The 72,089-nt window shown below is 42.6% G+C and overlaps 1 protein-coding gene across 6 annotated transcripts; it reads left to right on the top strand.

Annotated features, from left to right (window-relative positions):
- Positions 1-13,370: 13,370 nt before the first annotated feature.
- GPATCH2L (G-patch domain containing 2 like) lies at positions 13,371-44,734 on the top strand. Of its 6 annotated transcripts, XM_033142419.1 has the most exons (10): positions 13,371-13,517; positions 14,710-15,377; positions 20,100-20,164; positions 21,492-21,668; positions 22,180-22,259; positions 27,395-27,462; positions 28,175-28,214; positions 30,546-30,631; positions 36,137-36,234; positions 42,975-44,734. In XM_033142419.1, exons 2-10 carry the CDS (start codon positions 14,719-14,721, stop codon positions 43,046-43,048), a joined length of 1,347 nt encoding a protein of 448 aa, XP_032998310.1. In that variant the 5' UTR covers positions 13,371-13,517; positions 14,710-14,718; the 3' UTR covers positions 43,049-44,734. The 6 variants fall into 6 exon arrangements, 4 of the variants coding, with proteins under 4 accessions (XP_032998310.1, XP_032998295.1, XP_032998278.1 ...); XR_004426079.1 differs by lacking the exon at positions 28,175-28,214 and having other exon boundaries at positions 42,978-44,734; XR_004426075.1 differs by lacking the exon at positions 28,175-28,214.
- Positions 44,735-72,089: the final 27,355 nt, after the last annotated feature.

The following is a 72,089-nucleotide window of genomic DNA, read 5'->3' as shown; positions in this document are numbered from 1 at the left end:
AAAATTGCACACCCAAAAGTGTATATTGGGAGAAATTCATATGAAAATGCTGGTGAATTTTCATAAGGACTTCTTTTCGGATTTGGAAATGTCAAGACTGGAAAATGAGAAACAGAGAGAAACAAAAATTGACAGATTCACCCAACCCTGGTGTGTATGTGGGTTCCCAGTGACTGTGGACACTTCACTCTTCCCTGTTTGTTATGCTACACCCTCTCATTGAAGTAAGTCATAGCTCATGATTTAGCTGTGTTCAGATTTATCAGGAGCTGGATAGAAATAAACTGAACTAAACCAAAACTGGCCTGTTTGGCACCCCATGCTGAGCCAAACCATGGCAGTGTGAATGCACAGGCTTTTATACAAGACACTGTGACCACTCCCCCAGAATTTTTTTTTTTAAGAACAACAACAACAACCTGCCCTTTTCCCTGACAGGAATTCAAGGTGGCTTACAGATAAACTAAGAACAACTAAAAATATAGGGGGAATAAAAAAAAAATGAATAGAATTAAAACTCTCTACCATATTTACTTGAGCCTAATAGACTATCAAATCTAAATCACACTTCAAATTTCAGAAACTTGAAACCAAAAAAGTATCTGTTGGCGAATGTAAATGTGCCATCAAATCTAATGCACACAATAATTTTCGGTATGTAATTTGGCCAAAAAAGGTAAGCATTAGAATCGAGTAAATACAGTATCTATGATCTATTACAGAGAGAGACAACAGGACTGCTTGAGGTCCCCCGATTATATAATTGTAGAAAATGAGAGATATTTTGCGGCCCCGGCAGCATACCTCTATTTTCTTGCATCAAGAAACACAAGAAGGGCCTTTACTCTAGCCAGAAGCTCAGCCTTGCCATCACTGGTTTTGGAAGGAACATTTGGTAAACTCCCGTATGCTCAGAGATTTTGCGCCTGCCCAATAGGGGAAATAGCAAGCCCCAAGCATTTATTTTTTAGATGTCCCTTTTATGACAAGATGCACAGAGATACCATTGACCCTCAGCTGGAGAGGCTTGCTAACCTTTCGGATAAGTCTAAACTTAATTTTCTCCTCTTAGGTAAAGACCACAAGACGACCTGGATGGTCGCCAGATTCTGCGCGCAGATTTGCAGGCGCAGACCACCCCCTGAAACAAATTAGTTAACTAGGAAAACAGTCGAAGTCAGCCTCCATGGTGGCAGGGCCAATTTGTATGGTAGCCCAAATTTTAGGTCTTTATGTGTATATACGTTTATCACAGATTTTAATCTTTTAGCTGTTGTTGTACAATGTTTTAAATGCATATTTTCTTTTTGTGAAAGCTGTCCCAGTTGTGCTTTTTCAGGTGGTCTTTTACTGTGATAAAATTATGAATGAATGAATATGATCTATTAAAACCTAAAATAACAGCAAAATCAGTATGCTACCACCCATCTCATTACATGCAATCAGTTCCAAAAAACCTTCACCTACTGACAGAAGGACAAGGAGGGAGCCACTCTAACTTCTATAGGGAGGGAGTCCCAAAGTCTGGGAGCAGCCACCAAGAAGGCCCTCTCCCGCATCCCTTCCAAGCATACCTATGTGCCACAGACTGGCTGGGTGGAGAGGTGGGGAGCACCAACTGGGGATCCCCCAGGGGAAGAAGGCTCAGAGCCAGAGGACAACAATGAGTGGTCAGAGGGAGAAGAGAGAGCAGACTGGGAAGAGGAGGTGTCAGGAGCTGAAGAAGTAACAGGGTTTAGTGAGCAGGAAGAGGCTGTGACACAGAGGAGTCCAGGCTCAGTGGCAGATGCAAAGGGAGGGGGGTCCAAGAGGCAGAGATGAAGCAGGCTGCTGAAGAAGCCAAGGAGTCTTCCCCACTTGCTGTGACCAGCTCCCCTCCCCCCTAGTCTCCCATAACACAAGAGATGAATGAAGAGGATAGAGCAAATAGAGACAAGACAAAGGAGCCACAGATTGCTGGGAAAGGAACCCGGGGAGTAGCCTTAGAGAGCAGTAGGAAGATGGGGACCTTCAGTCCTCGCAACTGCCCCATTGAGGCAACACCTCCTGAGATCACTAGGCCTGTGCTGTTTTGGTTTCTTTGAATGAAGAGTTAACTGCACTGACACCGGGTGTTTTATTGCTGACCTACTCCTGACTCCAGCTCCTGACACTAAGAGGGTGGCAGGACCAAGAGAAGGGTCTCCCTTGAAGATCTCAGAACCCAGGCAGGGTTTGATATCCAGAGGGGTGGATGGGTGAGGGAAGCTGAATCTCCACATCCCACACACATACTTGTATTCCCATAGTCCTTTTCTCCATTAGCCTTGGTCAGTGAGCCAAGCTGGGGCGGGGGGAGTATAAGACAGAGGAGGGGAGAGTTGCTAGAGACCTAGGAAACAGTTTAGTTGGATAGGAAGGGTTGTTCTCCTATGGAGCAGAGCTAGGGTCAGGCTATCACATGAACCTTGGCAGCAAAAGCTGCTGTTTTTGCTGCTGCAGCTAATGTGAATTTCTAGGATTATATGTCCACTCTTAAAAACGATGCTTCTTCCCTTGCTTGGTTCTCCAGTGATGCTTCTTCATTCCTTTTTCTTATGAGCTGCTCTCTCAATTTCAGAGCAATTTTCTTTATGTATCTATATGTCGGGCTGGTTTTAAATCAGATCTGTCTTCCCCCTTCTTCTCCCTACTATTCTTCTTTTAATTAGGACATGATCCATCCCCTCCTACACCACCACCCCTTGACCGGGTTCATTTTGTGCTGAATACATTGTAACACTTCCAGTAATTACTGTGGATGTGAGGCCCCCCTCACACAACACACAGATATTCAGTGGCCTGCTTTTCTTTGAACCAGACTCAGCACACTCAGGCTAGTCTCATTAAAAACAAAAACAAACAAACAAACAAAAAAACCCTCCTCTTATAACTGGCACACCTCTTTCTCTTATTTTGTCTTTTTCCTATAACTTCTTCAGCCTCTTTCACAAGGCCACAGCAAAAAAGCTGGCACCCTCCTTGAGTTATTCCTTAGTGTTATTCTTTAACTTACTGTAAATGGCTTTATTCTTCCAGTTCATCAATATCAGTCTCTTGGCTATCATTAGATATATTCCCTTTTAATAAATGGATTGACAATATAACATATATAATTTATGAACGGACTGCTTACAGACGTAGGCTTCGTTTGGATAAATATGACAATATTTGGAATGAGTTTATACAAAATGCAAGGCTATTAATATTTATATATGTATTAGGAAAATAATATCAAATTTATATAAGAATGTATGGGTTAGGTTTTTTCGTATATTCTATTTGTATATTGTTTCTTTCTACACATTTTTGTCCCCCTTTTTTCTTTTACTTTCTTTTTCTTTGCATCACTTTCTTTCTTTATAACATAAACCTTTTCAATAAAATATTAATACCAAAAAACTTACTATAAATAAAAAATCATTAAAAAAAATAAGTAAAAAATAGCAATGTATTTTACTTACAAAAACATAAGGAAAACATGAAGCAATACTGTACTCATGTATTCAGTAAGAAGTAAATGTGATCCCACCTTTTAGACATCTGGTCAGTGAGTACTAAAACACAGATGACTGGCAAACTATTGTGTTATGTTAATATCTGATTTACTGTATTTAAGTATTTTAATATATATTAAATAATTATAATTTAACCAGGTTAGACTAGCTGTAGTTGGGTTTTGCCAACTATGAGCTGGGTCTGTTGTTGCACTGATATGCAGCCAAATTCACAACCCGGCATAGCTGAAGTACTAAGATACATAGGTACTTCAAGAAAGGTGCTTATTGCAGGACTGGTGCGGCTCATGAATGCAAGTATTTTTGCATTAAAATGCCAGTTTGTATTCTCCCTCAATCCATTCCCAGAAAAAAAATAAGTAAAAAAAAAACATTTAGGAAATGACCTGTTTGTGATGAGGAAACCCAGCCAGATGGGCGGGGTATAAATGATAATGATAATGATGATGATGATGATGATGATTATATCTCAGTGACTCTTTTGCAAATTAACAAACCTTCCTACCTGGACTTCAGTCACTTTCAAAACCTGACAGAGGTGTACTTAATGCATTTCTGTCTTTCACAGATGCACACCAACAATGAAAGAGAGTTTCACAAGTGCTTTAAGTATCATGAATCACAGATGGAGCCCAGGCAGATCTAACCATCTCAATGCGAAGGAACTGGATTCAGGCCCCACCTTCCTCTCCCTCTGATGACGTAACTGACCCTGCCAAAGCTGACTACTATAGCCACTAGCTGTGAGGCCAAAGGTAAAAATGTGCAGCCCTGGGAGCAGGGGGATGGAGACATGGTTTTTCATTCTTAGGAACCCCTAGAAGAGATTGGATCACAAGCAAATAAGTTTGTTGATACAAAAAACCAAGCCAAACCTAGCATTGAATTGTTGGGGTAAGTTGATTTTCTGAAATATGAGAAGCAAAGTCACACAAACTTGCTCTCTCTTCAGAACTATTTATATCCACTAGGGTTGCCATATGCCCTCTTTTTCCAGGACATGTCCTCTTTTTCATGGGTATGTAAAATGAGAGTCGCCATAGCGATCCATAGTAAAAAGTAGAAGTCAGCAAATGTGTCCTTTTTTTCTCTCTCTTCAAAATATGGCAACCCTATCAGTGCTGTCTTCAGCAATGACTGCACAGGCTTCACAAGCCAGAGATACATTCTTGTCATCTTCACTTTCACTGATTTCTGACCTGCATCTTCCACCACCTTTCCCAAGGGAAAGAGCCGTAGCTGAGTAGGTAAATTACAGGCTGGTTAATTTAATGTCTTTTCTGGGAAAGCTGGTGGAAAGCTTATATTCATGATATAATTGCCAAGCATATGGAAGAACAAGGCCAGAAAGAGCAGGGTTTCTGCAAAGATAAGTCCTTTCTCACTAACCTTTTAGAGTTCTTTGAAAACGTCAACAAGCATATAGATAAGGGTGACCCAGTAGACATTGTGTGCTTGGACTTTCAAAAAACTTTTGATAGGGTCCCTCATCAGTAACTGGTTAAAGAACAGGAAGCAAAGAATGGGAATAAATAGTACTCACAGTGGAGAGATGTAGAAAATGGAGTCCCCAAGGAGCGAAAAATGGACATGAGCTTTTAAACTTCTCCATAAATGATGGAGTGATCATTGGGATAGTAAAGTTTGCTGATGATCAAATTGTTCCAGGTGGTTAAAACAAAAAGGAATTGCAAGGGGCTCCAAAATATCTCTCTCTGTGCTGGGTGAATGGGCAGTAAAATGGCAGATGCAAATCAATGCAAGCAGGTGATACACATGGGGGTGGGGGAATTCCTAATTTCGTAAGTTAATGGGGTCTGAACTGGTGACTGACTAGGAACGAGTGGGTAGCTTAGTGAAGATGTTAATCCAGTGTATGGCAGCTGTGAAAAAGGTGAATTCAGTGCTGAGGGATATTACGAAAGAGATTGAAAGAGGTTCAGAAAGAGGGCAACAAACCGGAAGAGGTTCAGAAAAGGGCAACAAAAATAATCAATGAGTTGGCACAAATGCCCCATGAAGAAAGGTTACAATATTTGGAGCTTTTTAATTTGGAAAAAATGAGAGTAAGGGGGATAGACTAGAGCTCTATAAGATTATGTGTGGTTTGAAGAACGTGAATAGAGAGAAGCTTCTCTCTGTCATAACATTAGAACCTGAGACCATCCAATGGTGCTAAATGAAAGATTAAGGACAAAAGAAAGTACTTCTTCACACAGCTTATAAACTGTGGAATTTGCTCCCACAAGGCAATGTGGTGGCCACCAGCTTAGATGGCTTCAATGACTATGCTCTATCTCCTGGGCAGGGGCTGCTCTCACACTCATGTTCCATTTCTGAGCTTCCCCTAGAAAAGCTCATCACTATGTTCTTCACCACTATGAGAACAGGATGAAGGACTAGATGGAACTTTGGTCTGATCCACAAAAACTCTTCCAAAGTTCTCATGTAAAACTTATGCTTTGAATGCAGAAGCTCTCCGCTTCAATCCCAGGCATCTCCAGGCAGGGTTGCCTGAAACCCTGGAGAGCTTCTGCCAGTCTATGTAGACAATACTAAGCTAGATCGTCTGACTTATTATTAGGCAGCTTCCCATGTTCCGTTGCTGAATCCTCGGCCAGAAACTGCAAAGGGGTCACCTGGTACTAGGGGCAGAGGAAGACAGTATCTAGCATGAGATGGAATGGCTGTTGCTGGAAGCCTCTCCCAAATTCCTCACTCTTTTGCAGCTCAGCCTGCTAGCTCTTCCAAGTTCTCTAATCACCTTCCTGCTGTAATGAGTCTCTCATCTCGCTGATGGAAATCAGGGTATTTGGTTATGAAAGGGACACTGTTAATAACACGATCTCCCTCCCACTCCAGCCCCCTCCCAGCTTTCCACACAATTCTCTCAATTAACGATAGGCAGAAATTAATTTTTCCCCGGGACTGAAACAATTGCCTAGTGGAGGATTGTCAGCTCAGATCCAGATAGGAACCTTTCCCAGCAGAGCCCAGAGAAAAGAGGAGAGACCAAGGCGATAAGCAAGGCCCTATCAGCAACCACAGGACGCCGTAATACAAATGTTATCCTTAGAAATGTATTTAAAGAGGATATGTTTATAATTCGGAAGAGATTGTCAAACCGCTCTCTTTCCCCTCCCACGGCAGCTCCATCCTAACGCTTGCTCAGCTACTGCCTCCTCTTTGCCATCAAGCTCTCTGTTGCCTGCACGGGGCTTGGCAGTGATCGTGGCCAAGGAACATGCCCCTTTCCTTTTTGACTTACTGCCCACTGGATAGAGGAACATCACAGGGGCAGCACTTGAAATGGGCAATGATAAAACCTTACTGCCTCACTGCTTCCTGATCCTAAAAGGCAGGGGAAGGAGGTGGCAGGGTGTATTTGAGGAGAAGCTCAGAGTAGCTTCTACACAGGGCTTCCAATGGAAGCAGTGTCATAAATGACAAGAGAGGTTCCTCTAGTGAATGGTGGCGTAGCAAGCATATACATGGAAGAATGCAATCTGAAGCCATTTGACAAGAGCAGTCTTGGTTCTGCTCAAGTTTGGAACTATGACCAACTTGATCCCAAGAGCATTCGAAAATAAGATGCACTGTGCTTCAGGGAACAAGCAGCCCAGAAGAGAGTCCTGCATCATCTGTGGTTCTCTTAGAAGGCTTTTTAGAGTCTGAGGGATGAACTGTGAAGAACAACTACTTATCACTGTTTGTTCTGCAGGACTCCGTATCTATCAATCCTGGGAGTCACCAGAATTGCCAGCTGAACTGAGGTTCTCCATAAGTTTCTCCTTCTCTTCAAGTGTTGCTTTCTCCATTAGGTGAGAACCTGGCATGGGCCATCAAATCCATAACTTAGCTAGGCAGTTAGCTGAAGCGTTTCTGACAATCCCGTATTCAAAGACTTCGGAAACTTCTTCAAGGCGCCGAAGAAGAAGCCAGAGGTGCAATTGTTGCTTTGTCCAGTCTTCAGTCCTTCCTTCTCTCTCTCTTTCAGCTCTGTCCTTCTCAATACCCAGGAAAGATTAACTCCTCTCCATGCGCCAGAGAAAGTTATTATCATTAATGAAGAATTAAAAGGGAGCGATTAATAAAAGGGCCTTATCTGGTAACGAGGAGGAGTCTGGACAATGGGAGGAAGATGGAGAAAATGAAAAACAATAAATATGAAGTGTAAAAGGAGGCGAGTGCTGCTCCCGCTCGTTAGATCACAGCTGCATCTCCTGAGGGGGGAAAGCTCCAAATTGCTAATTACTGCCTCTGAAAAGACCTCTCTCTGATATGTTTGCCGCTGAAAGGCTCCCATTAATGAAGCAGCAATGATGCCGTTTCCCTTTGACTTGCCTTCAATTCCCTCTCTGAGCTTCCTCCCAAGCCGGGAACAATGAGGCCCTAGGAGCTGGCAGCTCCCACAGGCCTCGCAGAGACTAGGCCGGGGGCAGCGGAGTGAGGGGAGCTGAGCCGGCTGTGAAATATGGAGGGGGGAGATAAGGCAAAGACAGAGGAAAGAGGCTCACTCCCAGGAGCCCAGGGAAAATTTGCAGTTATTATGAAGGAGATGAGACAGATTAAAAGCCCTTGTGTTCTGCACTGCCCTTTTATTTAGTGGCTTCATCTCGGAGATGAAAGAAGTTGGAAATGACTTTCTCTGCATTTTGCTGCAAGAAGCTTCATGGCACATTTTTTTTTTTTTACTTTATTCCTTCCTTTGTCTCTTGTTCCTTCTATCTTTCTCTTTAACCCCTGAAAGGTTAGCTGAGAAGGACCAGGGGTTGCAGAACATTCACTTAGCCACAGCAAACCAGCTCATTTTCCCTACCCAAGCTGCTAATAAAAGGTTAGGCCTTCCTTCACAGGAAAGCTTAGCTGAGAGAAAGGCTAGCGATGGCCGACAAGGCCTGTCCCAATATACTCATGTCGCTCGGGAGGGCTGAATGGTAAGAAAGATGCAAGCAGATGGCGTCTGTCTTAAAATAAGTATATAAAACATAATGTATTTACTAGGGGAAAAACCCTATTGCAAATAGATACTGTTTTGTACATTTGTAATATAGTATTGGGGAATCATATGGATGCAAAGGACTGGGAATGTAGTGGAAGAATAAATGTAATAATTAGGTGTGCCATTTTCAAAATGGTTGGGTAAATGTATATGAAATACATCAGAAGCAGGAAATCAGTTAGGAAGGCAATAAGGCTAACTGACAAAAGTGTAGAAGTGTTATTAAGGGAACATAGGAAAATCAGAAGCTAAATGAAGCCTTTGTACTTCATTTAGGAGGAAGTGCAAAGGGATGACCACATTTGAGGTTCCTTCTTTTCTTTCTGGCAGTGTCTCTAAAGAACCTGAAGAACCTGAAGGTATCTGAAGAAGTGTGCATGCACACAAAAGCTCATACCAAGAACAAACTTAGTTGGTCTCTAAGGTGCTACTGGAAGGAATTTTTTATTTTTTATTTTGTTTTGACTATGGCAGACCAACACGGCTACCTACCTGTATCTAAAGAACCTAATACTGTAGTGATGATAAAGGATGCACTTCTGGAGTTAAAAAAAAAAGCCAATTCAAAAAGTGAGAAGTCGCCAGATGTCGACACATTTTCCGAAACAGTAATTATTATTCTCTGGGGAAGGGCATCCAAGTCAATATAACAGAATTTACCTGTCCTAAAGGTCAGTAGTCACTAAGGGAACCACAATAAATTCATCCAAGTCAAATTAAATGGCTAGCTTGCTTTACAGCCTGAAATACAAAATGTTTGCTTGAATACTTAATTCTAATAATGGGTTTGATTTGGTGGTACTGAAACCATTTTTAGAAGTGAAGAACTCTTAGCCTTTCTCACAACACAGTCCAGGACAGAGTCTTTACCTGTTTTAAAAGATGGTAGCCAGGAGAAGTATAAATTGGGAAATACTTCGGTATATCTTAATGTTGCTATCTGGGATAGCTTTCTGTGTCACCAAGCAAACCTGTGTAACCTATGTCTCATATGCATTATCTAGAATTAATTTTATCTGCATATGCAAGCAGGCTGGACAAGTGAAGCTCTGAACATGTTAGAGCAGGGGTTGTCATCCTGGTCCCTAGCGCCCACTAGTGGGCGTTTCAGGATTCTAGGTGGGCGGTAGGGGGTTCTACGGCATGAGCTGAATTCTCCTTCCATCGAGCACTGGTGGGCGGTAAGGAAATTTTTACCATCAAAAAAGATGCATTAGTGGGTGGTAGGTATAAAAAGGTTGACTACCACTGTGTTAAGAGTTTCTGTTCTTCAAAAATGAGTCCTCTCAGCCATATTTCCTCTCTTCCACACATTATCTGAATCTGTGGATATAACTTCTTCACTTACCCATGAGGTAAGCTGTGTAATCTTAATATGACACTGGGGGAGAGCATATGGGGCCACAATGACCATTGAAGTTATGATTTCTATGCACAGGTCAAGATAGGAAGGAAAAGAGAGTCCAAACAAAGGATCTGCCAAAGCACAAATCTTAAGTGAATCAATACAAGAATGTCAGAACTTCAATATGGAGAAATGTTACTTTCAGTTATATAAAGGCTAGAGGTCAGAGAACTACTCACTGGTATTTTCATAAATAAGAACTTCATAAACTGTGGCCAGACACTGTATACACTAGTAAATCAGGCAGGTGAACTGAAGGTTAGAGGCATAGATGTAAGTCACTTGACATGATTTCTACACACAATATGGTTCCCCAACGTGATGTTGCTAAATGGATCCATGTGGAAATATGCAGCATGGGGGGTGAAATTCAGTAGATTAGTTTTAGTTATAGCAACATAAGCAGTGGCCTGGAGCATTGCAGATATGCCCTGCAAATGAGAGCGGAACCACTAGCCACATAAGGGGTAGTTCCTATAGTCCAGAAGGGTCAATAAGGTATTGCATAAGTTAGAGGTGCCATAGCTGTGTTTGTGGTGGCAAGAACAGGTTACTGCCATTAGTACAAGAATGTTATTAGCTACCCTTGTGCAAATGCAAGGGTTCAGGTCCCAGAACTGCAGCTTTATATTCCTGGACCAAAGAGCAGGTAGGATTGGGGCACCGAGTAGTTAGTTTTTCCTCACAAACAAACAACAACAACAATAATAACAATACCCCACCACTCTGGGCGGCTTCCAACAGATTAAAAACAGAATAAAACATCAAACATTAAAAACTTCCCTAAAAAGGGCTGCCTTCAGGTGTCTTCTAAAAGTCAGATAGCTCCCTGGAATATAGCTCTCTGGAAAGTGTGCTGCCTTCACTGAATTGTCAGGAAGCAAATGCCATATTTAGCCATTCATATTACAATCTGGTCAGAGGATTTCTATGGAGGGATTGGGCATGAGATTAGTCACTTGTATGGAAACCACACCGTGAGAAACAGCTTTGAGATGAGGCCTGGATAATAGGTTCATTCTCACCTTCTAAGACAGGGGTCAGCAAACTTTTTCAGCAGGGGGCCGGTCCACTGTCCCTCAGACCTTATGGGGGGCCAGACTATATTTTGAAAGAAAATATGAACGAATTCCTATGCCCCACAAATAACCCAGAGATGCATCTAAATAAAAGCACACATTCTACTCATGTAAAAACACCAGGCAGGCCCCACAAATAACCCAGAGATGCATTTTAAATAAAAGGAAACATTCTACTCATGTAAAAACATGCTGATTCCCGGACCAGCCCCCGGGCCTTAGTTGGGGTCCCTGTTCTAAGCCAATTCCATAATAAAAAATCTATAGTTTTTATGAGGTCAATTTTTTTTTGTCTAATGTCGTTATCCATATCCATTTTGTATCCTAGATATTGGCAGATGTTCACAATTCATGAGAGCCAGTGTGGTATAGTGGTTAAGAGCGGTAGACTCATAATCTGGGGAACCGGGTTCACGTCTCCGCTCCTCCACATGCAGCTGCTGGGTGACCTTGGGCAGCCCCACTCACCTCACGGAGTGTTTGTTGTGGTGGAGGAAGGGAAAGGAGAATGTTAGCCACTTTGATAAAGTGGGATATCAAATCCAACTCTTCTACTCTTCCTCTTCTTATTTTAACATTATATTCCTGTAGTATGGGGATTAACAGCAGGACAACAAAAGAGGATTTTGTGAGCCCTTGTGGTCGCCACCACTGTATGGCTTGAGTACCTTATTGCCCTTGCTACATTTGAACATACTTTATATGAATTCCAGCTTTGCGTGGATACCTTTCTGGACATTTTGGAAGGCTTATATCATTTTATATAAATTAATTGTTAATGGTTACTGTATTGCTAATAGGAGCTGATTGTTTTCCCCCGTCACATTTTCTTTCTTTGTTAAATTTGTTACAAAAAATCATTAAAAATAAAAATGTATCCAGTTCACCAATTCCATGTGAATACCACCAAATAAAGTGATGAACTGCCTCACAACTCAGGGCATTCTAATGGACTACAACTCCAGTCCAAATGGGTAATGGTCAGGGGTGATGGGAGTTGCAGTCCAAAATCCTTGAGGAGCCTGTTGCATTTCCATGCAGGCCAATAAGGAATGTCTTTCCCTTCCTGTTTGGCAAGCGGGCTGTAGCCACCCCATGCTAGTGCACTCAATTGCCTGCATGGAATTCCTTATTGCCAATGGTTAGCAGGTGACTCATTGAACACAAGGCTGACTTCCCACTACCTTTTTATACAGTCATGCTGGCTAAGAGTGCAATTCTTCAGTGGGGTATCACCCACCTGTTCCAAGACATGATTGTTTTCACTGCCCCCATGTTATTACCGTATATCTTCTCACAATTGTGTAGACTAAACTTCCCATTCTAAATTTCAGGTTTGTGCTGAATGCGTAAAGTAACCTCTTTCTTAATGCATTTTCTCTACTGAACCCAAGGTGATGTACATCACACACACACACACACACACCATTATCCTCAAAACAGCTCTGTGGTGTATGCTAGTCAGTAACTTGCCCAATGTCACTCAAGGAGCTCCATAACTGAATGGGAATTCGTTAAATATATAAAGCCCCAAATAAAGAACAGTACCAACTTATTCTACATAGGTGGAAAAGACAAGAGCCTGACTGAATGCAATAGTCTGCACTGGACACAAAATCTAAAGTGAAAGAACCACAGTCCTGATGTTCTGACTTCTGGTAGAAGATGTATGGAACATTTTTAATTTTTTTTTGCAGTCAAACAGGTCTAGTCAGTGCCTGCTCTGTACCCAGATCTGAGTATTCAGGAGGAGGAAAAACACAATATAAATGGAACAAAGAAAAAAGGGACCACTTGGGCTGATGGTCACTTTGCATAGGACATCTAAGCACAAAATACACGCATACCTTCTGAACTGCTAAAGAAGCACGCGCGTAAAATGCGACGTTTGCCTCTTTCTCTTTACTAACGTAGTCTGAAGGAGCAAAAACGAGAACCTCGTGGCGTCTTAAAAGTTATTATGGCACAAGCTTTCGTGGACGATAGTCCATTTCACCAGACGGGAAAATAAAGCCTCGGGGACGACGCGGGTGGCGTGTTTTGTCCTAGGGACCCAACACGCAGTTGCTGGGCGTGGATAAGCCCTTCACGAGAAGGACAGAGCCCCACCTCCCTGACAGGGGGATGCTGCTGGGCTGGGATGCCGCCTTCCAGCTCCGCGCGGAAGCCACCCCAAGGATATCTGGACATGACGGGCAAGTGGGGAAGAGGAGGAAACCCGATCAGCTTCTGTCCCCTCCTGCTCACGCCTCAGTCGAGGCACTGCGGCGTCCGAGAGAGAGCGAGAGAGACGCAGCTGGTCAGGGGCGTGACGTCACAACTTCTGCAAGGGGAGGAAGTGACGTTCCGACCCCCACCCCGTTCGCCCGCAGGTCTCCGCTCCGAGAACCGGAAGTGGCGTGTGGAACGGACTCGGCGCCGAGTTGGAGAGGCCTACGGAAGAGGCGGCTGTGGTGAGGGGTGGATGAAGCCTGAGAGGCCGTCGCGGGAGCCGGGTAAGCCGTCGGAAAGGGCCGGGGGCGAAGTCTCCGGAAGGCGAGGTCGAGCTGCGGAAACGGGCAAGGGAGGGAGAGGGGTGGGAGGCCGGCCGGTCTGGTTAGAGCGAAGAGGCCCTTCGTGCTCCAGGGGAGGCAAGCCCGAGTAAGCGGGCGGGGTGCGGTGGTTGTTTACGGAGGCGGCCGCCGCGCAGGAAAGACTGTTGGACTCTCGTCGAGTCAGCCCATCTAGTCGTCCCGTCAACGCAGGCAGAGACACGAGGACAATAGGCCCCTTTCCTATTGTTGCTCGCCATTCGCTGGTATTCGGTGCCATCCTGCTGAAGGGGGAGGCAGTTTCTGAAGGAGAAGGTAAGCAGGGAAGTTGCTGGTGTTGCCTGCATTGGCTGTCAACAGCCATCCTCCTGGGTTTCAGGCAGGTGTCCTTGCTAGGGAGCGAACTTGGGGCTGCCGGACTGTTAGGGTTCAGGCAGCAGCTGGGATAAGAATGAGGGTTAGGAAAAAGGAATAGCTTCTCCTGTTTCCATTCTCTCACCAAACCCTAATGCAAAGTGGCAGGCTGGGTAAAATTGATGTAAGAGCAAGGAAGTGTCTGTTAGGCAAGTTAGAAACAGCGTTGCAAACCGAAAATTATTTCTTGACTTGTCCCTTGTAACAAGTTTGTTAGCCTACTCTTTTTTGATACTGTATGTGGTATGCTTTATGGATGGTCACATAGGTGTAGTGATAGAAACAGTTCTAAAGACTACAGGGTGCCAGATGGGATCACAATCCCACCACACACTTCCTCCAAGCAGCTTAGTGTGGTGAACATGGTTTCACTTCACTTATTCTTGCAGTGAACTCATAGGATATATTAGACTGATATGTGATAACTCTTGTTGTGTACAGTACTTCATCCAGGGGACTTGTACAGCTTATTCTTTCCTTTGAGTTGTTTTTGGGGTGAGTTTTCTTTCCGCATGTTTTCTTAAGTAGAAAGGAAGTCTTGATGTGTGTATGAGGCAAAGTACACTTTAGTACCTTTAGCTGGAAAGGTGAAGCATTTTTAAAAGGGCAAGCCACAATTGTGGTATACAGTCAAAAACAGTTTTTGGTAGATGTGCATTGGTTACTAGGCTGAAAGTACCTGATGTGAATTTTATGTTCTGACATGATGGGTAGTTCTAATTGTTTACTTTTATTTTGGCAGACATTGCCCATGGATGAATTGGTGCATGATTTGGCCTCAGCCCTTGAGCAGACTTCTGAACAGAACAAGCTGGATGAGCTGTGGGAAGAAATGACTCTTAGCCCAAGGCAGCAGCGACGGCAGCTTCGCAAGAGGCGAGGACGCAAACGGCGTTCAGACCTAACACACCAAGCAGAGCATGCTTGTTGCTACAGTGGAGCATCTGAATCCAGCCTGGATGAAGTTGTTGAGGACTGCCGGGAAGTGCTGACTGCTAACTTCAGTGACTCAGATGACATGGCAGTAGCCAAACGCCATCCAACGCTCAGTGCAACTCTGAGAAGTAAGCAGCACTCGTGGCATGAGTCAGACTCATTCACTGAGAATGCACCTTGCCGGCCGCTAAGGCGCCGTCGGAAAGTTAAGCGTGTGACTTCAGAGGTGGCTGCTAGCCTCCAGCAAAAACTCAGAGTATCTGAATGGAGTTATGAGAAAGGTTGCAGGTTCAAATCTGCTAAGAAGCAGCGCTTGTCACGTTGGAAGGAGAATGCACCTTGGACATCATCAAGCCGAGGACTTTGTGAATCGGCAGAGACCAGAGCCTTCCTCAACAAAGGGGGAAGAAATGAGAGGATGGAATGTGAAGCAGATGAACAGAAACAAGGCTCTGATGAAAACATGTCAGAATGGTGAGATGTCTAGGCCTTTCTTTTGTATCATTTAGCTGTGTAGTGCATATTGCTATAACATATTGTATTTCATTTGACAAGTTGTGAACTACCTGGAGCAAAATCCTCCAGAGAAAGGGCATACAAATTAATAGTACATGGTGATGATTGCAGTAGAGTTATGAATCATAGAAAGGGACTCCCAAGGGTCATCTAGTCCAGCCCCCTGCAGTGTAGGAATGTCAACTAAAGCAACCAAGACAAATAACCATCACACCTCTGCTTTAAAACCCGTCCACAACCTCACTGTAGAAATGGAACCTTTAATGTTTTGTTTTTTTTAGTAGCAATTGTGTTCTTTCCAGGCAGGACATTAGCTGAGTTTCTTGCATTAATTTATATCACAATCCTGTGCTTATATACTCAGAAGTAAGTTCCACTGTGTTCAATGGAACCTACTTTCTAGAAGGGTGTTTAGGATTGCAGTTCAAAGCTTTGTGCTGTCAAATGCTTTTGTTGTCATTTGTAAGGCTGACACGGGCATATTTTGGAGGGACAATAGTAAAATTGTAGCCAACCAATGTTCATAGGAACAGTAAACTTCTATTAGTAGGGCTAACAAAATTGATTCAGGTCTTTTAGACATGAGGAATATATCTTAACTTCCTTTTGGTAACACTAATTAGATTTTTCTTTGTAGTGCTTGATTCTAACTAAAATACCATGCCGAATCACCACCTTAGTTGATGCATTCCATGGCTTGTTAAATGCTAGACTTATCAGACCACCCACTTGTTTCCCTCTTTGTTGTTCACTTATTTTCTCCTTTGATTGGCAGTTTGTTTGGTGACAGCCTGAAGTAGCTCTTGAGAGCCGGGTTGAGCTAATGCATTAGAGGTTGCCTCGGGGGGGGGGGGGATACCTACTCCTAGAAGGCAAGTGACAGAGACAGAGTGTCAGCCTCCCCCACCTCCTTCAGCCCGGCCTGACCTTCTGCACCCCCTCTGTGCCTCTTGTTTTCTTATTTTTATAGAAAATCAATATCCTTCCTGACACAAACAATAGCTCAGGAGCAGAACTAAATGGGGGAGAGCTGAGATCTGTCCATCACCTCTCAATTTAACTCTTCCAGGCTATTTAATTATAGGCATGCTTTGCTCCAGGTGTTTGCAACAGTGCAATTGCTAAATGAGGGCCATTTTAACAAAAGATTGGATGATCAATAACACTCTATAGCAGTAGCTTGTCGGATCAATAGCATTCATTATTTTGTGGTTAAAGTAAGTAGCCTCCATTGTAACTGGAGGTCATTAATCAGTGCTTACTGGACTGCAAGGCCTATACTAAAGGATAGTGTGCTTTGCCATCTGTGTGCAGGGTGAAAAAACTCTGGTTTCCTTGCATGAACCTTTGGGCTGGAGCTACAGTAAGATGGCTGGCTATAATTCTGTAGACCTGTAACAACCATCTAGTGATTTATTAATTTAGTTTTGTTCCACCACCGTACCTTGGGAATTTGGAGTAGGTGATGGTGCTTCTAAAACGGAGTGTTATATATAAATTGTAAAAGAAATACAATGCGGACTCCTGACAACATGCTCAAACAAGAAGGCCTTGGTTGGAAGATTCCCCAACACTGTCAAGTGTTAGAAATCCAGATATACAGTGGTACCTGTATAAGCTAATTAACCAAATGGCACCTTCAACCTAGGTTGTGGTCACAGCCACAGAATGTCTAGGTGCCATTTTTTTGGTGGGGTTTATGTGTAATTTACTATTGTTATTCATTTCTATACCGCTTTATATTTGAAAGAAAAAAAATCTCAGAGCGCTTTACAACATATTAAAACATCGAATAAAACAATGCAGAATAAAACAAATCCATGCTTCAAGGTACAGTGGTACCTTGGTTTAAGAACAGCTTAGTTTATGAACAACTTGGATTAAGAACGCTGCAAACCCAAAAGTAGATGTTTTGGTTTGTGAACTTTGCCTTGGAAGCAGAACATGCTTTGCTTCCTGTTGAGTGGGTTCCATTTGTAATTTGAGTCCCCCGCTGCCATGGGAAAGCACGCCTTGGCTTAAGAACGCTTTGGTTTAAGAACAGACTTCTGGAATGGATTAAGTTCTTAAACTAAGGTACCACTGTAAATGTTACTTGTTACTTTTCTTTTAAGCCAGTTTTCGCATATGTTAGTACTTTGTAGCATGGCTGACTTGCCAGACTGCTCTGTCTGGAGGCTGATTTTAATTTACTGCAGATGACCAGGTGAATGACTAGAAGTTTGTGAGCAGGAATTCTTCTACCCTGGGTTCATTAGTTATCTGTTTGTTAAATTTATATCCCATCTGTCCTCCCAAAGGTGCTCACACTTCACTTAGCCTACTGTATTATCTCGAGTTGTTTACAAGAAACTGAGTTGTATTCAACAAAGTTGTCCTGCTTGTGCAAAACCTCTTCTGTAACTGCTCTTTTCCTCCCCCACCATGTTCCCCCCAAATCTGTTCTGGGAATTTCTCCCAACTCTCTGAAGCAGATTAGGGGTTGGATGGGGAGAGGAAGATGTAGGGGAAATTCTGTTGCACAAATGGGACTACTTCATTGGATAAAATCCTGAGAGGCTCCTGATTATATTTTTATTCATTTTGTAAAACAATACTTTATGAAAGTGAAAGAAAGCAGAATAGTTGACAGGGTATTGTCTAAGTGTCTGTTTGGTACTGGGAATTGTTTACTTGACATACAATGAATAGCTATGAAGCTTCAGAAATAATCAAATTATTTTGCATTTTAATGAAATCAGTAGAAAGTTAACCACTGTACATACACTGCTATCCTGTAAGGAATGTAAGTGCCTTTTCCAACTGCATCTTCTTATCCATCAGATTTTGTCAATGGTGTCCCTTTGTTCTAGTTAACTAATCTAATACTCATCTGCTGGTTAAAATTCAAGTTTCATCAGTTAGAGTGACAAAATGACTGTAAGGCTGAGAAATTCTGTAATGTTGCCACTGCTCATAAAACATGTCTCATATCATCATTCACTTTGCCTTGCAAACACCCAATCAGTTGTTCTCATTTTCTTTGTACTCTTAATTATTCTGTAACAGATTGCTGGCATGTCTGAAGGAGAATATAATTTCATTCCCTACAATTATTTTTCTTCGAATACGTCATCTTATTTGCTCATTATGTCATGATTGAACAGTGCCAAATAACTGCAGAACCAACATTCTTCATTCCATGACTATTGAAGGAAGTATGTAGAAGTGCCTTTGAAAGCTAGTAACTGAGAGCAGCAAACTAAATGGAGTGTATTTCAGGCTATTATTTTTATTGGATGTCATCCTCAGAGTCTTTCCTCACAACATTCATGCATACTTTGAAGCTAGATGAGCAGCAGCCAGAGAAAGGGCTTTCCTAGTGTTAAGTGTCAAGTCTGACATCTTTTCTGGCACCATTTGAAGACCCTTTTTTATTTGCCCAGGCCTACAGTAACTGGTTTTATTGCAGGGATAGCCAACATGATGTTTTGAACTACAAGTCCCATGAAACCTAACAATTGACCGTGTTGGCTGGGGGCCTGGCACTGTAGTCCAAACCATCTGAAGGGCACCATGTTTAATACCCATATTTTCTTGATTCTTCTGGTTTTTATTTGCTGTTATGCTCTGCTGTTTCATGTAGTTTAAATCATGAAATGTAATGCGTTCCAAGTGAATTTTGTGATTGTCTTTTCCAATGCACCACAATAATTGAATTGTTCTAATCCCAGTATTAAACCCCCACATACAAATTTAGTGTTCTTGGAAACCAGTCATTTTACAGATATCTATATATTACTTATTTTCAAGTTGAACTTTTGTGTTCAGGAGAGCACCATCTCTTAATAGAATTGCAGTGTCAAAATTGAAAGCCCTATGTAATTGGCAGCTGCTTATGTGCTTCATATAATTCTTTATTATAAGACATGATGCCATTTGAAAGAGAGGCTAAAATATTGTATGTTATGTCACTGGAGCAGGCCAATAGTCCAGCATCCTGTTCCAGTGGCCAAACAGATGCCTGTGGGAAGCACACAAGCAGTACCTGAATGCAGCAGCACCCTGCCTACCTTTGATTCCCAGAAAACTGGTATTGAGAAACATACTACTTATGACAGTGGAGGTGTTAATACACAATATTACCATTGTGTTTGCACTATATTCTTCATTATGACTGTAGGAGAAATAGAGTATAAAGTAGCTAGATATCATTGGCACACATTAACAATTTTTATCTTGTATTTTTGTATTGTGAACCGCCCTTCCTGTACAGATGAAGAGCAGGATACAAATTTAATTTATAACAATAACAACACTTACTCTCCCATAATTGGGTGACTGAAACACCTGTTTGCCTACCCTCTCCTGGTTTCTTTCTTAGTAAAATAGCATCTGCAGGAATATTAATCAATGTCTCTAAACTACGGTAATTTGCTTTTTAGGATTACTATATATCAAAACCTTTTATAAGATTCATATGTGATACTCATCTAAATTGATAGGCCACCACTGTGCTGCTCATTTAAGTGTCTCCTGACATCCCATGTGTGGGTCAACCAGACTGTAAAGATGAATAAAGCAATACCATTATTGTGTGCTGTCTAGAAAGTGCTTTGAGACCCTCCTGCAGTGAAGAGTTTTTGCAAAGTGGATTATATCAATTGCATTTGTGCTTAATTTTCTCTGTTCTCTTTTCAGTGAAACCAGTAGTGTGTGCAGCAGTAGTGACACTGGCCTTTTTACGAACGATGAAGGTCGCCAAGGTAACTATATTCTTACGTTTCTATTCTTTAATTTTATGCTTAAAGTATTTATACATTTATTTATTTATTAAATTTGCATACTGCCCTTCATCTGAAGATAACAGGGCTATTGACAACTTAAAAATACAAAATGAGAACACAAAGTGCATAATAAAACAAAAACAAACCAATAACACCCCCCCAATACATTTCAAGGGCCATAGAATGTTAATCAGCCAAAGGCCTGGTTATAGAAAAATGTTTTTGTCTGGTGCCTAAAGATGTGTAATGAAGGCACCCATCTGAGCCTCCCCGGGGAGAGCAGTCTACAAATGAAGAACCACCACCAAAAAGGCCTGTTCTCATGGAGGAGGCACTTGAAGAAGGTCCTTGGATGACAATCGCAGACTAAAGCTTATTTCTTAATAAATATGTTAGTCTTTAAGCTGTCACAAGGCTTTCTGTTAATTTAGATCATAACACTTGTTCAGTATCAAGACAGTCCTCTTTTGTTTCTCCCTGTAAACTTTCCAAATCATAATAAAACTGGAGAGCTAGCAATCTGTCAGAGAATATTTAGCAGTATCCTTGTTGAGAAATATAGAATATTAGAAAAAAATGGCCAACTGCTCAGCACTGTTTTTTTGATGTGTAAAGTAGAAAAGACCACTACTCAGAGTTAATGTCCTAATTAGATAAGTGTTAGACAATAGGAGTACCAGAGAATATTGGGTTTCATGTATTCTTAATTGGTCTTGTAGAGAGAAAATGGTATGCCTTTTCTAAATGCTTATGTTTTGTGTTTCAGTTTTGTTCAGTAAACTTGTAATTGTTCTTCTGTTGCAACAAATCTAAATATGCCTTCCTTCAAAGCAGTGGTTTTCTCATGGGGCAGTTGCATTGTCTCAGCATTGAAATATTGTGTCCTGTTTGCATTCCCCACCCCACCCCCCACAATTTTTTGAAGGCTGAGGGGTCTTCCTCTAGCTTTCAAATGTAGGTTGATTTTTTTTCTATGTATATATAGGTGTATCATAAAGCTGTGCAGTTGCTAACAAAATATTTCTAATTATAGATAATGAGTTAACAATTAAACGTGTTCTTGTGCTCAAACATAAAGGACAAATTCACCTTGGAACACAAACAATAATGTTCAGACATTTTGTAATACATGTAGTATAAAGTTACTTCTGCGTTCTAAGTACATGAGCAAACATGATAGTTCTAGCGAGGAATATTCATACAAGTGAATGCTGCTTATTTCATTGTTATAGCTTGGAGAGAACCAACAGTATTCAAATGATGTTGCTTTTTGGAGTGTTGAATCAGCTTTTTCCTTCTCTTTTAGGTGATGATGAACAGAGCGATTGGTTCCATGAGGGAGAATGTGTCTCAGGATTCACGGTCCCCAACCTCCTGCCCAAGTGGGGAACTGACTGCCAGTCTGACATGGAACGAATGGATTCCAGCCTTGAAAAAATTTCAGATCCAACATTCCTTCTGCCCTCTCGGCCTGCTACGAGAGGTGAGATCCTTCAGTAAATGTTGTGGAGATAGTTGACATGGTTGAAATGCTTGCAGGTAACATCTGGTTTTGTGTGAGCTGACTCCTTCCTCTTCCTGCTTCTAAAAGCTGCTGGGGATAAATGCAGGCTGACTTACAGAAAGGTGTTCTGACTATGTATGATGATGCCTCTTATCCTAAGTAGCTTGGTCAATACCTTCATCTTTCAGTGCTCTCAGTGCGAGAATACTACTCACCCAGCATGCATTACAACAGTGTCAGAAGAGGGTGCTTTAACCCATGCTGCCTTCTTGCCATATGGCTATGGTCACTCTTCATATATGTTATGTAAATAGAGAGAAATTCAGAGAGCATAACAGCATGCCCAAGCTCCAGAAAATATTGTAGGTAGATTTGGAAATTGGAATGCAGTCTAGTTTCTTGTTTCTGTATTACAGCTAACTGTTTATTGTGGTCTTTGTTTTGATAGTGTTCTGTCTTCAGCGTTCTCTTCTTTCCTTTCCCCACCCAGGGTTTCATGCCCGCTTGAACCGTCTTCCCAGTGTTCCTACCCGCTGCCTCAGGAAGGGCCGCAGGAGGCTGGTGAGCAAGGTATTGCTTTTTTGAGAATAGTAATTTGTTTGTAACTGCTGCATCACTTGCAGGATATCTACCTGCAGCTGAAAGTGGACCATGCAACAATTTGCCCAGCCACATTCTCCTTCCTTGACCTGTTTTCAATTCAGTTTGGGGTTGTATGTTCCTGCTTGTGATTTTTTTGCCCCAGGTTTTACTTGGGGAAAGACCTCAGAAACCCTGTGCTTTCCTGTTCATTCTTGCTATAGTCAATATTCCACTTTTTGTGTTGGACTGGATGGCCCTTGTGGTCTCTTCCAATTCTATGATTCTATGATTCAACTCTGCCCACCTGTAGTAGAGAGTCACAGAATCAGAAAACTGGGGAATCAGAAAACCAGATATTAAAATAATCATTAGGAGCTGGAATAACAGACACAGGTATAGCAAAAGAAGATCAGAAAATATTCCTTTATGCCACAGGCATGGTGAGGACATTAATTGCCAGAAATTGGAAAAAAGATTTTGTGCCAACAAAAAGGGAATGGCAGGATAAATTATTAGATTATACTGAACTGGCCAGATTAACAGAGACAATTAGGGGACAACCCAGACAAGAATTTCAAAAAGAATGGGGAAAATGCAGAGAATGCTTTACCAAACAGTGCCCCAAAATATATACCTGGACTTGTTTTGATTAATTTCTACAGGAGACTTTGCGGTTTTTAAAGTCATAATTAGGAAAAATTGTAATAATCATATATAAAAGAAACAGTATACAAGAAGTAAATAAGGCCATTTACAGGATAAAGGAAGTCTTTTATTTTTATGTTATGTTTTCTTTATGTAAGGGGATAGGAGTTTAATTTTGATAATTAAATTGTCAGTTGTGGTGGGTTTGTTTGTATGTATGAGTTGTTGTGGACTATGTTGTAAAAATTGGGATGCGGGTGGTGCTGTGGGTTAAACCACAGAGCCTACAGTTTGCTGGTCAGAAGGTTGGTGGTTCGAATGTCTGCGATGGGGTGAGCTCACGTTGCTCGGTCCCAGCTCCTGCCAACCTAGCAGTTCGAAAGCACGTCAAAGTGCAAGTAGATAAATAGGTACCGCTCCAGTGTGAAGGTAAACGGTGTTTCCGTGCGCTGTTCTGGTTCGCCAGAAGCAGCTTAGTCATGGCTGGCCACATGACCCGGAAGCTGTATGCTGGCTCACTTGGTCAGTAATGCGATATGAGCGCTGCAACCCCAGAGTCGGACACGACTGGACCTAATGGTCAGGGGTCCCTTTACCTTTACCTATGTTGTAAATAAAAATAAATAAATAGGAGCTGGGACCCTTCCAATACATATTATTTAGTACTTATTATTAAAGACAGAAAATAAAGCTTTGATTGGTTATGATGGTTCCAACCAAAGCAGGAACATGTATATAATTTGCAATTTTTATATGATTGCTCAGCTGGAGAAAGTAGAATAAATAAAAAATGCAAGCACTCTGAGAAAACCAGAAGTGCACTGCTTGAAGCTGGAGAGACAAGTTGAAACATGATCCTACAGGGGTAGGCAGGGAAAGAAGGAAAGGAGGTAAGAGCAGACCACTCCCAACACCTCTCCCAGGAAGGAGCATGAAATCCTGTTCAGGAGCTATTTTACAACTGGTTCAGAAGAGGAACAAATTTATCTTTGGGTTTTTCTTGGATTGACATTTGGTCCGATTCAGCAGTAAACAGCGGGTTTTCCTGGGGAAAGTGGTGGGACAAAATACCTTCTCGGACCCTTGATGATAGATCAACACAAAATACTTGACCAAATCATAGGACAAACTAAAGTTTCAATGGGCCTTAAATTTGCTTCATGTGTTGGTGTATGTCAAAACTTCTTAGCTACTGTACTTGCAAATAGTCACAGTAAAGCTAATTTTAAGAAGTTGATAAGCTTCAGGAAACTAGACAATAGGACAGTGCTGAGGAAAGGAGGGTGGCTGACTATAAAGTGCAGTATGGAAGAGCCAGTTGTAAGGTGCCAGGAAGGAATCCCTGAAATGAGGAAAACAGTATTATTAGATGGGGTGGAAGATTTTGTAATACTTTGTAATACATAGTCACTGGTATATGGTGTAGAACGTGTGTTGTGTTTAAATGCTGAAAGGTAATGCTGTTGACTGCAGGGCTTCTGGTTTTGAGTTATGCATCCTAAGCACTTCTTGTCATACTTGGCATTTGTTTGTATGGTAAAGCTGGAGTTCTGCAACCTCTGCTTTCTAAGCTTTAAGGGGCTGTTTGAATATAGTTTGCAGAGTTTGTTGTGGACCCTTTACATAGTTTACTCACCTGGAGCTCTCACTAAAGCAAAAATAATCCTTGTCTGAGTGGAAGTTATAAGCTCTGTGGGTTGGATCCAGGCATCTCCCTCTGTGTTTGTGGACAGGACTCTGATGTAGACGCTTCTGGAGACAGAATGAGGCAGGGTGTGTCAATTTTAGCCAATTTCCTCTTGCACCGCTTCCAGCACTGGAGTGTAGGGTCTCCCAAACCTGCATAGCACATATTTGGAGAGATGCACAAAGGAAAGGGAGAATGGGCAAAAGTTGCTTCCCGCCTCTTGTCTTCTGCCTCCCGCCCTGTGGAATTTGTGAAATTCCACTCAATGTAACTCCAGATCTAGTCCTGTGAATTGGGGGTTTGTGTTCATAAAGCCTATATGTTAACTGGTTCATCTGTATAGGAGAGTGGTGTCCCTTCCTTTTTTGTTCACTGTCTTTGACAGATTTTTCAAACCCCAGCTCTATTAATCTTGCTAAGTTAAATACTGTTGAATTGCGGATTTAGTTATGGTGAATACAGTGCCTTTGACTAGGCCACTGGTAAGAGCCTAGGGCCCTAAGCTTTTAGGAGGCACTTCTAATGAACCAAAATAAGAATAATATTTACTTGTTTAATTTATCTTCATCACCTTAAAGGGATCTATGTCATTTGCAGTGGAGGTCACTGCTCTCCCTCCCCCATTCTCTTCTAAATTGTAATAATAAATAATGAGTTTCATTCAAAGCTCCCCGCCAGCGAGCTGCTAATTACCCAAAGTACGGCTTGTAATTTACACAGTAATAAACCGTAAATTTAAACATTACGGCACTTTAAGTTAATAATTTCTCTACTGTAACAAATAGCCTATCTTTCACCCCTGCTGCTGCTTCCCCACAAACCTTGCATGTGATAGTGTTCAGGGTTCCTGGCCATAAGCTACCCATTTATGATTAGATCCTGATCCCAATCTTCTGGCAATTTGTTCTGTGTGGCAAGCAACCTCATGCACAGAACTATGAGTATATACAACTACAGGACACTGAGCTGAGTTTCTGAAAGCTATTTTATCTACTAAGAACATACCATTACCCTCTCTGTCTTGGGTACCTTTGCTTTTATTCATGTGAAATAATAAGTCTGGGGGTACCAGAAATGACTGCAAACTGCCTCTTGTGATTAATCACTTTTGAGGGATGGATAACGTTTCAGATCGGAGGGCTGATCTTGGATGAGTGACTACATTTCTTATATTCTAATCCAGTCCTAGGTTTTTGTTGTTTTACATGCACAAACAAGAGTAGACTAATTAGTTTTTATATGGGGCTTGCTCATTTACTCAAGATTGTTAAATAGTTCTGGTTAATACAGGTAGAACATGATGTGACATATATACACTTAAAAAAAAAAAACCCCACACACAGCACCACTGAAGCACTTCAGCATCTGTTGACCCCAATGAACTGGAGCAGAAAATAAGTGAATTAAGACTCTTGTGGCTTTAGGTCAGAGCTTTTAAATAACCAAGAGCAAAGCGGGTGGTCTTAAACGTTCCTTTCCTACTTCCCTAAACAGAGCAGAAAAATGCAAGCCAATTAAAGAAACACAGAAGGAACTTGAAGCAAGAGGAAATAAAATCCTCACTTTCTGCATGATCCCTGACTGTTAAGTCCAGTTGCGGACAACTCTGGGGTTGCTGCGCTCATCTCGCTTTACTGGCTGAGGGAGCTGGTGTTTGTCATGTGGCCAGCATGACTAAGCCGCTTCTGGCGAAACCAGAGCAGCCCAAGGAAATGCTGTTTACCTTCCCGCCAGAGCGGTACCTATTTATCTACTTGCACTTTGACGTGCTTTTGAATTGCTAGGTTGGCAGGAGCACTTTCTGCATAATAACTTTAATAGGGATAGTGAATGTATCAAACTTTTAACTTGTTCATGTGAATGTTTGAGATTTTATCTCGGAGTAAAATTTTCTGTTCTTAAATCACTCCTAGCAATTTTCAGACTGAATCCACCTTGTGCTTGAGACATTGACCATACTGGGACTTCTATCTATAAGCTTATTGGACAGTTAGTAGGCTAATATTTTGGCCCTTCTGGATAACTATGTCATAGGAAACACACAGAGAGTGTTAGTTCTATGCAGTGTAGGAAACATGAATTTCCATTACATTTTTCTCTTATCAGCATGAAGGTTAATAATAATCACAATAATCACAATTTATTATTTATATACCACCCATCTAGCTGCGTATCCCCACTGGACGGCTTCCAACAAAATATTAAAAATACATTAAAACATCAGTCATTTGAAACTTCCCTAAACAGGGCTGCCTTCAGATGTTAACTTCTTGATTGTTCAGAGGGTAATGCATTTATTCTCACCCCATGTGAACAAGAATGCACTGTCTTATGAGTGTGTCATGTGTGTCTGTGCTGCCTGATTTTTGGAGGGGGAGTGCCTGAGGCTCATATTCAATGTGATAGCAGCAGACCTGTTTGTTTAAGCCTGAGTCTGCCCCAATCACACATAGAAATGGAGATAGGAGACCTAGTTTTAAGAGCAAATGGGGAACATCAGTGAGAGGAGCCGAGCCTGCCTTTCTGCTGCAGCTTACCTTCCTAAAGTCCCTTTCAGCCAGGTTCTCTTCAGTATCCAGCCCTGACAGTCCAGGTAACATACTATAGGGGATTAGCTGGGGGGGGGGGGTTCAGCTCCCAATACCTGTGTGCCCCTCTTCTCTTAAAATCTGCCTTTCACTGCATCCTTTTAAAAACCCAATTGAGGCAGGGCCAGATTTAAATAAATAGGCCGTCCATTGTCATCTGCCATTGTAGCCTCAGCCCTCCCCCCTGTCACTTTGTGTTTCAGGAGACCATCATGAGTGCTATGGGCACTGAGAGGATGAGCCACATCATTGGTGATTCCTGCCAAAAAGAGTAAGCACCTGAATGCTGCTGACAGGTCTAGAAGTCTGGGGAGGGGAGGGGGAGGCTCATAATACAGAATTTGTCCCTTTTCAACTTGCAGAGAGGATCCTCCCATTTTATTAAAGAAGGGATGATGTGCTTGCCTTTCTGTATCCCTGTTGCATTTCCTACCCTCTTTCCACTGTCCTAAAAAAAGAAAAGGAAAAAAAGGCCAGTGCAATGCTCCTGTCAATGTAATCATCTTCCTCATTCTTGCACTATGTGAATTGGCAAAATGCACAAGAACCCAGCATAGACTAATAAAAGAAACTTCAGTATTAGAAGTACCTGAGCTGCTGGGCTATGATAGCGAGGTTACCCAAGGTAGTCACCAGCTTCTGTTACTAATGAATTCTCTACATTTCTGAATTAGTATATCCTCTTGGACATCACAGATGTGGGTGGGTGGATGAGCATGCCTGAAATTTCCCTTTTATTTATGGAGGTGGTGGTTTCCTTACTCTTGTTAGCTGTTAATTTAAGTCTGGCATCCACTGGATTGAGTTTCTCTCATCCATTGATACCTAGATTAATTCCCCTTGTCTTAAACCTGTCTTTAATGCACCTGTCTTACATGGATGTTTAATCCTCTTCTTTTCTTCTGTGTGCATCTATTTCCCTCCCTTTTTCCAATTCTTTTCTCATGCTTCCTCCAATTTCATCTCTTCTACCACCTCTCTAGTTTCTGGTTGCCGTCAATGGGAATGAGAGATTGCAACCAGGTAAGATAGCTGTACTTTGCTTTTCTTGTATATTCTCACTTGATTTCTCTCTCTAGAAAGAATGAAGTCGTGGCTTCAAATTTCTTCCACGTTTACAGCCTGCGTGCAAGAAGTAAGGCCGAAAGACCTTCCTTTGCTCATACACTGTATGCTGGAAGACCTTACTTCACAATGACTCCTTGTATCAAACAGTGCCCTAGGGCCTAAAAATTTGGCCTTCTCCTACAATTTCCCTCTTTCTAGCTGCCTTTCCCTCTAGCTTTCTGATTGATTATTTAAAGCATTTTTGGGGTGCATTTTTCTATCAGTTCATCTTGAATGACCGATAAAGTGTGGTGGTTAGAGCATCAGACCTGAGAATCCATGGTTCAAATCCTCTCTTGGCCATGAAGCTCAGTTGGTGATTTTTAGACTGAGAAATAGTGACTGACCCAACCTATTTCACAGTGTTATTGTGAGGATGAAATGAGGAGAGGGAGAAACTTGTGCCACCTTGAGCTCATTGAAGGAAAGGTGGGATGTAAATGTAAGAATAAATAAATTATAAATTTTAATGTGATTTTCCAGAACATAGTGTTTTCTCCCTCTGCCCCTTTTAATTGTTCATGATCAATGACAACATTCTCTCCCTGTCTTAAAAAGAAGTCTTACTGCATTTTATAGTTGCTTTAACTTGGTTATTTAGCCATGCTGGTACTTTCTTAGCTGTGCTGGTAAGACAGAGAGAAAGCTCATAATTCCAAGTATATTTAGAAATGGGTTTTCCATGTTCTGATTCCCACTGCTAATAGGGAGAGCCACTGAATATTTACTCTTCAGTTCTCCCAATTGAATTTGCAGCCTCAACTAACTTACACCAGTGTAAAAGGTTAATGGACTAACTCCTGAACTATACAGAGTGGTTGTTAGTTCAGTTACAATTTAATCAATTAGATGAGGTCTTTGCTCCTCTTTTGACAGCAAAAACAAAACAAAACAAAACACCTCTTATAAGCTCAGTGACATACTTCATTATGAACTCATAATCCATCTGAAAGTGAATCTGATTACAGTATGCCCGAAATTTTTCCAACCAGCTTTTCACATTATTTTGAAGTTCCTTGGGTTTTATAGTGAGCATACAGTAACTGGGTAACTTATCTGTTTATATTGTTCAAAATTAAAGTAAGAGGGCATCTGTTTTTAAAGGAAATAGTGCTAAATGGTTTTTTTTGCAGTACACAGTCAATCTAGCAATTTGAATTTCTTTGAGGTTTGGTTGGGAGCAAGTGATTTGAGGCAGTACAGCTGTTTAGAAGGTTGGAATTTGCAGGCTTCCATGGAGATAGTTGATAGGGTAAAAACTGACATCTTGTATTGCTGGCGTGCCTGGCGTGCTCTGGTCCATGGGGTCATGAAGAGTCGGACACGACTCAACGACTGAACAACAACATTGCTGTAGTTTATTGGTGCTTTTCCTTACTATTTATTTAAATTCTCTGTGATTGAAGATTGAACTAATCCAGCTGTTTAGCAGGGCCTTCCTGAGATTACGCTACAACAGATAGGTTGATGTGGAGTTGCATGTTAAAATCTTCTAATGCACACGGGAGGAAGCCATTGAGGTCAGCTGTATCATTGATGTGTTAGTTTTGCACATTCAGGAAGAATGTGTGTTAGCATCCAACTGTTTAATTCACTCCATGTATTCCAGAAGGACTGTATCATATGTTCAGTTAATGTTTGAATGGTGTTTAGTTTTTTTTTAAGAACCTCAAGTGCTGCACCCTTGCCTTTTAGAAGAAAATATTTCTCGTTGTGGTAAATTTTTTGTTGTTCTTTTTCTGAAGAAATAAATGCAATATGCTGTGATCATTGGTACTGGTGAAGCTCACATCAATTGCTCACATCTCTGTAAAGAACAATTTGATTCTGCAGTTGAGTTTTGCAAATGATTTTCTTATGATGCTAAAGTGGCATCTATGCTGGTGGTTCTCAAGTTGACTATGATCAAAGAAACATCTTGCAATGAAGGTGGATGTCTATCTCCTTTGTACGCTGCTCTATACAAATGAAAACAAACTTAATTTTCCTACTTACTTGGGGGTGGAGAAAGGTGTTGCCTTCTCAACGGGCTGGCACTGCATGAGTAGATAGGTGTGTTCGAAGTGCAGTTGGTTTTCTTCTTCAGATGAGTGAGTAGTGTAGCCTGGGGTAAGAAATTGGCCTGCTGCTACATATGGAATGTAAGACTCCAGATAATGTGAGAGACTGGGTAAGGGTAGTTCAGCTGTCTGTATTCAGTTAACGTTACTTCACATGTTGTTAACCAATTCTCTCTTGTCTTTCCAGTTCAATCCACTATCTCCTCTCTATTCTTTGGATGTTCTTGCTGATGCTTCCCACCGAAGATGCTCACCAGCACACTGCACAGCCAGGTAACCATCACCTTCTGCTTTCCTTGTGAGCAATGGTATGGTATCTGTTGGTTTGTGGAGTATGCATGTCAGAAACAAATTGCATAGATGACTTCCTTTTCTACTTCTTTGGGTTAAAACATTTTTATCCTGCTTTTCCTCAAGAGTCCAAGGCAGCAAACTAAATGAGAGATTTACAACAACTACAGAACTGCGCTGCAGCATAAAGCAAATACCATTAAAAATACCCATTAAAATGATAATACTCTGCTGGTTTCTGTATTGAATTTGAATTGATTTTATGTATATGTTGTTAGTGTTACATGTGAACTGGGCCAATGAATTTGGATGACTGATACCTGAAAAAGGAGCAGACTTTGTGTTGTGCATTCGAAAGCTCACTATAATAGCGAGGGAATAATTGAATAGGGAGGTTAAAGAAATTTTAAATGTGAGGAATGGCTCTATCCATTATTCAATTTAGCCTGGGAGTCTGAAGAAAATGCTAACTAAAAGCAGAAAATGTAAAAATCCAAAATAGCCACTTCAAATTATTGTCATGGGAGCAGACAACATATATTATATGAAGGATGTTTTATTATTTAATCTGGTGCCTCAGTGAGGGATATGTGAGATTAGGAAGAAATTTTCATTTGAGATCTTTGAAGTTTTCACTCTTGTTCTATAGTTCTGGCAGAATGCCATGACTGGTGATGAAATGTTAAGTGGAGTGGACTTGTGCTAGAGGGTCAAAAAGGTTTCATTTGTATTGCTAAAATGGAAAGATTCAGTATTATTTAACAACCCAGACTTGGGTTGGCAAATTCTACTGTAATATGTAGCTTGTCTTGTCCTTTTTGAGCCATTTGTAATGTTTATTAAACCTATTGCTTCAGTACCTTGTTCACTTTTTTGTCATTTGGCACACATACTCTGTAGAGGTATGTGGTTGGAAGTACCTTACATTATGGCAGGAACTTGCTTAGGTAACCTTAATGTTCTCTGCAGCTCTTATTCTGTTATGATGATGAAAGCCAGTAGCTTAAACTTGGATGAGCCTTGAGCTCGGCTTGTAAATAGCTACTTGTCAGGTTTCTGGTAGTGAATTTAATTTGATTCCAAGTGATGTTTTTAAGCTTTAGGTCAGGCATAGGCAAATGTGGCCCTCCAGATGTTTTGGGACTACAGCTCCTATCATCCCTGACCACTGGTCCTGTTAGCTAGGGGTGATGGGATTTGTAGTCCCAAAATATCTGGAGGGCCGAGTTTGCCTATGCCTGCTTTAGGTCTTACTTTGTATATCTGTTAATGGACATCTATGTATATATGCAGTTAGGTGAGCAAGTAAACATGTTTTGGGGCTTGTAACTTATGAGTGGGCCCTGCTAATGGGTGGGAATCAATTAATTAGTCCCATCAGTGGAGGACCTCCATAAGGAACTCCACTTTCCAAAATTGGCTTGTGATGGGCAGTCATTCTGGAGAACTCCTGGAATAGCATTCAGGGGAAGGAGTGGGGGAATTGTTCCATCAGGCAAGCTGAAGTGACAGCTGATTAGCTTAGCGCAAGGTGAATTCCTCCCATAATTTCCAAGCTTATTGAGGCTGTATTACTTAAGAGATATAATATTCTGGCATGTAGCAGAAAGAAAAGCATCCTTCAAAAAGTGCAGCACCTTGGGCCATAGTTGCCCATACTAGCTTTATGCCATGTAAATTATTTCCCTACTGCTCAAACTGCCAGTTCTTATAAGCACTGTCTGCCTCCGGAAAGCCTTTCACAAATGTATTATGCAATTGGAAGCACTGTTATCAGGCAAATTCTGTTTTTTTCACCTGTCTGCCTTAACCTATGTTTTCTTTACCTCCCTAGTGGTTTCTGGTGAAATTCATCTAGGGAGCATAGTCACTGTCTTGTACCATTGCTTCATTTAAACAGAGCCGCCAGCCAGATTGCTGAGTGTAGAGCCATGGGTGTGCAAGGAGCGGCTTTTTGGTGTCAAGGAGAAGGCTCTGCATGGAGGGTTCCTTGGAAGATGCAGTTAAAAGGCTGTATAAATTGTAGTATACCAAGACTTTCTTTTTAGCTGTCTGTCTGTGATGTGGTGAGACTTCTCTCAAAGTGTCAGAAGCAGCACTGGGAATTCCACACCCATCATTAGAAGTGGTGTGGGAGGGGGGCGGGTTTGGTGACTCTGTTATCATTAGTAGTATAATTTTATTTTGCAAAGCGACGAGAGCCCCCCCCCCCCACCTGCTTTCCCTCCTTTTTTGCCATCCTCCTTGGGGATAGTGGTGTATTAATTTGCTGTATTGCCTCCTGGCTGTTCCCAGGCTGTTTTGATTCTTCATCATGGAATTTTAATGGCCTGCCGCTTCTTGGGAGGCATGTGAGAGAGTGCATCTCAGGGACCACTTTCCTTCTTATCACATGCCTGTAATTGCAGCTCTTTAAGAGCACAAAGAATTTACTAACCACGCGATGTCTGTTGTAGCTTCTGTTTGAGAATGCACTTTTTAAAAGTGGAAAGCATGAAGAAGTTGGTATTGAGAATATGCTCCTCAGTGCCTATGTGAACTGCATTGAGGTAGCAGGTTGAACTTACTGCTTTCCATGTATCTAGGTGGCGGAATAAAGGTTCCCTGTCTTCACTTTCCTTGGAAATGCTTAGAGCAGGAAGCTTTTTAAGGGAAGTTTCTGGGGGCCACATTCCAGTGGTACATGGGGCAGAAGCAGAAGTGCACATTAGCTATATATTGCCCATGCAAAAGTTGGAAGTTACAATTCTCCATCCAGGCAAGCAGAAGGCATTGCCAGAGGTCAAAGACATCTCAGCCAGGCAAAAGCACAGAGCATGGCCAGTGATGTCAGGAGAGTCCCAAGGGTCAGTTAGATGACTGGAGAGGCGTCACATTGGGCACCTGGGCTTGAGCTTCTTCATTCCTGGCTTAGGGCATTCATTGGCTTAGTGGTTGGCTTGTTGGCCATTTGGTATGGTATGGTATGGTATTTCTCAGTATAGCTCAAGATTTCCTAAGCAGAGCCAAGCCTCCTGTCCCAATTCTTTCCACTGGTTAAGACCAGGTCTTATTAAGAGTCTGGTTTCAGTATGAGGTCTGCCAAGTCCAAGTTAAGACTGGATTAATATGTGGCCCACGTCACCAGAGGAAATATAACCCATGAAGCAGAGCTCATAGTTGTGGTGGCCACAGATGAAAATCTCACTGCAGCATGATATACCATCAACCTACATTATGAAACCCACATTCAGAGTTGCATACAGTGGTAATGCATTAGGTGCCTTTCTGAACCCTTGGAAAACATTTTTCTCATCCTGGGTCACCATCTTTCTGGTTGTCGTTCAGTCGTGTCCGACTCTTCGTGACCCCATGAACCAGAGCATGCCAGGCACACCCATCTTTCACTGCCTCCCGTAGTTTGGCCAAACTCATGCTAGTCGCTTGGAGAACACTGTCCAACCATCTCATCCTCTGTTGTCCCCTTCTTCTTGTGCCCTCCATCTTTCCCAACATCAGGGTCTTTTCTAGGGAGTCTTCTTTTCTCATGAGGTGGCCAAAGTACTGGAACCTCAACTTCAGGACCTGTCCTTCCAGTGAGCACTCAGGGCTGATTTCTTTAAGGATGGATAAGTTTGATCTTTTTGCAGTCCATGGGACTCTCAAGAGTCTCCTCCAGCACCATAATTCAAAAGCATCAATTCTTTGGCGATCAGTCTTCTTTATGGTCCAGCTCTCACTTCCATACATTACTACTGGGAAAACCATAGCTTTAACTATACGGACCTTTGTTGGCAAGGTGATTCTCTGCTTTTTAAGATGCTGTCTAGGTTTCTGGTATGTGATTGTAAATGTAGTTTAAGGAGGGACACCAACTGGACAACCAAACCATCTCTTTATCTGTGTCTGCTGTGCTGTCAAATGCAGGTGCTGCATCATCATAGGTAGCTCCATATTGGGAGTGTGTGTGTGTGTGTGCGTGTGTATTAATCACTGACTTTGGTGCTAGTGGCCAGCATAATGTAAAAGAAATACAGAGACCTCTGTTAAAAGTTGCCCATGAATAATGTGAACACGTGTGGCAATGGTTCCATGTTGTTGTTTTGTTAAAAGCACATTTGATGCTGACTGTTGGAGAAGAGGGTGGAGATAATCTCCCTAGGGCTACATTTTGGATAGGCCAGTCTGGTTGCCAGTCTCGCTAGTACATGTGTAGGGAATTTTTTGAATGAATTGCTTATCATTTGTTACCAGGACACTTTTCTGTGCTGTGCAATGGGTTAATCCTTGCATGCAAAGATGTTGTGTTCACTGGATGGGATGAGCAACTTGTAGTGATTTCTACCTATGATGTGCAGATCAGAATTGGGTGCCCAGCTGGCTGGTGGTGTTTCAAAGAGGAGAAGGACCTCTGTTCTCACTATTAATTTTGACCTTTGAAGGCATCAGAAATAGCCCCAGGTGGTACCTCAAGGCTTAGAAAAAGCACCTTTTATGCATCTGGTATTTGCAGTGGAAACTGTAAGTACAACTGCAAAAGCTGAGCTGAATACTGTCACAGTAGCAATACCCTTGATAGGAAGTGTGTTCTACTGAATGTTTCCTTCTGCATGAGGATAGCTGAACTAATTTTCAAGGCGAACAGTTAATAAGCACATTTCCTTCCTTGCATTGGTACAATCCATATATTTTGCTTTCTAAAATGGGGAAATTGAAGAGTCTTCAACTGTATTATCAGTTTGAGGGTCTACAGAGAAGGCCTGAAAATTGAGATTCTTAGAAAACTATTAGATATTATAATCGATAATCGATATTATATGTATAATTTAGATATTATAATAAAGGACTATATTATTCAAATGAAACTCTTTTCTGTTCTAAAGGGAATGCTTTGTATGGCTGTCTCTCAGAAGGTCAATTGCAATTAAACATAAATTTCAAGAAAGTTGCTTGTTTAATGTACAGTAATACCTCTGCAAACATCCACCCCATCGACGGGTTACTTCTGGGTTTGCCACTCGCGCGTGTGCAGCACTAAATTGCGCTTTGCGCATGCGCAGAGTGGCACTTTGTCAAGTGTTCCTTTCGTGGAACGAATCCTGGACTCAAAACAAGGTACCACTGTAGAGGGTTCCTTGAGATGCCTAGTTCCATTATGCATAGGGGAAAACAAGGCTCACTTTTCTCAGGGAGTGGAGGAAGCTCTATTGCCAGCCTAAATATGATGATTCTAGTGTTCTAACCTAATGCTTATTAGACAAGAGAGTAAAACTTGACCTGCAGTTGGAAGTTTCCACCTCTGCAGATCAACCTTAAGATCTGCGTATGGTGTCCTGCTTTATGTGCCTTCTAGTGAAATCAGTTAGGTTGGTGAGTGCATGAAACAAGGCCTTCTTGGTGGTGGCCCTGCAATTGGTACTTAAAAATAAATAATAAATAAAGGGACAGTCAAGATGGTGTCTGTTGCCTTAATTTTTTAATCATTATACTTTATTTCTTCCTTTTTAGGCAGACTAACATACATCTCGGACCCCCATGTTCAAGGGACATAAAGAGGAAGAGGAAACCTGTATTGGCAACAGCCTCCCTTTCCAGCCCAACTTCAGGTAAATTGGCTAAACCTCAGTATAAATGGTTAATGATTTAGGGGGCTACTGTTTTGAAGGAGCAGGAAAACATCTGAATTTTAAGAAAGATGTGCCCCTTCAGCTGTTCCCTTGTGAGATACGGAGGCTTCCTACGGCAGGGTTGTATCACTTGCATTGCACAAATGCCACATTTAGTATTGGATGCAGAAAGTTCATTTTCTACTCCTTGTGACTGTGGCAGTCAGTTGGGAAATGCCTGGATAATGCCTGGTGAATAATCAAAAGGCAGCTTTTTTGCAGTTTGCTTGCTGTTAAAAAGTTCAGTAAAAAATATTTAGAAAATAATAAGCAAAAGGCAGTGAGGGCACTCAGCTCCTGATGGCCAGGAATAAGGCTTAATAATATTTCCTTGCTTTTCTGCCTTCTGTCACTAGCAGGGGCAGAATTGGTCATGCAACCAAGTATGTGCACATTAATTTAGCTCATGTAATTTAGTTTGCAGAACTTGGCCTTCCTTTGCACAGTATTTGGTTTACATTAACATCACTTAAAAAAAAAAGCACAGAGTTTACCCCAGCCTTTTCCAACCTAGTGACCTGCGGTTGTGCTGCCTAAAGTTGATGGGAATTGTAGTCCAAACTATCTGGAGGCCAGCAGTCTGGTTGACACAGTCCAACTACTAGTAGTGAAGTGTTTGGAAAGCTTAAAGGAAATAGGACATGGATGTTGGCTTCTCCCTTGTGCCAGTCTCTTGGCACTTTGCCTAAAGAGCATCTTACTCATTGAGAGAAACTTGTTTTGTGCTTTGAGAGCTTGCCAGGTCACTTAGACTGGAGTATTTTCTTAAAGCAGAAGAAACAACATTGCTGGATGAGAGAGGAGTATGCTGGTATCCCAAGAAAATGTAGGTTATTGGATTGAAGGTCACCCATATATCATCATCATCATCAGTATACCACCCTTCATCCAAAGATCACAGGGCTGTTCACAACTTAAAAATACAAAATGAGAACACAAAATACATAATAAAACAAAATGCAGGTGCAATAAAACAAACCAATAACTCCCCTATCCCTAAACACATAGAATATTCCATAGAATATACATCAGCTAAAGGCCTGGAAATATTTTCGCCTGGTCCCTAAAGAAAAAGCATTAATTTTAACAAAAAAAAGAAAAAGAAAAAGTGAACTCCCATTGAGTAGCAAATGCTTGGACAGAGTGAGGTAGCAATTAATCCACTAATAAGGAAGACGGCATAAAAGGTTCCATAGAACCATTTCCTTGGTTTGCCAGCACTGGTGCCTTCTTCATTGCCAATCTTAAATGTTTTGTTTCCCTATCTCTTGCCCCTTTATGTTTCCAGTCTCTACATAGCTTTGTGTGTGTTCTGTTCAGGCATGCTTCCTCCACTCTAAATGCATATGCAGGCAGATCTACAACCCTTGTACTACTCCTACAGGCTCTATTAACAAAATAAAATGTTGGTGTGGGTGGTAGTAGTAATCTTGCAATGCGTATCTACCATAGGGCTGGCCCTACAATTAACTACAATGAGGTGACTGCCTCAGGCAGCAGATAATGCAGGTGTGTATGTAGAGAGGCAATGAACTGTTGAAACACAGAGCTGCATGTGCACCTTGTGGCCTGATAAGCAGAATGTCTGCTCATGGATCTCTGCATAGGTGGATGTGCACACAGTTCTTAAAGAATAGCAAAGAGGAGGAGCAGTCAGTGAGGCGGTCAGTGGAATGAGAAGAGTATTGATAAACATTTGTCCATAGCAGTTGTCTCAGGAAGGTTTTATGGATCCTGTCTTGCACTAAGAAACACAAAGTGCAGTGATAGTTGGAATAAATGCAGGATTAGATAGCGACTACTCAGTTACTATCTGCTGTATTTCTCGGAACAAATTATGTACAAATTATCTGGAGCAGACAACTATTACAATATTAAATATTCCTTCTGTGTTATGGTTCCTTTTTGTGAAAATTCATTCTCTCTGAGAAGGCAAAAAAGGCAGCCCCTGGTGTGCTCTAATGCTATCTGTCTCAATTTCTCTAGCAACTTTTTTACTTTCCCAGGTTTCTTTTAATATAGGGATCCTTAAATTTTATATGGAATTACTAGCCAGCCATATATTGTGAAGTTCACTGTGTGTGCTAGAGAACTCTGAATTTGTGTTGCGTGTTGTGCTGAGCTTTGTAGCAGGCAGAAGCACTGCAAACTGATTTTGTCTGTTCCAAAGCTCAGCACAGCCAAACCCCTGTGCGCCAGCATCAGGGTAGGTAGTGATAAGAAGGGACCACACTGAGGGCCGAAGACAGGCACGGGCAAACTCGGCCCTCCAGATGTTTTGGGACTACAGCTCTCATCACCCCTAGCTAACAGGACCAGTGGTCAGGGATTATGGGAATTGTAGTCCCAAAACATCTGGAGGGCTGAGTTTGCCTGTGCCTGACCAAAGACATGGCCTCAGGGAAGCTGGCAAGTGGCTTGAATTTTTTTCAGTCCCAAGGACGTACAAAGTATGAACAATACACTGTTATCATAAGACAAAACAATTTGAAACCAGGTTTGTGCACTGGATGCAACTGGATCCTGAACTGAATTAGATCGATTTGGGGCTAGATTGGGATTTAGCTAGATTGGGTTGAGGCATCGCTGGATCACCCCAGGTCAGCTCAGATCCACCCAGAGCAATCCAGGGCTTTCAGAAGGAGGACATTGTCGCAGTGTATGGTAGAGAGAAAGATATGTAGGCTGCCTGTGTTTATCTCTTCCCCCCAGCCAGCATGGTTAATGGTCGCATACGATGGGAGTCTGAGCCCAAGAGTGTGTGGAGGATCACAGATTGGCCACCTCTATTTACAGTCAGCTGAGCTAGAAATGGCCCTCTCCTTTATTAGAAAAGAATGTGAGGGGAGAGAAGAGAGCCAGTATTCCAAGGAAGCAAGATAGTTTTCTGTGTTTTTTTGTATGATACATGGGGTATGCACATCTCTGGCCAAAGGATTCTTCTCCCCCTGGCATGCTTTCAATCAGCACCAACTTGGACATTTCCTCTCTGACTAGCTTGTTGGACTCAATTTTCTTTCACTGTAGATCTAGCTTCACGTGCCGACTTTTTGTGTTGGCAGTGAAAGATTGGTGTGAGTCACCATTCAGGCACAGGCCTGAGAACGAGGGGGGTTGTACAAACAAGGACGCCCCATTTGGACTAGACAGTGCCTCCAAAACAGATCTCTGGCTGAGCCCAACAGCTCTCATCTCACTTGTTGACCAGGTCCTGCTTCAGTGAACTCCCTTTATGCAACCCGTGTGCCCCAGAGAGGTGAAGGACACAGCCTGAGCTGGCTCCATCAGTCAGCAGAACAAATGGGCTTGCTCTGCCTAACATCGGGCCATCTCGGATTCCACCTCTTTTATAGAGATGAGTGATGAAGAGAGGCTCGTTCCGCTTTGCCGCTGTATTAATACACATCAGGGGCCAGCTCCCGGCACTAAATCACGCTACTGCATACATCTGTTATCGGACTCCTCACCACCGTGATGAACAAGACTGCAGATAGAGGCTTCCTCATGTCATTCTTTATAGGATTTTCCTAAAAGAATAAATAGCTCAAATCTCTGCCAACACTCTCCCCTGTCATTGTGATGAATTTAGCTTCTTTCTTAAACATGCAGCAACAAATCTTCCTTTGTCGTAGACCCCTCCCCCTCCCCACCTACAGAAAGTTTTGTTGAATTTGACTGAATTTAGATGATGATAGTCAGGCCACTTAAGATGCATCCAGTGGTGGCAATGGAAGCTGCAATCTGGAGGGTTGTTTTTTCTTTTAACCTAATATATATTTAATGATACCCGTACAAGGTCATGCCCTTGTAAGTACTCTGGGTGAATCTGGAACTACAATTCCTTGGCAGTCCCTAAGAAACGGTTCACACATGAGAACCCTATGTGACCACCTCACGCTTCTAGAGCAGCTGCCATCCCTAAAAATGGGGTTATTATATATACCACTGTTGCCACTCTACCATGGAGACCCTAAGTCACACTTGCACAAGGGCTTTTGCAGTTCCACATGAACCTGGGGCAGTTGTGTGTATGGGTCAGACGCCACAAATAGTCCTCAACTGAAAGTATGGTAACTTCTCCCTACTCTATTGCTGGGCAGTGGCTGAGGCCTAGGATATTATGCAGGCTTAATAGAATTTGATTCTTAACTAGACTTGGAGACCACACCGCCCCCTCAAAATACCTCCCAAATCTACCTGAGAAACAGTTTTATGTTCCCTTGTTTTAGGCATGACTCATAGCCTCACAGTTCCCCTTACCTTTTAAGAATGTGAGCAGCATTTCGGCCCTCTTACAGATGGGCTTGCATTTGCTCATGGTCCAGCTGTCTTCAAGGAGGAGGTGGTTTCATTAGTGGCCTTTTAGGCAACATATTCTTGCTCAATTTATTTCAGTCACTTCAGTGGGACGAATAATAATAATAATAATAATAATATTTATTATTTGTACCCCGCCCATCTGGCTGGATTTCCCCAGCCACTCTGGGCGGCTTCCAACAGAAACCAAATACAACAATATCAAACATTAAAAACTTCCCTAAAAAGGGCTGCCTTCAGGTTTTTTCTGAATGTCAGGTAGTTGTTTATTTCCCTGACCTGTGATGGGAGGGCGTTCCACAGGGCGGGCGCCACTACCGAGAAGGCCCTCTGCCTGGTTCCCTGTAGTTTTGCTTCTCGCAGTGAGGGAACAGACAGAAGGCCCTCGGCGCTGGATCTCAGTGTCCGGGCTGAATGATGGGGGTGGAGACGCTCCTTCAGGTATACAGGACCGAGGCCGTTTAGGGCTTTAAAGGTCAGCACCAACACTTTGAATTGTGCTCGGAAACGTACTGGGAGCCAATGCAGATCTCTCAGGACCGGTGTTATGTGGTCTCGGCGGCCACTCCCAGTCACCAGTCTAGCTGCCGCATTTTGGATTAATTGCAGTTTCCGGGTCACCTTCAAAGGCAGCCCCACATAGAGCGCATTGCAGTAGTCCAAGCGGGAGATAACCAGAGCATGCACCACTTTGGTGAGACAGTCCGCGGGCAGGTAGGGTCTCAGCCTGCGTACCAGGTGGAGCTGGTAGACAGCTGCCCTGGATACAGAATTAACCTGCGCTTCCATGGACAGCTGTGAGTCCAAAATGACTCCCAGGCTGCGCACCTGGTCCTTCAGGGGCACAGTTACCCCATTCAGGACCAGGGAATCCTCCACACCTGCCCTCCTCCTGTCCCCCAAGAACAGTACTTCTGTCTTGTCAGGATTCAACCTCAATCTGTTAGCCGCCATCCATCCTCCAACCGCCTCCAGGCACTCACACAGGACCTTCACGGCCTTCACTGGTTCTGATTTGAAAGAGAGGTAGAGCTGGGTATCATCCGCATACTGATGAACACCCAGCCCAAACCCCCTGATGATCTCTCCCAGCGGCTTCATATAGATATTAAAAAGCATGGGGGAGAGGACAGAACCCTGAGGCACCCCACAAGTGAGAGCCCAGGGGTCTGAACACTCATCCCCCACCACCACTTTCTGAACACGGCCCAGGAGGAAGGAGCGGAACCGCTGTATAACAGTGCCTCCAGCTCCCAATAAAAGCATTGCTAGTTTTCTTTCCACTTGCAGCATGGGTAGACACTGCAAGGTGTGCTCAAGCTGCTTCAGTGACAATTGAGTGAACTTCTTCAGTTCTCTTTTGTGCAAGGCTGATTTCTCTTTTAGCAGGAGAGTTTGGCTGCATTTCTCACAAGTTTAAAATGGTGCTTAGACAGGTCCCCACCTTTATCCCTAAAGTTGTTGCTTCACTTTTTCCACAAGGAAAATGCGTTATTTCTTTCTGCCGACTGCATATTTGTGGCAGATCATGTATTCTTTGAAACATGGGCCTTTAGAAGCAGAATAAAGAATCGAAAGCAAGCAGGCAGGTGCAAATTTGTCCAAGCCTGATCACAGAATTTTGGCTGTTTGGGCAGAGAATTCAAATTTCCATTTGATGCAGAATAAACACAACCTTGGGTATATTAAACACAGAACAGGGACTATTTATTTGGTCAGGTCACTTCCACAGCTAAGAGCAGAGGTGAGTATCTGGATGTTGCTGGACTACAATTCCCATCATCCCCAACCAATGGCTATGCTGACCGGGACTCATGTGAGCTGTAGTCCAACAACATCAGGAGAGCCATGGGTTCTCCATTCCTGGGTTAGAGCAAAAGAAAGCCTTAACTGCTGGGAGCTCTCTGGTGCTGAAACCAGGAATGGTTTTCAGAATCTCTGGAGTTATCCATATCATGCTTTAAATTGGCACTGTTCTCCCTTTCTGCTCACCCCTATGGCACCCTGCAGTCTGCATAAAGAGGAGGGTGCATTGATGATGTTTTTGTGTTTTTATTGTGCCTGACTGCCCCTTCCCTCCTCAGCAACACACTGGCTATGAGCAGGGCATTTATTGGCAGAGGGTGTGGCTTTCTACATAGCATTTTGAAACCCAAATAATGAACAATGCTTGGAATCTACGTAGTATTCTAGTTTTTTTAGAGCCCTATAAACCTGGCTGAAAGTAAACGAATAGGATAGGCAATCATGGCAGTGGAAGCATGCGGTGGGGCTTGGTACCTAACATTTGATGTGCAAATTGTACCTTGCTTTGATGTTACTGTTCATTGTATTTCTCTTTCTTTTTTATTATGATGTTCCGGCAGCTTTATCCATCCACATAGATACTTCAGACCCAGGCCCGCCTGTGCCACACTCCCAGAGGCACCAGAACTGACTGAACAGGCAGAAGCCATTCATCAGAGACAAGCTACATCGCTACTACCCCAGGCAGCTTTTTAAGAAAATGCCACAGGAGATGGTCCTTGACTGCACTAGATGGAGGCAGCTCTTCCTTTGTCAACTAGTTGGGCTTTTTAATATGTTGGACTTTGGAGTACGTCAGAATTTTCCTTCTGGCAATAGCTATCTCTTCAGTGTTAGCATGTGACACACAACTCTGTCAGCATGATATGTTTACCCCACTCATCCTGCAAATCATGTTTGTAAATCTATATAAAAATGCATAATCATTGTTGGGGGTTTCCATATTTCCAGTGTTCCTGCTATTGCTATGCAAGTATTTGTCGCACACTCTCATTTCTAGCCCTAGAAGCTGCTTGGTGGCATATGCAAAATTGTATTTGGTTATTGCAGGTGCCTGTCTTTGTTGCAAAGCTCTTCATTTCTCAGACACATCTCAGTTGTTAGCAGAGTCCTGTGTTTAATAGAAGAAATTCTATTTGCAGTTCTTTGGGGAAACTGAGCCTGTGTATTTTGTAAGCATAAGACCTGAAGAGAAGCCAGCAGTGATCCCTGAGCTAGAGTGGACGTTAACAGAGGATAAACAGTTTTATCTGAACTGGGTGACTTGAATTTTATATTGGGAACATTTCCAAAAGGTTCGTGTTGGTCAGTATTTTGAGGTTTGCCCCCGCCCCTTTAATATAGCATTATTGTTTCAGTTTTTCCTCCTGTATCACTGGGGTATCCTAGTATTGCTTTTAAACTATGGTTCCTTCCTTGCGATCCTCTTTCCTGTGTATCCTACTGCATGAGCCAGTGGAACCATAAATGCAAAAATGGGACTGTCATGTCAGGAAGCTTTCCAATATATAACCTTAAAGCGAATGACAATGAAATGGACTCTACCAACAGTAGCTTTTTCTGTTTTGGAAACTATTATAAGAATCATTTGAGACAGTAACTTGAACTCCATAAGTTGCTATGAGAATAGCCTTTTAGATGTGTGGTTTCAAAATAGCCTTTGTGGATGACAACCACTTGCTCTGTTGTCTTCAAGCTGGGATGTTTCCTGCAGTATAAAAAAGGAATCTCCCTTTTTGGCAGTATGTCCTCAGAAGCGCATACTGTGTTTTATTCTACATTTCCTGATTACAGTGTACTCACTATGGTGTAGGTGTGTTATATAGTAGAGAGTGGTGCCTTCTCCCAACAACTCCCTCATTGCTATCCTTTACCCAATATATGTGAACGAGGCTGCAAAATAGTCCCAATTCCTAGGTGCCAGCATCAAAATGAGAAGTCCGGATAACCATGTTATTTTTCTAGCACTATTTACATTAGAGCACATCATCATCCTTCTTCGATTATTGTCTGGATCCTCCCTTGTGGGGTTGTTTTCTCAAGATGTGCCTCGGTGTGTGTGCGCAGAGTCAACTATTATATTTTTGATTGGATCCTGTTGGCTTGAACGTATAAGGAGAGGGTGATTTATGCTTGCAGACTTTCTGTAGGCATTAGGTTGGCCTCTGGAAATGCTGGTCTAGATAGGCCTTTGGTCTGATCCAGCTGGAATCGGGCTTGCTTCTGTGTGTACAGAACCTCTCATGAGAAGCAAATCAGTGTTGTTTCGATGTAGATGAAGGGTTAGCATGTTTCACTTATTTTTGCCTTACAACTCGTAAAACAGAAAGTGTGATACAGGCACCAAAAAATGTTCTTGCTGTACAAAAATGATAGCCCAGGAGAGCATTTCTGGTTGTGTTAATGAATTTGGTATGGGTTTATCAAATAATTCAGAGCAGCTCACGCATGCCTTACTAGAAGAGTCACGTTAGTGATGCCTTGCCTGTGTCTGAGGCATTTGCACCAACCATGTATCCCATACACAAGCTCTGATCTTCAAATGCTCGGAGTCCTAAATGTTCCAAATACTCTGAAATTGACTGAGCAAAGGATCCTTTTAATCCTGTGTGAAGAATACACAAGACAAGGATTTATTTGAATGGATCGGTGAAGTCTTGAGAGACCTTGGAGAGCACCACCATTATCAGTACATTGCATCTGCGTTACTCATGTTACTGTCTCCTGTGCAAACTCCCATGTAAATGAATGGGAGCTACCACCTTGTTTTTTGTAGCATATCAGACACACCTATGTTGCACAATAGGCATGATTAGCCTGTGTCCCAAATATCTTGTAAAGCTTTTTCTGTGTCTAGAGTACGGAATCAGTAGTTGTTGGAGCACAGGTTAAGGTGGGGTTCAGATGAAAATATTCAGTAACTGAGTTGCATTAAGTGATGATGAGTTGCACCCTCACCAATTCCTTATTTTGTTTGCACTTAAAACTAGCTTTCCCCATATAACACTTGTAAAATATAACAAAAACCTGTACCTGGTTGCTTCAAGATGTCTCAAAAGTAGCCAAAACTTGCTAATGTGTGGCTTTGTTACTGAGCTTCTCTGAGATTTTTATTTCCCTTAAATAATTTGTAAGAATGTAAAATGCTTATATTGATGTGTACAGTCACTGCTATACTTAATGGGCCACATACTCAAAATAGGGTGATTGTTTAGCATGTGAACCATGTAAGCCGGGCCTTATGAATTCCACACAATAATTTCCACAGAATAAAGGGCAAATTCTTCTTTAAAGGAATGCATATTCTTTTAAAGAGAAGAAGCTCAATTCTGTGACTAATACATTTATGCAAGTAATGCATATTGTGCCAAGTTCTGACTGCAATGTGGGCTATGGATTTCTTTTTAAAACTAATGTTTTACCAGGTGGAGGAGGTGGCAAGCAGCAAAGTAGAAGCAATGAGAGGCAGTAAAAGTGTGAACAAAATCCAGAGCTGCCAAATTATTATTATTATTATTATTATTATTATTATTATTAATAATAATATGATCACACAATTGTGGAACCCACAGGACCCTGCATATAAGTGTTTGAAAAATAACAACCTTGTAACAAGTTAAAGATTTTAGATTGGTAGTTTATTTCCTGGGATAAAATCCCCCAAAAACGTCAACAGCAAAAAAAGATCAACAACTTCAATGCTAAAAAAAGGCCCTCTACTTCATCAAATCTGGCCCTCTTTGAAAAAAGTTTGGACGCCCCTGCGAGTCCTTCAAATCACAGTTTGGAGGATTGATGTGTACTTCAGTATTTCTTTTTTATTTTAAGCTGTATACCAAGCTTGTGCCATGTCCTCCTCCCAAAAAATAATGTAATCAGCTGAACATAGTTGCTCACATTGTGACAATTCATTTGGGATATACAAGTTACTTTTAACTTACAAGACAAGATCTAATAATCATAGGCTACTAATTGCCTACAACAACAGCCACATCAAAGATGAACTAGCCAATTAATTGGGGCTGGATAAATATTGTGAATGGGGATACACATCCAGATGAGCATCACCATGAGCAATGTATGGGATAGGCTGATACTGTGTGCATATCTCTCTTGCTAGATCAGGTGCCATTTTTGTTCTTATCTAATGAAGTTTATTTCATGCACAAGCCTTCTAAACTGATGCATGTGTGGAGAACCTGGATAAAGAAGTGTTTCTCCTTCATGACACCAGAATTTGGAGGCATTCCATGAAACTTTTAGCAGATTCAGGACTACCCCCCTTCCCCCCAAAAGTCTTTGTACTGTGCAGAATTTATGGAATTTGCTGCCAAGAGTTGTGATGGCTAGTAGCTTATACAGCTTTAAATGGGATTAGACAAATTCATGGAGTAAAAGTCTGTCAATGGCTACCAGGCATGATGGTTATATGCAATTTCTGGGATCAGATGCAGTGTGCCGGGGAATATCTGTGGCTCATAAGAGTGGCTTTTCAACAGCTTCCACGTGCATGGTGCTCTTAAACGTGCTGCATGTATCCATGTGAGCAGTCCTATATGCTCTGACTTCTGAATTGGGCTCCAGCATGGTTTGGTTTTGCTACCACAAGCAGCGTGGATAAACCCACATGGAGAAGCAGTATCTAAAGCAGCTTGCCCTGTGCATATAGCTTCACAGAGCTCTCACATGGCAAGATGAGCATCCGAAACACTCCCTAATATCCCCCACCCTCAACATTGCAGCCTGGCAATGCACATAATAGGCTGCTTTCAGTTGTAACTGGATGTTTGCGCTTATCTTTGGCACTTTAGCATTAAACTGGAAGCAATGCTGTGAAAATCTCCATGCTTACCTATTGTATCTGTATAGTGCAAATGGGGAAGGGGCCAGCCCAGCCCAGGCTGAAAATTTTGTCTTAGAGCAGGCATGTCCAACAGGTAGATCGTGATCTACCAGTAGATCACTGGACATCTGTGGTAGATCAGTGGCTGCCCCCAAAGAAGCTAAAAAACCTTTGGCTCCCCTTAAAAAGCTCAACATTTTTGCCCTGCACCCCTAAAATGACCTGACCCACCAAAAATAGGGCTTTCCTTCCTAAAAAGAAAAGCTCAATGTCGCTTTCCTCTTCCCCAAAGAAGCTCAACAACATTTACATGAACCTCCCAAAAAGAGGGTAGATCACTGCCAGTTTTTAACTCTGTGAGTAGATCACAGTCTCTTGGAAGTTGGCCACCCCTGTCTTAGAGTAATGGAGCTGGATGCATATCATGTTTGGGCCAAATACCATTGACAAGCCCCATGGAGAGCTACTCAGCCAGGGCCTACTTTCTGGCCTAGCCACACTGCTCTGCATATGTAATGTTGCCAAGCATTTATCTTTTAAACAACAGCTTCATGCCTGGGAGAGGCAACCAGTTAGTTGCATTTGTAACCAAATTCCTGAAAAGGAACAAAAAAACATTATTTACAATTGAAAGGTGTGGGTGGGAACTTGCTGTCCACCTATTTCCCCTCCCTCATTTTTTTTCCTACAGCGGAACTTTAATTTTCACATTTTCTTAGACAAATTGATTGGTTGTCCAGTGAACTCATGGGAACTCTGTTTTGCAGGTACGGTGGTACCTCTGGTTCTGAACTTAATTTGTTCCAGAGGTCCGTTCTTAACCGGAAACCGTTCTTAACCTGAGGTACCACTTTAGCTAATGGGGCCTCCCGCTGCCATCGCACTGCCGGCGTGCAATTTCTGTTCTCGTCCTGGGGTAAAGTTCTTAACGCAAAGTACTACTGGGTTAGCGGAGTCTGTAACCCAAGGTGTTTGTAACCCAAGGTGTTTGTAACCCGAGGTACCACTGTACTACAGTTGGACTTTGTGTTCTTTTTTCAGTATTTTGTGAATGCTTATTTTTATCTGTATGTAATATGTTAGTCATATCACAGTTTGAGATATCCAAGGCTTTGCATCAATTCATGTAGTGTTTCTGATTTCAGAAAGGAGGAGCTTAGAATAAGTGCTTGCATAGAGGCCTAGTTACAGGTGGGTAGCCGTGTTGGTCTGCCATAGTCGAAACAAAATAGAAAATTCTTTCCAGTAGCACCTTAGAGACCAACTGAGTTTGTTCTTGGTATGAGCTTTCGTGTGCATGCACACGAAAGCTCATACCAAGAACAAACTCAGTTGGTCTCTAAGGTGCTATTGGAAAGAATTTTCTGCATAGAGGCCTGTTTCTCATGGAGGTGGCAAAACCAGACCGAGCTGCAGTGCTACAGACTCCAGTTGGAGGCGCTCATGATTGAATGCTTTCTTCATGCCAAAAATATTCTCTCCATGTAAAAAATAATAACCATGTACATTTGGGGAGAAGAAAAACTGGATTGTGTCCGGTGCAGGGTGGCAAGGATAGTAAGGGGCCTTGGGATCAAGTCCTATGTCTAAAGGTTGAAGGTGCCGAGTATTTTTAGCATGGAAAAGAGGCAATGTGAACGCTATCTTAAAACATTGAAGATGGATATAAATGATGGAGCAAATTTGTTTTTTGTTGCCCCAGGAGGTAGTACCCAAACTAACAGGTTCAAATGATAGGAAGGGGGATTTTGACTAAAATTTAGGAAGAACTTCCAACTTATTCATCTGTGGAACAGACTGCTTTGGAAGGTGGTAGATTTTCCATTATGTTTCCAATATGAAGTTGCTTAGTTATCTGTTGGGAATGCTATAGCCATGAATTTCCTACATCCCGTGTAGGGGGTGGGGTAGGAGGAGATGCCTTTTTAAGGTACCTTCCTCTTCCTGTGAATTGACTGGGCTAAAGCCCTTGTTGACAAGTGAAAGTATTTCTTTCATGAGAAGAATTCATCTTGTAGGCATTCCACAGTCTGGAGCAGTAAATTCCAGTGACATGTTTTCCATCTTACATAGAACTTGGCCTCTGTGTGAGGGTTTATTGTTATGTGGGGTTTATTCTAAGCTCGCTCACTCACTTCCTATTTTTTTTTCTTTTAACCCCATGAAGCTGCTCATATGAGTAAGCTCTGTGGAAACTTGCTAAAGGACAACTATTCTGAGCAGGAACATGTCCTGTCTTCAAATAATTGGGCATCCTTGTGCCAGTTTTGTAATATAGCAGGCACTTCCCTTCTACAGAAATTATACTCCCTGCAATCTCTATAAGGCTTCTTGACTCTACACAGAAGTCACTTGTGGGTGAATCAAGTTTTTGGCAAGTATTGTGTTCTCAAGGCCTTTGCAAACGCCTTTTGGGGCAAGTGACATGCTATGTTGTGCTTCTGGAATTTATTTTAGAAAATGCTGTTTAGAGAGAAGCTTGCATAATACGTTAAATAAAGATCTCCTGCTAACCACGACATGCGTTCTTTTTAATTGTTGGCAAGTCTCTATCCAGATGTCAAATTCCCCTAGTGCTCAGTCTGAGCTTGGTGTGACAGATACTTTAGCAAAAGAGGCATCTCCAATACAATAGTTTGGCACTACAGTAGCTGTATGGATGATCAGTACAGGAATTGGCATAGTCTGTGCAGATTAAGCTAGGGTTGCCGTAAGTGTGGAATTTTTTGGACACAGACAGTATTTGGCCCTTGTAAACAGCGTCGGGGCGGAAATTGCTGAATGCTCAACAGCTTTGGGCAAAAAAGCTCAACAACTTTTGTGACCAGATGTTCACTTTTTGAAATATGGCAACCCTAATTAAGGATGATGGGTGTTAATCAGAAAAGCCTGCTTAGTGAATTTGAGGCTGATTGAATGACTGCTCACATTCTTCTCTATGTAGGTTATGGTATACAGTGCTAAGATGTTTATACATTTTAGGTTATAAACAAGTACTTCCTGTACTTTTTTGTTCTTCTGTATTCCTAACATCCCAGTGAGGTAGGTCAATCTTCCTGCACTTGTGGAACTCGGGCTGGGACATTGTGGAAAGAGCTTGTTTGCTTGCTTGCAGTATGCCTACATATTTTGTAAGATTTTATTCTTGTACTGCTTCAGGTCAGAATTTTAGAGAGTAGGGTACAGCGCAAAAACTTATTCATACATAATGATGATTTCCCAACAAACTATGGTTACCTCCTTCCTTCTTTCCTATGCTTAAACACAAAGCTTGGCTTTGTTAAACCACAGTTTCACGTGATGTCCCAACTCAGTATCTAGTTGGAAGGATCTCTGCAAAGGTATCTGAAGAAGTGTGCATGCACACGAAAGCTTATACAGTCGTACCTCGGGTTACGTATGCTCCGGCTTGCGTACTTTTCAGGTTACGAACTCTGGTAACCCGGAAGCGAACCCAGAGCGCGTGTGACATGCGGATGCGCAGAAGCGTTCTGTGCAGTTCACGCATGCGCAGACGCGTTCACGCATGCGCAGATGCGTTCACGCATGCGCAAACCGCTACTTCTGGGTTTTTCGCACGCTTCTTCGGGTTGTGTACTTTTTGGGTTACGAACTGTAACCCAGAACCAATTACGTATGCAACCCGGGGTACCACTGTACCCAGAACCAACTTGGTTGGTCTGTAAAGTGCTACTGGACATTATTAAAATTTATTTCGACTGTGTCAGACCAACTCGGCTACCTACCTGACTCTGCAAACTATGACACTGAATTAGGTGAAACCAGCTTTGCAGTTTTAGCAAGCCACAAATTATTGAATTAAGATGAAAGAGGGGAACAGAGTTGGGCTCATGTCTGAACAGACTATGTGAAGTAATATACTTCTGAAACATCACATACTCTAAAAATTCAGCACACTGCCATGTTTCCATGAATAGCAAAGCAATTGAGCATCTTATTTTAGATGCCAGAAGGACAGGAAGGTTTATACAGGTTTTGCCTCTTGACACTGATCTGCTGAATGTAATTGAAGATGGGCTCACTGAGTTCACCTTGAGATTATTTTTATTAGTTACTGTGCCCTTCCCCCCTATTTTTTTGTCTTTCGTGGCATTTGAGAAGTTAGTTACATGGTAATAGTAATATGCACTGACAAGACTTGTATAAGACAAAAAATGGACTTTACCTCCTTACTCTGAGACAGCATTTAATGTCATAAGAGGAACATGAATGAAAAGAGGAACTGCATGTGTAATATTAAAAGGTTTTAACATTCAGTCTGCTACTGGTGGGAAAGAAATGCAGGAACATGAAAAGGATGGTGCAGAGGGCCATTGCTCAGTGGAAGAGTGCGTATTTTGGATGCAATTTGATCGCCGACATTTGCAGATAGAGCTGAGAAGGTTCCCTGCCTGGAATCCTGGAGAGCCACTGCCAAGTCAGGGTTGGCAGTACCAGTGCTCTGACTCTGTACAGCACAGCTTCTGATGTCCCCTATGAAACAATTGAGGCCTGTTTTAAATTGGTGATTTCATATTATTAACAACTGGAGCCCTCTAAGCAATTCTAGTATGCAACCTTCATTCACTTCAACCTGGCTGCAGGAAAAGCCCTATTGATTGGAGCAGTGGGAAAGGCATATAATAGTTGTGCTTGGTGGATATATATTTTGCCTGCAAATATTTATGATTTCCCCTTTTTAATATGGGTTTTTTTGTGAAGCCTTATCTGTATCTGAATCATTGACAGCTGCCATGCATCTCAGATAATCTATGTGGGCACATGTGTACTAGAGTTAATCAGGTTTCAGTCACCTGTCCTGGATAACTAGACTTCACATCTCAGTGGGATGGAAACATCTTGACTCTGTTGCCCTTGCAACTTAATGAATGAGTGCACATGGAGCCACAAGGCAAGTGTACTGTCCCAATTTCTAGATTGTCAATGTTGCTGAATAGTGCTGACATCAACAGCCATGGGCAGCTGACCACCACCCAACACTAGGCCCCTGACATATGTAGAATTGCTTCAGAGCATTGTAGGAAATTTAGATGGTGGGTGGATCAGTTGCCTGTTGAAGGTCATGCCGCTGCCACCATCACTGCTCAATAATCCCAGTGGGATTCACAGGCAGGAAGCAGCCGACCAGATGGCTTTTTATTTTATTTTGCTGAGGGCTTCAAACCTGGATCCAGACCTCTTTCCGAATGTGTTGCCACTTGTAGCTGTCTTTTAATAAGCACAGCTGGCCATTGGGAGATGAAATGCTGAAAGACAGGGCAACTCTTTAGGGCTGCTTGCTAGCATATGTTCTTGCAGAAGCCAGTGCAGGACTGACTACTGCAAAACACATGAGTGCATCATGCAGCAGCTAGAGCCAGGAAGGGCTTGGTGTGAGAATAAAGATGAAATATGCCAGTGTCCCAATGTTTTTCATTTGTGAAATGTTGCTGCATATGGCCTAGCGCTGAAAACCTATGGCTCTTGAAATCGCAGCCAAAACCAAGATTCCTGAGCAATACATGCCATATTGGCCCTAGTGATGGAATGCAGCAGGTCGTAAGTGTGAATTAGGAAAAGGGTTTGAAAGTGTGGCCGAAGCATGGATTTAACAGCATTGTGCTATTGACAGCTGTGTGTTCAGTCCCTTTCCTATTGATCACTAATATGGAATTCACCAGTTTCTCAGCTGCCATATATATAGCTGGAGGCTACTTGCTTCTGACTACCAGTCGCTGGAAACTGCAGGAGCGGAGAGTGTGCTTGGGCCCTGCTTATGGGCTTCCCACAGGTATCTGGTTGGCCTATTCATAAGACATTTTCCTCAAGCTATCCACTGTGAAATCAGGATCTCTTTCCTAGACAGTCACGACCAGTTCACTCCCCATTTAGTGTATAGGAGTTTTCTGATCCATGGGCAGACAATGAATTGCTTGACCCGTGCCAGATGGCTGTTTCTTGGAGATGCTGTACTCCACAGCAAGAGGTGCAGAGCCTAAGAGGTCTAGTCATGTTCAGGGAGCGTAAAAGGGCTGCGGTCTGCTCCCTGGGCCCTGTCCAAGGTCCTGAAACTCTTTCCATGAACTTCCCTTGTTCTCGGGAACTCTAATCTTCACTGAACTCTACTTTTCTGCAGATTGCTTGCTAGATTTCACCCTCATGAACTGCTTGTGGGAATAGGAGATGAGCTCCAGGCAGTTGCCAATGGATGGAGGCTCTCCACAAGAGAATCATGAACCATCATGGTGACAGATCCCTCCAGATGCTGTAGCGTGGAATGCTAGCTGCTTGGGACAGCTTCCTTGTGGCAAGTGTTAACAGGCACACCACCCCTGCATTCCTTGCTATGCTGAAGATTGATCAGAATCTGTTTCATCTAAAGCGACGTTTCCCAAACTTGGGTTTCCAGCTGTTTTTTAACAACAACTCCCATCATCCCCAGCTAGCAGGAACAGTGGTCAGGGATAATGGGAATTGTAGTCTAAAAACAGCTGGAGACCCAAGTTTGGGAAACCCTGATCTAGAGAGTCAGTGTGTTATTGTGTTTGAATGTCAGATTAGGACCTGGGAGATTAGGGTTCGAATTCCCATATGGCCACAAAGCTCACTGGGTGACCTTGGGCCAGTCACTGCCTATCAACCTAACCTACAGAAATTAAACAAAGAGGACAGGAAACCATGTGCAACCCCTTGGAGAAAAAGGTGGGATATAGGCACAATAAATAAAACAAAACTAAATAAAATAGATGACAACCGTCTATTACTCCATGGATTTGTATAGCTATTTAGGCCACAATTTAATTGCTTTTGCTAAAATAAAGGCTCACATTTTAGAGTTTAGTGGCTACCTGCTTACACCAGGACTCTGACTGAAAGCTGACAGAAACCCGTTGGTGGATGACAGTTTGACTTGCAGCTGTGGGAAAGTCTTACCCTGAGTGGAGATGTAAAAATTAAGCAAATGGATTTCCCCCCTTTGGCACCGGATACCACCTCTTGCTATTCCCTTTCCCTGTTTTCCTCTAACGGACGGGGAAAGCATTAACTTGGAATAATCAATGTAACTTCCTGGAGAGCCCTTTGAGTAAAAGGCTTGTCATGTTTCTTCATTTAGTGGAACAGACGGGGGCCTGTTGTCGGGAGGCCTGGGCTGCTCCCCCTGCAGATAGATGCTCCCACTTACAAAATGTGCTCCGCAGACTGATTGGTCGCGAGCTATTTGCAAGCAAATGCTTCTTTTCCAGGAAAAGTTCTGGGACTTTGGGATCGTGCTGCTGAGAGCAATTAGCGCTGCTGAGAATGCTGGGATCAGAAGAGAGGGCTTCTTGAACATTTGTCCTAGTGAACGTTCCCCAGTTGAGAGAGACCGTTTTAGCCTTCCCTAAGAGGGAGAGACGCATTGGTATGTAACTATACAAAGGCCCTTTAAACTTCTCTTAAACAAGAGCAGTCTAACTGTTTGCCAATGCTAGCAAACTAGCCAATGTGGCATAGTGGTTAGAGTGTTGGAGTAGAACCTAGGAGACCAGGGTTCAAATCCCCCACTTGGCCATGAAGCTCTTTGGGTGACTGGGCCAGTCACCAACTCTCAGTCTAACTTACTTCACAGTGGGGATTAATTGAGGAGGACGACAACGAGGACAACAACAACAACAACAACAACTGTGTCGGCAACGTTGGAGCAAAAGGCGATATAAATGCAAGAAATAAATAAAATGTTTCTTGAAGGTGTAGCCACTAAACACATTGCACAGACAGGGCAACTTCCCCTCATGCAATGACACTTACCCTCCCTCTCCCCCTGACCCCTATGGGAATAAAAAGAGAGCTACCTGCCACCAACTGCCCTGTGGGAAGAATCCCAGGGGAGTATGGGAGAATATCGGACAAAATAGACATTAGGACCTGCTGGGCATCCTGTTGGACTGACCCTCTGGGGCCATGTACATTTCCAAGCACAATTCACAGTGTTGGTGGTGACCTTTAAAGCCCTAAACGGCCTTGGCCCAGTATACCCGAAGGAGTGTCTCCTCCTCCATCATTCAGCCCAGACACTGAGGTCCAGCTCCGAGGGGCTGCTGGGGGTTCCCTCACTGCGAGAAGTGAGGTTACAGGGAACCAGGAAGAGGGCCTTCTCGGTAGTGGTGCCCGCCCTGTGGAACACATTCCTATCAGATGTCAAGGAAATAAACAACTACCTGACTTTTAGAAAACACCTGAAGGCAGCCCTGTTTAGGGAAGTTTTTAATGTTTGATGTTTTATCGTGTTTTTAATATTCTGTTGGGAGCCACCCAGAGTGGCTGGGAATAATAATAATAATAATAAATATCTACCACCATCCTGATACCTTGCTATATGTTGATATTGCTAAGTGTTTGTATGTCTATGAGTTCCCCCCCAATGTGAATTGATGTTGCTTCTAAGCTGCCTTGTAGGGATTTGTACCCTGCAAGGAGGGATGCAAACAACTATCTCCCTTTTCTTTTCCTTGGACTGCTATCATGCCATGCACCTTGCACGTTTTCACCATGGCTCCATGTCTGGATCTCTCTCATCCTTAGAGAAATGGGCCCCCTACTTGTGTGAATCACTGGAGAGGGAGAGTAATTTCTCCCCACTCCTATTTAAATACCAGGATGGAGCAGGCAGACTTGTTCAAGTGCATCAGACTTTGAAAGGAAATCTACAACTGATTAGTGAGCTAAATCCTGCTTCCGTGATAAACGTCCTGTCCCCTCTCCTCCTCCTTCTCTCCCCCCTTCCAGTTTGGGAGGGATCGAGTATCGCCTTTTGCCAGTTTGGCTTTTCTTCTCCCACCCCCCACCCCCCGCCCTCCCTGCCTGCGTTTCCAGCCCCTTACCAGGATCTCTCTTCTCTCTCTGCGCTCTGGTCAGGTTCTTTAAAGGCAATCATTGTCGGCATTTGTCATTAACCTTTTTCCCCTCCATTTTTATTTATATATAAAAAAGAGAGAATGCCAGAGAAACCAGGAAGCAATGGCAACAGCAGGGCAATTGCAGATGAATAATGAAAGGATTCATCACAGCCGTACCTGGATATATATATTTTTTGCAGCCAAGCGAGACGGATTCCCATCACAGCTCGGGGACTCGTTCCACACAGCCACTCATCTTTCATGCTGAAGGGGAAGGGAAAGGTGGAGACAGTATCATTATGGATATAACTGAGCTCTGAAGTGACTGGTCAAGGTTGCTGCTTCGCTCACGACACAACTGCATATCGGACTGGAATTCTATATGCATACTCGACTGTTATCTGGCAAAGCAGCTGGTCCTTGGAATTCGTAAGGGTTTATTCACAGAGAGCAGTCAATGTATATAGATCACAGAATTATAGAGTTGGAAGGGACCCTGAGGATCATCAGGTCCAACCCCCTGCAATGCAGGAATATGCAGTTGTCCCATACAGGGATCAAACCCGCAACCTCTGCTTTATCAGCACCATGCTCTAACCAACTGAGCTATCCAGGCTGATAAGGGATGACAGTGACAGGAAATCTATGGCCCTCCAGATTGTATCGAGCTCCCGGTTCCCATCACTCCTAGCCAGAGTGGCTAATCGTCAGGGGTGATGGAGCAGCTGGAAAGCCTTAGGCTCCCCACCATTGGTCTGTGGCAGGGTTTCCCAAATTTGGGATTACAATTCCCATTATCCTTGACCACTGGTCCTGCTAGCTAGGGATGATGGGAGTTGTAGTCCAAAAACAGCCGGAGAACCAAGTTTGGGAAACCTTGGTCTATGGAAACCTTTTATTTAAAGTTTTCTAGAGGAATAAGATTTTGGATGACCAAGGGAAGGACAACAACATCATTATATTTATATTCCACCTTCCCTCCAAGGAGCCCAAGAGGGGTGTACATGCTTTCTCTTCCCATTTATCATCGCAACAACCCTGTGAAGTAGTTTGGGCTGAGGATGAATGACTGAGCTGAGATCAGCCTGTGAGCTGAGTGGGGATTTGAGCCCTGGTCTCCCAGCTCTTAGTCTGACACTCTAACCACTACACCACACTGGCAAGGCTGTTGCCTTGGAGCAACATGCTTTGTATGTAAAAGGTTCCTGGTTCCATCCCTGGCATTTCTAGATAGTGCTGGGGAAAGACTTCTGCCTGGATCCTGGAGGGCCAAACTCAGTGTTGAAAATACTGCATGAGATGGACCAGTGATCCAACTTGGTATAAACCAGATCCCTACGTTTCATAATCCATTTGTCCAGTAATACTATCCTCCCGGGTTTATCAATGAAAAATGTGATTATTTGCTGATCAACTTTTCAGCTTCTGTTTTCCAGCCTTTTTGTTCTTTTCTTCTGGTGTCCTCAATACTGTGAAGTTAAGCTAACAGAGTTTGTGTGACTGTCCATCTTCCTCTGTGCTGCAGAATCAAGAAGAGTTAGCCTAGTAGACACACAATCTGTTGTTCACCCAGCAGTAAGTCCTACTACGTTCAGCTGGGCTTACTGCCAGTTTAGTGTGCATAGCATTACAGGCCAAGGGTCTTCTTCTTCTTCTTCTTCTTCTTCTTCTTCTTCTTCTTCTTCTTCTTCTTCTTCTTCTTCTTCTTCTTCTTCCAAGATGAATGGAAAGATGTTTTCTTACTCTGCAATTTTCTGCAATCTTGGCTGATTAGAGCTAGCCTGGGATGTGTGACCAGATATGCCCAAGATGTGGTGGGTGTGTAGTTACACTAGGGCAGTGTTTTTCAACCTTTTTGGGCAAAGGCACACTTGTTTCATGAAAAAAATCACGAGGCACACCACCATTAGAAAATGTTACAAAATTTAACTCTGTGCCTATATTGACTATATATAAAGTAATTTTCCCACGGCACACCAGGCAACATCTCGCGGCACACTAGTGTGCCGCGGAACAGTGGTTGAAAAACACTGCACTAGGGAGTGGCGCCTGCTGTTCTTAAGGAGGCAGCAGTTACTCCTGATCTCTTAGTAGCCTTTGATATCTATCCATGGTATCCTGGACCAACTGTGAGATGGGAACTGGGGGTGCTGTCCTTCAGTGGTCCTATTCCTATTTTCACGGCTTGTTACACAGCATCAAGAGACTGCCTGTCAGGTCCCTCGCAATTGCATTATGGGTCCCATAGGGTACATCTTGTCCCTACTTCCATTTAGTATGAATGGCCATTAGGAGATGTGGAGCAAAGTACCATCAGTATGTTGATCACACCCAGCTCTATTTCTTGGTGAGACCTGAATCAGGTATCTGTGCAAGCCTGGGATCTGTCTCTGGATACAGTGGGGGGCTAAACGTAAAGGTAAAGGGACCCCTGGCCCACAGCGCCACCCGCGTCCCATACAGTGGGGCAAATACACACACACACACACACACATATAGGGGCAAATAAGGGGGACACCCTGAGTTGCTGAGAAACAACTTGAGAAGACTAAACTGTGAGAGTATATATCTGGAACCAGAGTATATGGTTCCTTTTTGGAACTTCACAGTTCTCACCAAAGGAATACTGTATACCACTTGTGTAGTTTCCTCTTCCAAAAAGGCTTTTTGGTGGATTGTTTTTTATCCTAGTCTTTATTTGTACCTGTTTAGAGAAACTTGTACATTATATATATATATATATATATATATATATATATATATATATATATATATATATATATGTGTGTGTGTGTGTGTGTGTGTGTGTGTGTGTGTGTGTGTATATATATATATATATATATATGTTTTTATTGTTAAATGGGATTTTTCACAGGAAATGATTCACGTATGAAATAGATAAATGGGGTAGTATCAAGCAGCTGCAAAGCTCACCGGCAAACCACAAATTTTGAATAACCCTGTTGAATAGTTTAAAAAGATAAACCTTCCATGCTTTGCTTTTGAATTCAACTGCAGCATAAAATGTGTTTGCTCTCCCTCCTCTCTACTCATATGTTCACATCAGTGAACTTCCAATCAGTGCTGCAACAGTAACAATTTGTGCTTGAGCTTGCTTTTCCTCCCTCCCTCCTGTTCCTTTTTCCTTGTGTGTCATGTCTTTTTAGATCATAGAGCAGGAGGGCAGGGAAAGTCTTAGGACTGATTTGTGCAAGTGGCTCAGAACCTTTTTGGTGAAGGGGTCAGGTTTAAATGCCTTTAAAAAAACAACAACAGCTCAGACTGGATCTTGTAAAAGAGAGGGCATTGTAGAATTTCCTACAATGTTAATTCTGGAAACATTTGAGTTGAAAGAACAAACTTTTCTGTCTCTCATCCTGCCCCTCTCCCAAGCCTTCAATAGTTGTAAAATATTGAAGGTAGGAAAACAATTGTTCTTGCTGAAGGCTTGCACTAAGGCACACAATCTTCTCCCAGCCATGCAGGCCCTTTTCAATTGGAAATATTTAACACTCTATTAGTTTCTGCTTTGTTCTCGAATGTATCGGTGATCATAATGTTCCCAGAGAGGCAACTCAAATGATGAGGGCTTCACTGGTGCAAGTTTGCATAACCTGCTCTGAAATACTTCAGTTCTTATGATGTATCTCTCAACTGAATTAGAACTGCCAAATGTGTGAACTTGCTTGAATAATTACTGTCCTCACTTCTTGCCTCTGAGCATTGTTTGTACCACAGACACAGGATGTATGTGTGTGTGTGTGTGTGTGTGTGTGATGGCTGCCAACTTTTCCCTTTTCTTGCAAGGAATCCTATTCGGAATAAGGGAATTTCCCTTTAAAAAATGGGAAAGTTGATAGCTATGGTGTGTGTGTGTGTGTGTGTGTGTGTGTGTGTGTGTGGAGGGAACCTCAGGCCCCTCCAGGCCTCTTTATTTCGGCTTTGGGGCTCTTACCAGAACACACTCCCTCCCAGAGGACATTCCCTCCTTGAATGATTTTGCGTGACTGGAATGTGCCCTCCAACGGTGACCATGCCTCTTGCTTGCTTGGAAGCGGGACGGAGAGGTGTGTGCACATATTTGTGGAAACCTCCAACCTTTGAATAGCTGGACTGTAAACATTGCTTGGCCCACTTTTGCCTTTGGCCCTGCCCACTGTGGCTGTGCAGCTGCCAGGAGGCTGAGGATAATGGAACTGGCCCTCGAGTTGAAACAGGTCTCCCCCTACCCGGATATACAAATATTAGGATAATTGTATGAACCAGCATATAGCCTGGCCTTAAATCCCAGTTCCCCAGATAGCATTGGGTGGTGGTATTCTGTCTCAAGAGAATTTACTTGAACCTCAAGTGACAATAATGGATCTAGGAGCACCCCCCCAAACTACGAATCTGCTCCTTCAGGAGGGGTGTGACCCCATTCAAAGCAGGCCAGTTTCCCAATTCCTGGACCTTGGAGACCCCCCCCCCCCGACTTTCTATCTTATATAGATTCACTCTTTGTTTACTGGCTCTCATCCAAACCAGCCCTACATCTATACACCTGTTGAAGTCATGCATGGCATCTCCTGATTCAGACGTTACATAGAAATAGCTGAAAGCTGAGGACACTATTTGTCAACATGACGCAGAATGATAGCCAAGGCTTGTGATGTGTGAGTTGTATCCAATGTAACATTAAGAAAACTCCCTGTTGACACAACGGGACTTCCCCCTCCTCTCCTCCCCACCGTGCCTCCCTAAATCAGTTGTGGGGTTTCCCACAACCCTCTGCAGCAAATCCGGGGAGGGCACAGGGTGGAGCGGGGGGGGGGAGTCCCATTGACCAATTGGAAGTCCTCACACTGATGCAGTGGCTTCTTAGCACTATATTGGATGCAAGCCAATGTCTCCAGTTCAGCCAAGAAGCTTTAAGCATATTCAAGCCACTTTCTCTCATGGATTATGGAGAAAAGGCCTGTTCAAGTATTCCAAAGAATGCACAACCTGGGGAGAAGCAGTGGTCCTTTATAGCTAGTTATTGAGAGGGTGTAGACATGGGGTATGTGAGTGTTGGGGAGACATATTCTTAACCTGTGGCCATTTAAATGGGTTGGAGCATATCAAGGGGCTCTCCCTCCCCCCCATTGTTCAGCCCGGACACTGAGATCCAGCTCTGAGGACCTTCTGGCGCTTCCCTCATTGCAAGAAGTGAGGTTACAGGGAACCAAGCCAAGGGCCCTCTTGGTATTGATGCCCGCCCTGTGGAATGCTCTCCCATCAGATGTCAAGGAAATAAACAACTATCTGACTTTTAGAAGACATCTGAAGGCAGCCCTGTACTTTGAAGTTTTTAAAGTTTGAGTTTTATTATTATTATTATTATGGTGTGAGGCTAAGGCAGGGCGACAGAGAGGAGACTCAACTGTGGATGTTGGCAGGGAGAGAAGTAACCATGTCTTAGCTGTCAGATTTTAATGCCAATTTTTCAGAGAACAGCATCCTGAGGTGGTCTTGGCCACTGGTCCAAGAGTTTATTGGGCATAAGGCACCAAACTACCCTGGATGCTAAAGTTGTCTATTCATGGGAGATGCAGTCAGGTTTCCTTCTGTTCATTAGGATATCCTACTTTCCAGAAGAGATAAAATATTACACTTAGACAGCAGTTTGAGCAGGCACGCAGAACACATGGGCACAGTCACTCCCTCTGTGGTGAGAAGTATGGTTGTCCTTATATATTTCTGAACTCATAGAAAGATGAAATATATGAATTAGCAAATGTACAATTCATGCAAATCACTGTTGATGTCTGTCGTGTGTGTGTGTGTGTGTGTGTGTGTGTGTGTGTTGCGTTTCCTTGTTTCTGGTAATGTGTAAGTGACCCTCCCATACTTTTTCATGGTTACAGAGCTTTCTGATTGATTCTGTGCTGAGAATTTCAAACAGTCCAGAGGCAAAGGAGGACACAGTCCTTTTAAAGTTGTGTATTGCAAAAGGAATTTGGACTGGAAGGGCTTCTCATGTCCCTGTGCCTCAAAGCTGTTAAGTGTCCGTATTTCCTCTTCTGCACGACAAAGATACAGGAGCCCACATACTTGAATCCGGTTGGTGTAGCTCTCCTTGTTTATTGTCCACCGCCATCATTCACATTGGTGGCTCTCTTTTTATGTGTATTTAGTGCCGTGTGGCTGGTGTGCCAGATTCCCACATTCTCCCTGAGATGTGCTATCATGGTGGGGGCGGAGGAGAGAGTGTCCCGGCTGCTGATTTGACCTTGTGCTTTGTTTTCGTTTGATTCTCTTTGCACATGTCTCTAATTGATCTTGAAAAGAAGGGACAGTTAAAGAAGACGTTAAGGTGAAATGAAGCCATAACTGTGACTGGAGACTTTTATTAAGTGTGGCAAAGTTCCCTGGGCTGCGTTGAAATTGTTTATTGATTTTGGTATGGCTGGGTGCTTCGGAGTAATCGCCCGCAGAACCACCGGAGGCGGGGCGGGGGGGGGGTGTGAGAGAGGGAGGGAGGGCAGAGCGAAAGCCCAGAAGCTCAGCTGTGATTGGTCTCGGCTGCCTCCTGCACACGACTCCTCTTCCTCCTTCCCATTCTTGGGGGTTTCTCCCTAACCTGTAAATAAGCATCCAGGCCTGTCAGTAGTTAACTTGGAGCACCTGGCTTCCAGGTGCTTCTCCCTCAGCCGTCTTAAATCTTCTGACCATCGGTCAGGGCCGCCAGGGCTTGTCTGCCTGGAAGGATTTTACTGCTGAAGGGTTTTTTCCTTTTAAATCCCTGTGTATACAGCTTGATTGGCTCTTCTAGGGTCACGTCAGCACTGCAAGAATGAACTACCGGTAGTTAACTCCCCCCCCCCCCCGCTATAGCAATACAGACCCTCCAAGTGTCCCTATTTTCCAAGGACAGTCCCGGATTTACAGAAGCTATCCTGGTTTCTGATTTGATCCCTGAAAGTCCTGCTTTTCTTTACGACGTCCCTATTTTCATTGGAGAGATGTTGGAGAATAAAGAGTTATGCCATCCCCAAGCCAAGGAAATAATTAGCTATACAACCTTTAGAAGATATCTGCATAGGGAAGTTGGTTTTTTTAATGTTTAATGTTCTATTTTTTTAATTTATATATGTTGGAAGCCACCCAGAGTGGCTGGGGCAACCCAGTCAGATGGGCAGGGTATAATAATAATAATAATAATAATAATAATAATAATAATAATAATAGGATGTCCCTATTTTCATCAGAGAAATGTTAGAGGGTATGGCAATACTTGTTCTGCCATTGTAAGAAACTGATCTCTTAGTGTGGCAGTATCTACACTTTGGAACTCCTTGCCTATTGACATTGGGCAGGCACCTTTGCTGCACCCTTTTCATTTCGGCAAACCTATCCAGACACACAGATGTGGACACGCTTTAATCTTTTTTCTTTTTTAAAGCTGCTGTTGATTTTAATCATCGTTAAATGTTTTTAATTTTTAAGCGTTTTTATTGACAATTTTAATGTTTCTTGTAAACTGCTCAGAGGTTTTATTGTTACAATCAAATGGTATGTAAATTTTGCTAAATAAAATAATAAATAAAATGTACTTGAGAACATAATTGCATGGAGAAAACAACAGATGCTCCTGTGAACTGGCCCATGGCTATTTTAAGTAAGCCACCTTGGAAATCTATCTGGTTTGAAAGGTGGAAAATAAATCAAATGGTCATAGCAGTTTATCTTTAATTCACATGCAAGATCAAAACCATCGCCACCATGAATTGGGCCTGGAAATGGTCTAATCAGAAATGGGTAAATTTCAGGAAAAGTGAAATAGATTTCTTGGCAGCCTACACCCATCAATAGTCGGGCGTTAGCTGCAGTTTCTGAATAGTCTTCAAGGACAGTCCCATGTAGAGCATATCATTATAACCTCACTTATCCAAAAGGCTATGGTTATGAAAATCAAGCCTACTGTTTCAAAAAGAGCAGGTAACAACACGGAGCTCTCACAATGAAGTCTGGTCATCTTGTGTACAACCTCCCTCATCCCTTACTATGGATTTTGCTGTAACCACAAAATATTATGAAGGGGGGGGAACTATTCTGGTAGTCACATGTGTCACCTTGAGTTGCACTAAAACAGGAAGCACATGTTAATTCAGTGGTTCCCAAAGGGCATGGCGCATCACACTGGTGTGGCAGGAGAGGACGGCAAGTGTGGGGGAAAGATTTAGGGACGATCAAAGAAACATTTAAACATTTCAGTGTAGCATAGTATCAAAATATTTTTTTTATTATTTGCAGAATATGGATAGGTATCTTTTCAAAACGAGACCAACTGATACTGAGGACAACCCTGGCTGTGATCCAGAATCGCCATATGAACAGAGCACTGGAGAAGACTCGCTTATAATTAATTATATTTTGGTAATGTTTCATGTTCTTACGTAGCTGCTTTGTGGTATACTTTCTGGATGTCCCATGATCATATTATAAAGTATCTGTGTTCTATGTTATAAATCAAGTTTCTTTTTGTTGAACAATCTATTTCTTATCTATAAATAAATAAATAAATAAAATCAGTGTAGTGCGAGCAAATTTTTTATTCTGAAAGTATGACCCAGAGAGAGAGAAAAGTTTGAAAACTGCTGTGTTAATTGATATGAGCCACCGATGTGGCACTGTTCTGTTGCCTTCATCCAGTAGAAGTCTGGCTTTAAAATTCCTCCATCCCCACACCTCAGACTGAGAGAGTCATTTTTAGCCATCTTGACCCCTGCTTGAACAAGAATAAAATAGGGATTGGGTGGAATATGACACAAATCAATAGGTTATCCCAACAGATGTGATCTTTGGGGGCCTGTTTCCCCTTGCTATAGTAACAAAGATAAATGATGATTTGTTAACATTGTGATCCAGAGACTGGGTGGCTCAGTGGATCAGGCAATGACCTCTCACCCTTGGGACTTGGAGCTAGAGAAAGGGGGCTGTATGAAATGGTAATCAGATACTACAAGCAGACAGATTGGGGTGCTGCTTGCTGCAAGATGGTGTTGCACGAAGCAAGCCCATTGCTTGTAGATTTACACAGGCTCTTTGATTCCACACCATTTCCAGAAGTTGGAAATCATGTAAGTACCTTGCCTTCATTTGAAGCCACTCCCTGCAGGTGGTACTGCAGGAAAAGAAACAGGGACAGAGTTTGTGTGGGGAAGAGGTACAAATCCTAAAGAAGCAGTCTGATATTTACTACTTTAATTGTTGTTGAATGGCTTCATAGTACAACTTTCTGAGTTTACCAGTTTTCACACTACTCTGGCCTAACTCCCAAAGTTTTCTCAAGAAAGTGAGTATCTCCCTCCTTCCAAGTCTCATGTTTTTCCTCTACCAAATTAGAACCTGGCTTTGTCTATTCCATGACAAATTCTGTACCACCAAGAAAAGCTTTGCATCAGTCATACACTGATAATCATGCCATCTGCAGGCTAGAGGGCTTGTGGGGAGCTTCACATCCTGGCTGAGATTGTAACATCCTTTAGCTGATCTGGAGTTATGAAGCTTCACTTTCTACTTCAGTGATTGTTAAGAGTTGGGAATTATTAATACAAACATACAGAAGAAGAAGAAGAAGAGGAGGTGAGTGGGGCTGAGAGACTTCAGAGAAGTGTGACTAGCCCAAGGTCACCTAGCAGCTGCATGTGGAGGAGCGGAGATGCGAACCCGGTTCACCAGATTACGAGTCTACCGCTCTTAACCACTACACCACACTGGCTCTCAGTGAAGTTGGATTCTTGTTGAAACAAATTTGTAAGCTACCCTCTATCTTTTTTTCTTCAACCCAATTCTATTGGTGCTCAGTATAATATAATGTTAATCAAAGTAGCTCCATTAAAACCAACTTCATCCTCAGTCCACTTTGTATCTGTAAGAAATGAAGTGGTGATACCCATTTTGGCCAAATTCTCTGGATGATCTAACTATCCATTTATTAAAAACCTAATGGATTGATCTGCTTTGTTAGTTGCTTTGGGGTTGGCAATGTTTGCTGCCTTAATGCCACATCTCTGAGCAAATCTGAAAAGAGGAATCTAACACATTGTATCGGGTTGGGTGGAGGAGGCGTTTTTGTGTGTGATCTCCATACAGGGTTTTTAGAACTGTGTTTGTACAAATAAAATGTTGCTTTTTATTATATCAAAATACAAATTCCATTTTTATTCACCAAAAATCCAGCATAGCTAACAGATAACATTTTTCAGCATAATTTTCAAATCCAAAGCCCTATTTAAAATATCGTAATCCAAAAGATCATACATCAATGCCATTTACAGATATATATATATATATATATATATATATATATATATATATCTATCTATCTGTATATATATAAAATCATGGTTTTGGACTTCTGGTTTTGTAGTCTGAGTTGTAGTGTTCTATGGGCTTAAAAAACGATCAATGGATTTGATGGATCTATTTTGCTCTGCTTTTGTAATGGGCACCTGTGGCTGTCAAGTAGCTTCCTTTACTCCTCTCACAAACCTGAGATAAATTTGGACCGGATCTCTCTGTGGCCCTAGCGGGTCCAAAGAATCTTGTGAGCATCTACCCCACAATTCTGAAGCTGTACTTGTCAGCACTGTGATTAATGACCAACAGGGTGCTTAAGCGGAACAATCGTAACCAAAGCTGCCGAGTTCCTCTGGATGTTGAGAGCTCTCTGCAGGCACTTCCTCCTTGTAAGAAGCCTGGAGAGATAATTCCATCGTCGGCCTGATAAGGGTGAGGCGGAGAAAAAGAGGGGGGAAAGGGCTGTCCAATGGGAGAATCTGTTTTGTTCTGAGGTTGGCCTGAGGGCAAGCGAGGCAGGTTTCATGTGGGTGTCAGATGTTGCTTTGTTTTGTCAGTTCACTTGTCAGCGCCCAAGTGCTATGGCCTCAGGCGAGTCCTGCTGCCCCCAGTTAACATTCTTGTGTGTTCTCTGTTTTCATACACAGATGGGGAAAGGGTGGTTTATTTTTTGCTTTCCACACGCCCCTCACTCATAGTTGGATGTTTCTCAGAATGGAAACATTCACTAGGTAGAAGGAAAGTTTTTTTTTTTTTTTAATAATGATTTTTTCTTAAAAGGTATGAAGCCAAAGACCTAGCACAACCACACAGCTTCTTTGGGCAAATGCCAGGGCCCCCTCCACTGGTGGCAACAACATGGGGAAACCATGCTGCCTGAGTCCCTCATGGTGTATTGTGGGTAATAAAAATAAAGATGGTTACAGACACTAAAACATGGCTACTGTGTTGGGGTTTTTTTGTGAGGAGGAGATAGGTTGTTTTATCCACAATGTGTCACAATTGGAATTCCTGGCACATTAAATTTCAGAAAAATATAGATGGCAGCTGCTACACTAGAGGGAAGCACCTGCTCAGATGCCAAGGAGGAAGGGGGATTAAGACAACTCCCTGGAGCTGCCTTTGTGAAGTGAGCATGCCAAGCAGGCCGTACTGGTTCTAATGCAATCTCAGCCCATTAGCAGCTTCCACAAGTAAAAGAACCCTAGCTTTTCTCTCAGTGGCTCTGTTCAGACACTCTACCATGCCATGGTTTGTTTTATTAAAGTCTGAGCCCAAGTCTGCTGACAAACCAGGACTTTTCTGTGGTGGCTCCTCATTTGTGGAATGCTCTCCCCAGGGAGGCTAGCCTGGCACCTTCATTACATATCTTTAGGTGCTAGGCAAAAACATGTCTCTGTAAATGGTTTTTTTTTTGCTGATTAATATTCTATGGCCTATTAAATGTGCTTGAGGGAGGGAGGTTATTGGTTTGTTTTATTATGTTTTTTTTATCTCATTTTGTATTTTTGTATTGTGAACTACCCTGTGATCTTTGGATGAAGAACAATATACTGTTGTTGTTGTTGTTGTTGTTGTTGATGATGTTGTTCTTGTTCTTGTTGTTCTTGTTATCATTATATCCTTAACTCTGATGAAAGAAGTAGACCACACAAATGGCTACAGAATTGTAACGTCCAAATTGAACTAGATTATCATTTTTGGTGTGTGTGTTTGTTAATTTGTAGGATATGAGAGCCTCATAAATGGCATTCCCTGTTGTATTTAAGAGCCCTGTTTTAATCCATTAGAATTAAGTTCCTGGAGAAATGGCTGTTATGTGGACAGAGCACTTGCCCAAGGTAGCAACAGCCCTAAGAGAATCCTAGGAATGGGAAGTGGAAGGTCTTTTTGGACTGTTCCTGCTATCTCCTCTGCAGTAAATTATAACAGGAACTTACTGAGATGCTGGGAGGGTGATCCAATGAGGTGGGGAAGGCATCCATGGTAGGTCTGGTGTGATTAATCCTCTTCATTAGTGCTCTGGAAGAGGAGGTAAACAGTCCATTAATTAAATCTGCAGACGATACTTAATTGGGAGTGTTCCAAACACAAGTGAGGAAACAGCAATAATGCAGACGGCCTTGAACAGATTAAAAAATGAGGAAGAAATAAAATTGCACTCAGCCTAGATAGCACAACAACAACAACCCATGATGGGGGAAGAAAATCATTGTGAAACCCACATGTTTAATGAAGAGAAGAAGTGGAGAAAAGAAATATAGACTGAAAGAGGCTCGGGGATTAAAACACAGCAAATGCGCTTGACAAGCTATGGAAAATGGTATTAGGGAGATCATTGGGGAAAAAATAGAACTATTCTCACAAGAACTTAGTAAACAATATTTACCTAAATCAGAGATGCCATACCGAAATGTCCAACTTCCACATTTTGAATAAACTGTGTAAAGTAATCACATTTGCCTAAACTGGCTAAATATCCATTATTCTGATTGCAGTCATCCTGGTTTGCATGTGAGACGAAAGGTTTGTTAAAGTCAGGATGCAGAGAAGGTGGTAGAGAGAGGACAGGGACCCCAGGAGAAGCCAGAAAGATAATTGCGGAACACAGAAACTCCCCTTTCAGGTAAATGGGAGCTCTCATCAGACATCCTGTGGACATTGGCTTGTTGCAAATATTGTGTGCCACATTTTTAATAGAATATTTCCATGCAGACACAAGGGCATGCTTCATAGAGCCAGTTTATAAATGTGGTAATATCCAATTTATGATGGGAGTGCTCTGTCCAGCATCGCAGGGTTATACATGAACACAACAGAAAAATAATGTGTGACCTGCTTGTGTGCTGGTTCCAGCATAAATTGACCAGTCCATGACACAGCTGCTGAAATATGGAATAGTATTAGGAGCAGTTGCCACTCGTATCTATGACATTTTTACCCTGGGCTTGGAATCCCTTTCTGTTTTTATTCTTCAGCCTATTCTTCAGCCATTTCAGTAATTCTAACTAAGCGTAAGCTTGCGGTTAAGCGTGGGTGCAAAGGTCCCACACCAAATAGAAAAAAAATTGGCTTATATGAAGCATTTATTTTAGAAACAGAGAAAAATATTTTTGTTAGAGGTATAAAGTATAAAACTAAAGTAAAAAGCATTACGTGGGCTACTGCTGCACTAGGAAAGGCGTAACAGCTGACACATGGAGTAGCCAGTTGCATTGGATGACAGCTCCTATAGTGTATCTTTTAAAGTTTTATTTATTAGATTCATAGAATATAGTTGGAAGGGACTCCAAGGGTCATCTAGTCCAACCCCCTATGATGCAGGAATATGATTACTTTTGTCATCTTGTAGTTATGTATCTTTTCACATTCTAAGCCACCTTGAGAGTGGTTTGAACTATAGAAAGGCAGCACACACACAAAAAAATTCTGTTTGTAGATATATATGTATTCCTGTCATTTGGTCATGCAGGCTGGGGCTGATGAGAGATCAAGTGAAACAACATCTGGAGAGGTAAAGCACCCCTATCCCTGCAGTGCAGCTTGCAAAACCATATTTACAGTAGCTACATGTTTCCAATGTTGCCTTTTCAAGGTGAGTTAGGTGGATCGTCTGGCCAAGTGGCTATTTCTTGACCTATTTGGGGGTAATGGCTGTTGGATAACACAGAATGAGTGGCACACTGCAGATTTCCAAAAAAGGGGGCCTTTTCAATGAAACAGCTAATTGCTCATCTGTTTCATCCTTCCAAGCTTTGACATGTCCAAGCGTGGTTGACTGCTACTTGGCAGCTTGGTGTGAAAAGCAGTATGTGGAGCTCATACAGTTGTAGTCTGCTTGGCTAGGGCCAGTGACTTGGATTCACATCTGATGCTTTTTTGGATTAGTGGCAAAGTCTCCCCCCCTCCCCAAAGGACAAATCCTGAGAGCCCTTAGCTTGATGGGAGAGTATGAGCAAGGTGCTATGCTCAGTTCCTGGGATCAGTTAAAAGATTGCAGAGCAGGGTTGAGATGGCTCTTGGAGAATTGCCACCCATCGGAGTAGACAATAAAGGACAAGGTGGGCCAGTAGTCTGACTCAGCAGGTGATATTCTCATATGTTCATGTGAAAACTTGTTGCTGAATCAACAACAGTCACAGTGGCTGTTTAAGCGGTCTCTGCATTACAGAATGGGATGACTAAAGTGCCAAATGGTACAGAAACGCTATCCAAGTTTCCTCCATGATTCTTTTCCTCCCCGGTATGTGAAATCTGGTAGAAATGGGGAAGGTTTCTTTCCCCCTTAGATCTAGGACTTTTCTCTCATGCTGCATTCATCAGCCCATGTACTGGTCCCCATTTTGGGTTGCAGAAGGGGGTCTCATGCAGCATCAAGGTTTACAATGCCACTGCTATTCTCCATGGCTTGGCACATGCTTTCCAGGTGTTTATACCTGCGGAGTTTAGCCTTGGAGGCCAACCCTTGATGACAGCTCCCTGGCTCTTCATCAAAGGCTCCATTTAGAGCTGGCTGCAGAGCAGACAGAAAGCTACAGTGTTAGACCCCGAAATCTGACACAGGGCAGCCTGGTAATTTTTCAGAGGGTCCTTGACAGCCCTTCAGCTCATGTCTGTCAGCCCCCATGCCAGGCACACAAGTTCACTTCCATCTTGGAAGAAAGGGAGAAAGAAATGACATTTCACCGGGCAGTGGGCAAACCAGGAGGCGGTGAGATAAGACCAGAGGCACAATGACAGCTGAAATTCCCCAGCGGATATTGCGTTGCTTGCAGGATTGATAGGTTGGAAGTGCACCTGGGACAGGTTTCCTTCCTTCCCAAAGGGTTTAGAAGGAGAATTAGTGATGGAACTAGGTGGGAAAAAAACTGGCCTTGGCTTCAGGTATATTGTTGGATCCACATCAGGTAAGATGATGTGGAAATACCTTGGCATCGCTGATTGTTCCTTGAGATCCAACCCCCCCCCCCGAAAAGAAATTCTAGTGGACAAATACTTTTGAATGACCAGAAAAGCCAAAACACCTGGGAATACAATATTACCATTTGTTTTCATATTTATTTAGGGAGCAAAGTCACTGGGCTTTCTCAGGTCCTTGGTGAAATACAGTGGTCACCTGCAGTTTGTATCCATAACTCAGAATACTGCATGTCCTCTTAAATGAATAGCGTTCAAATGCTTTAAAATAGTATATAACAATATCTTTCATTTTCTGCTCCATGCATCCAAAACCACTCTAGAAACGGAAACTGATGTTAAACAAGAGTGGGGGGGGGGCATGTCGGCTCTGGTCAATATGCAACCACTTCCGATGTAACAAGTAGACCAACTTTTAACAGCCACTGAGAAATGAATTCACAAATACACTTTTGAAATTGACAGTAAAGCTGAAATGAATGAGAGTTATTTGAACTTTGGGGGGTCTGTGTTTTCATCCCAACCCTGGGCACCTATGACCCAATGGGAATGATCTTCCTGAAACAAAGCCCGCTCGTTCTCAAGAAGAAGAGTCCCCTCTAACACTGAACGGCTGTCACTTTGCAAGAAGACCTTGTGTTGTCCACGCAATTCTTCACTTAACAGCCTGTCATGCCACTCAACCCTTGGCATACGTACTTGGAAGCAAG

This window comes from Lacerta agilis, chromosome 1 (assembly GCF_009819535.1).
Source record: "Lacerta agilis isolate rLacAgi1 chromosome 1, rLacAgi1.pri, whole genome shotgun sequence".
Classification (NCBI taxonomy): Eukaryota; Metazoa; Chordata; class Lepidosauria; order Squamata; family Lacertidae; genus Lacerta; species Lacerta agilis.
The sequence above is the reverse complement of the archived record's forward strand: the minus strand, read 5'-3'. Positions and strand labels throughout refer to the sequence as shown.

Coding starts and splice junctions, on each gene's coding strand:
- GPATCH2L (XM_033142419.1), top strand. CDS start 14,719: ATGGATGAATTGGTGCATGATTTGGCCTCAGCCCTTGAGCAGACTTCT. Junction 15,378..20,099: donor GATGAAAACATGTCAGAATG/GTGAGATGTCTA, acceptor TTCTCTTTTCAG/TGAAACCAGTAGTGTGTGCA. Junction 27,463..28,174: donor GGTGATTCCTGCCAAAAAGA/GTAAGCACCTGA, acceptor CCACCTCTCTAG/TTTCTGGTTGCCGTCAATGG.